The sequence below is a fragment of the Malus domestica genome, chromosome 17, assembly GCF_042453785.1.
Source record: "Malus domestica chromosome 17, GDT2T_hap1".
In the NCBI taxonomy this organism is placed as follows: domain Eukaryota; kingdom Viridiplantae; phylum Streptophyta; class Magnoliopsida; order Rosales; family Rosaceae; genus Malus; species Malus domestica.
Window position 1 is genome coordinate 4233673 of NC_091677.1, and position 69340 is coordinate 4303012.

Consider the following 69340-nt stretch of genomic DNA (forward strand, 5'->3'; position numbering starts at 1 on the left):
AACAATACAGGAGAAGGACCTGGAGAAAACGTAGGAAATAGGACTAGCTCCCAAAACGGGTTCCGGTTCACTTCCGGTCCGGCCCGGTTTTCTTTTTCTTTCCTTTCCTAGCACATTTAGATACCGATTCGGCCTTGATCCAAATCAAAATCCATTTACGGGAAGATCAAGGAATTTGGATTCTCTTCAGATGATTGAATCCAACTTTCCAACTCATATTCGATAAGAATAGAATTGGATTACCAACTACTAATGAAGATTAACAGTAACTAGAATAGTCGTACATACTTTTTTTTTCTTAATTTATTATCAATAATTAAATGAGAGAGTTTCAAATTCGAAACGTATGACTAGAAACCTAATATCATATCCACTAAAATATTTGACCACATGCATAATGGTACATACTATGCCGTGGCAAGAAGGTAAGAGTCTTTCAAAGTGGCTTTCTCCTTGAATGAAAAATCTACTGACATTTAGTGAATGGATTCGTTTTGCAATTACCAAGGGAGTTGAAGTGCTTGATCTTCAATTTATCAAGAACATATGGGCGATATGTTTTCCCAACTAGTTACTTTCAGACTTGAGATCATCAACACTAAAGGTTTTTTTATTCTTTCTCAAAAAAAATGATAACTGGTGGCAAACTACGGTTATCCATCTCTTTCGGGGACCAAGAAAACTCACAGAGGCATTTCGGCCTCCCTAGCCAATGTTCTAAGGCCGCCTCCTGATTTCGACAGATTCAAACTGTTAGATCCCACATTGCCAGGGGTGAGGATCATCTACACCGTATATATACATGCTCACCTCTTCCTAACACGAGATCTTTTGGGAGCTCACTGGCTTCGGGTTCCGTAGGAACTCCGAAGTTAAATGAGAAAGAGGCCAAAACATTCCCATGATGGGTGACCCACTGAGAAGTTATGCTTGCGTAAGTTCTTAGAAACAAAACTGTGAGGGCGTGGTCGGGGCCTAAAATGGACAATGTCGTGCTATGGTGGAGTCGAGTCAGGGATGTGGTGGAGCCCGAGTCGAGATGTGACAATTTGGTATCAGAGTCAATCATTGGCCTGAAGTGTGCCGACGAGAACGTTAGGCCCTTAAGGGGGTGGATTGTTAGATCTCACATCGTACAGGGTGAGGATCATCTATGCCTTATATGTACATGCTCACCTCTTCCAAACACGAGACCTTTTGAGAGCTCACTGGCTTCTTGTTCTGTAGGAACTCCGAAGTTAAGCGAGAAAGGGGCCAAAGCATTCTCATGATGGGTGACCCACTGGGAAGTTCTGCTCGCGTGAGTTCCCAGAAACAAAAATGTGAGGGCATGGTCAAGCGGACTCCGAAGTTAAGCGAGAAAGAGGCCAAAGCATTCTCATGATGGGTGACCCACTGGGAAGTTCTGCTCGCGTGAGTTCCCATAAACAAAAATGTGAGGGCATGGTCAAGCGGACAATATCGTGTTACGGTGGAGTTGAGCTAAGGATGTGGTGGAGCCCGGATCGAGATGTGACAATTTGGAGCCATAGCCAATCTCTGGCCTAAAGTGTGCCGACGAGAACGTCTGGCCCCTAAGGGAGTGGATTGTTAGATCCCACATCGCTCAGGGGTGAAGATCTTATATGCCTTATATGTACATGCTCACCTCTTCCTAACACGAGATCTTTTGGGAGCTCACTGGCTTCGGGTTCCGTAGAAACTCTGAAGTTAAGCAAGAAAATGGCCAAAGCATTCTCATGATGGGTGACCCATTGGGAAGTTTTGCTCGCGTGAGTTCCCAGAAACAAAACTGTGAGTGCGTGGTTAAGCGAACAATATCATGCTATAGTGGAGTCGAGCCCGAGATGTGGAGCCCAGGTTAAGATGTGACACAAACAGCTAAAAATTGTGCTTCTGAAAAATGTTTTCGTCGACAAAACTCGAATGGCACAAGTGTCGTATGTTTTTGTGTTCCTTGAAAGCCTAACCTTAGGTATCGTTTGGTAGGCAAACGGGATGGGACGGGACGGAACGAGACGGGACAGGATGGGATGGAACGGAGAGGGAGCAAAGATGTCATCGGATGGAAACAATGAGGAAGAAGAAGGAGACGGAGATGTTATAATTTTGTGTTCCACGGATGTGGAACGAGTCGTTCCAGAGGGTGAGGCGGAACATAAATTCATCCAAAATTCGTCCCGTGAATCAGCGCGTTCCATCCGTTTTATGCACACCAAACGTGAGACTGAACGTCTCGTCCCATTCCGTTCCGTCCCACGTACCTAACGGTACCTTAGCGATTTGCAGGATGCACTTGGGCTCATATCTGATTGTTGTAGGTCCATTGCTTCGACTAAATGGTTAAGATTCAAGGCTTCCAAGGGAATGCATACGAGATAGAGTTTGCCATTTGCATTATGAAACATTCAAGAATGCTCGAGATGATGGTCATCAACCCCTTTAGTAAAATCTATTGGGGTGGAGGAGATTGGATGGACGACATGGTGGTCGAAGCAGTGCACCACCATAATCGTCGTTTGGATCCATCTTGGGAAGAAAACTGCAGGGCATTCGTCGAGGAAAAGCTGAAGGATGGGAAGACTAATGCTCAAGTTATAATTCTCTAACGGTCGTAATTAGCGAGTGCATTATAGCACCATACTTAAAAGTTTTCATGTCTATGCTGTCCATTTTTTTTTCTTTTCCGGGAGGTGGCTGTGCAGTAAAAAAGAATCGCATTGAATCAACAGAATTTCAAGGTAAATAATACCTCAACATCTGTAAAACGCTCTGGACCGTACCATGATACAAAACTTGTTTTTTTCATAGCCCAACTGCTTTCCGCCAATGAAAAATTAGATGGCAAGAATGCAGGAGGAACGTGATTTTGTATATATATATATACTGTTAAAGTTGCAAAACTGCAGGGTTTATCATGTCGATCAATTTGTGTCGAGAAAATTACGGAGTCGAAGTTCATTCGAAAAGGAGTCATAGACCGCTGGTTTAATCTCCCTAAACAATTCCCGGTAAGACTTTACAGCAATTCACGATGATCAGATGGACTTGTGAATGAGGGTCTTGCATTCGCAGGACCAAATAGTAGCTCTAAGCAGAAGGCAGGGCCGCATACCGATCCTCCTTTTTTCCCAACTTTATCCAAATCCCGTACAGTGAGCTGCAACCATTCAAAACACCAAAAGATTAACATGAATCAGATTTTTAACTGTGCATGCGGGAACTTGTTTGGAAGTGCTTTTAGAATGGCTATAATTATCCTTGACAATGTTTAGCGGAAAAAGTTAAAGTGTTTATGGGTTGTAAAAGCGCTTCGAAGCATTAATGCTCAAAAGCACAAAATTGACCCATAATCACTTTCAGCAAAAATTTAAAAAAATATTCAAATTACTTCCTGAAAATGCATTTGTAAGCACTTTTTCAAGAAGTAGGTGAGCAATGCTTCTCCCAGGAAGTACTACATGTGCTTCCGAAACCCGTGAGCACTCTTAAACTTTGTCTGCCATAAGTCACTAAATGCCCTTCTGGTTGTTTGGAAACGATTTTGACCTCTCTAGAAGTAATCCCAAACAAGGCCTAAATTTTCTCCGGGCTCATAAGTGCTTTGTAAAGAAGCTTTTTCAGTGAACCGTTGATAAAGTGCTGAAAAGAGAAAGTAGGTTAAGACCTGTAGCAAGCTGTTCCTGATGAAAGCTGTGTTGAAGCAAGCATAGAAGAGGCGACTTCCATACATTTTTTGATAGAATATGACTCGCACATCTCCAGTTATCTGCACAGGCATATCGAAGTAATATTCAAGACAGGCCTTCTGGTAAAGTACGGAGCTTTCTGTATCCATTTGGACTACAACATGAGGCTCATCCGATTCTGCTTTCTTGTCTTCCTCTTCGCCTTCAACGAATGAGACATAGTATCGTGGACTACTCGTCCTCTGACATCCTTTCTGGATTTGTTTGCAGGAACTCCTAGAAACTTCTAGTGATGGACGATAAAGCTGGCCGGAAATCTGTTAAGACAAAGTTCAAAAAATTCTCATTAGTTAGCTTAAAAGCATATTGTAATTGATCAATGTTCTAGATTATCAGAATGTACAAAAAGGGCATACCTCTTGCAACTCTGAGACCACAAAAAAGATTTTTTCAATGTTAATCGTGTCATAAAATCGGATTCGTCTCAATTCTCTGCTACATTGCTGAGGCAAGTTCACATCGGGAGGCACATCTTCAACTCCGCGAGGAAAAGAGAGACAGTTCGACCAGTATTCTACATAACGGCGTTGGCTTGGTATTGAGACCTGTTTAGATCAGATACACAACGTTCTTCTTAGTGTAGGCTTTTTTCATGCCCTCCTTAAAAGAGTTTTTAAATGACTTAGAATCGAAATTGAAAGCAATACATAATCTCAAATTTTTGTTCATACAGATTATGTTATATACTAACATTCTACTGGAAATTATTTGTATCATAACTAATGTGACTTACTCCTTCATTATTGACGGTCCGCCTTTGAGCATACAACTGAAGAGCTTCCTCTGCTGGCATCCCACAGTAGACTAGGTAAGCACATAGCATTAAGCCCGTGCGACCTTTGCCTGCCTGCATCAAAATAGCAGCAATCAAAGAACACAAACATTATAATACATCCCCACTGGTGTAAATTTAGCCTAATCAGTGTGTTATAAATATTTGGATTCAGATAATTACGCAAACAACAGTATTTGCTTAAGAAATTATATTTGTAGCAGCTAGCTTGCATTTATGCCTACCATGCAGTGTATAACGGCAATGTTTTCCGGATCCTGTGATAGCCATGAATCCACACTTTCACAGAAGAGCTTGATCATTTCTAGATGTGGAACATGATTGTCATCAAAAGGAAACCTTTCCACACGACCATGAAAATGAGACGGGTCATAATTTTCTTCGATGCAAAGGTTGTAGATCTGAAAAAGTACCACCTTATTAACGAAAATGCATATATAAAAAGAAAACCAAATTAGAGGAAAAAATTGAAAAGGAACTAATTGGATTAAGGAGCTACGGTACCTTGTAATGATCTTGATGTCTCATATCAAGCACAGACTTGACCTGCCAAAGAGGATTACGATACATTGCCCGCATTCGTTCTGCAGGGAATGACATTGCCAAAATGCGATCCGTGATGTAAGTCATGTCGAGATCATAGCCAGCAACAAGCATTCGCCTCCGCTGCTTTGACACCAAGTTACGGATGTAAAAGCTTTTACTCAGACAATTGATCAGTTTGTGTTGTAGGGTTAAGCTTTCAAACTTCCCTGCAGGCACTTGCCTTGAGAACTTCAACCCCATCTTTTGGCTGATCTAATTGTGAATACTATGGTACCTAACCCAAGAAAACACCATTCATCAACAACCACTAAACAAAATTAATGATAAATATATGAAAAGGTATGCTTAAACACAAGTTATTCGTGTCATATTTATTCACCGCCTTTCTGGGGGACGACCTCATTATCTGCGATGTGATAAAAGAATGTCCTACATATATAGCATTTTTGGAGAAAGAAAATGTACCTGCAGAGCTGAACATGAAGTTAATTTGTGATGAATTGGGTGAAAGGAACTTGATGTGTTGAAGCAAATTCTAGGGCAAAAAAGACCCAAATTGAAAAGGTTTGGGGAAGAAACCCTAGAATGAGCTTTGGTAAATGAAAAAACAAATGTGGGCGGTTAGGGTGGCCGGGAGGTCATGACGAGGATGACCTCCATTTTTCGTTGGTTGGGAAAGAGAAGAAAAGAGAAAGCTGATTGGGGTTGGGAAGCTAAGCCAAATTTGGAGGAGGGGACAACAATCTCAGCCCCTAATTTGGACGAAAATTGTTGTGGCAAGAAATTAAAAAATGGGAGCAAAATTGGGCGAGAACTTAGGGTGTTTTTCTGCCTTGGGACAGAAGGAAGCTTTTTTAATTCGGAATGGCTGAGCTGATCAACCCTAATATTATCAACCAAAAAAGCAATGTCCCTTGTACTCTTCATTAAGTCTCATTTTACTCTCTACACTCTAATGTGTCTCACTTTACCCCTCATGCTCTTGTTTCGTGTCCTAGTTTGCCTCATCCCGTTAAAGTTGTTAACAAAACCGTTAAGTAGCTAACGTTACATGGGCATTATTATTGGAAATTTTCCTCTCAAGAAAAATTAAAAAGTAATTAAGCCACACTTCTCTAGCCTCTCCTCCCTCTGATCTCCATCATCATCGTTTCATCTTCCTCTGCTTTTCTTTCCATCTAGTTTTATTGGATCACAATACCCACAATCAAAACAAATACTAGAGGCTAAACCAAATATGAAGATAAAGTATCCCCAAAAACCCTAAATCGACAAGGCTGGCATTTTTGAACTCTTCTCCTTTAGCATTTATTTAGTCTTTTGAACTCCAACTACCCACAGAACCATATCAATTATAAATCAGCTAATGCGAAACACAAAAAGAACTCCATACATGAGTCCCAATGCTTTTTTTTCAAACGCCAATTGGAATATATATACACACACAACGATTTCTATATTTAAAGATAGAGTTTTGGGTGTGAACATGAAATTGATATCCTTTTTCTTTCTTTTTACTTATTGATAAGAAGAACAGAAGACGAAACGATGATGATTATGAAGGAGAAAGAGCAGAAAGAGGAAAGGGATCGGCAGAAGGGAGATGGGAACTTGTGATTTGTTGTTTTCCCCCTTTTTGTGTTAAATCTGAAAAGAAAAATTGTGTGAACACACGTTAATCCTAGCTAGATAACTATATTCGAACAAGTTGTCATATACAGTTCAATAGATCCAGTGCAATCTTGCGTCTCAAGGGAAATAGAGAAATTTTTTAATGTGAAAGAAAATGAAAAGATTTTCAATTAGAAGAATCTAGCAACTATACAACGAAGAATCTTCAAATAAATGTACAAAGTATGATGTTATAGCTATTGTTATAGTTCTGAAATTTGCAAAGTCACAAGCTGCTCGTATATGGGCTTGTGAATCTGTGATTGGTAGCTAGTATGAATGAGGCTAAATTAGGTGGGAAATGCAAGTATATTTATTCATCAATATTTGTCGAAAAAGGCACATTAAGCACGTCATAAACTTTTATATTACTATTGAAACCCTAGCTATTATCGGTCGGTAGCAAAACAAACGGGAAAGAAATATGTATACTTGCAAATGAAACTCTGCAAAGTTGCAAACAAATTCAGAATAACCTCTAAAGAAAGCTGTGGCAATTAATCATCCATCACTCACAAAAAATTAAATAAATAAAAATCATTAGAAATAAGCAATTTCACTATATAATATATATATTTTTTTGTTGGATAATTTCACTATAAATCAAAAAGAAAATTGAGAGTAAAATGTTATATTGACCGAAACAATAAAACTTTGCAGTTGTTTTGTGGAGACGCAAGATGGAAGTTGCATGTACCGTTTTTATTCTCAACCTTCAAAACAGCTAGCTAAACAGCATATGATGTGAAATGTAAGGAGTGCTGTACTCGCCTGACGACATTTGAACGTCGTTCTCGTATAGTAAACGACATGCAAGATGCAATGATTTACGTCGTCGTAGGAATATCAGTGCCACTTATAATGTCTGAACGGAGAAGGAAAAAGACGACGGAAAATTTAATGGCGGTGTCGCTTTAGTTGTAATCCACGGTGTCCTTTAGTTGTAATCCACAGTATCCAGTATTGTATAAATATGGATGGTTCCTTCCTATCTGTGAATTCACAGCTCAATGGTACTGTGCTTCACGTTACTCAGTTAAATTTTCTGTGTTAGGTGAAATTTTTTCCTGTGCCAAACGTAAGAGATGGCGCGTAAGAATGTGAAGAATTAGAGTGGTTTAACACATAGAACATGAGATATATCGTTGGTATTTTTTTATTCATAACTCAACGTACAGATATGATTGTCCACACCAATAACCTTAACGGAGAATTGATACTTAGATGAGATCAATGTATGGTTTAGACAATGCCCTTTTAAGTATAAAGCTAACATTACAATAGATTAGAATATCGTCTTTAATACAGTGGGTTAGGCCAGTTCGCCATAATAATATGTCTACCCACTTGTACTTAAGTTCGAAAATTCTCTTATAAATTAAAATAGTTTGAAATATAGTATTCTCATGAAAATAATAATATTGATAATGATACCATCATAGAACAATATTTCTACATACACTAATGCTACATTGAATTCAGACCTTTATTTTAATTGATGTGTTAATTAGGTAAAATGGATTAGAACATGATCTGAAAATGTGGCCTAAATAGTTTTATTTTCTACATGAAGAAGATTTTATTAAGCACTAATTGAGTGCTATTTATTCAAGGTGATCGTGTGGCCTAAGTGACATGAACATTGCAGCATACTGCAACAGCTTCCGCTCAGAGCCTCCATTTGGAATCACAGGAATCACCGGACCTCGATTAGTCCTCAACCTGTAGCGACGCCAAGTAAATTGTATGTTCACAGCTGCCCATGTTCTCCAATTCGAAGAGTAGTATCTCGCAGTTCGCTTAAGCCTCTCGTTGGCAAATTTGTAACGGAAGTGATCCGTGATGTATCTCAGATCGACTGCATTGAGGCCAAATGCTTCTGTTGATTCAATGCAGGTGAATGTCGCAGATGAGGCTGGAAGGCGGTCTATGAATGGCCGGCGAAGGCACCAGGAGAGCAGCTCATCGCCAAAAAACCCTCCCGGTTCAAGCACATTCGTTCCCACCATGCCTTTGCTTAGGCCTTGGGTACGCTTAATGCGTCCACGCACAATAAATAGCATCCTCGGCACAGGATCTCCTTCTCTGATTATCTGTTTAAATTAATTGGGATGTAAATCACGTGATCATAGAGTAATTAAATCACTTTGCAGATGATCAATTTGTTACCTTTTCATCTTTGGAGAAGACCAGAGGCCTAACCCTATCACAAATGTTGTCAAGAATAAGATCATCCAAGTTGTCGAACAGGGGAACCTTTTTGATGAGTTCTAAGCATAAATGGCGCTTAATCTCCCTCCGGAGCCCTTCCGGCAAGTCTTTGATCAAATCCATCTCATCTTCTCCCCCCATTGTCACCCATCTATGCCTTTCGTAATGGCGTACTCTTCGTCTCAATCCAGAAGGCAACTGCCTCCGCTTCATCCACCATTCCATGTCTCTGCATCTCAGCTGCATCTTCCTTTTCTTTGCCATAACGGCGTGGAGAAATACCTGCATCAAGCATTGTTCAGTACGCATAGTGAGATCAGTTGTTTCTTTTCTTTTTTTTTTATTCGAGCATATATTCTAATCATATTTAAACTACAAGACACACTGCTCTAGCTAATTTAGCTACTGAAGTCTACTCGTAGTCAGCAGGTCACTTGACCAAAAAAAGGTAAAAAATAAGAACCCAAAAGCAAATATACATTATTATGTATGCGAAAAGTCACCTGAATGTTCCCGATCAACAAAGTGAATAGCAGCAAGCCACTAAGCACAATGCATATGCTGAAAATCACTTCTAACCAGTGACTTGTAGGTTCAAGATCATTCCCAAATGTACTGCAATTGATCATATAATTAATCATAAAAATTGTCTAATATTCGCATTATTACTAGTTAATCGTGAAGTTTACTTGTTTAACAAGGTACCTAAGAGTCATTAAACCCCAAAAGATGGGATAAAGGATCTTAATAGCAAGGGAGTTGCTAGAAATGACAGGAAGAGCCAACTGATAGATTCCATAGTTAAATGTGCCATTGACATCCAGGCAGAGTGGCGGCTTTCTCATCACGCTTGCTGTTGTGTTGCCTCCACAAGTGCTTCCACTCGTGGAGGCTGGTAACAAAAACTGGTAGCAAACTTCGTCCGAGCAAGACAAAGAGAGGTTGCAGTTGACATTTTGGTCACAATGTTGCCTTAGGCACGAAGCTACACGCTGAATCGCGAGCACATACCAGCATCCCCCAGCAACCTAAAATCACGGAACAAAAATTAATTAAGCATAAAGAACTACAATTAATAGAGATTTTGAATAGTAATCACGTAATTTGACGATTCTACGTACGTGAGAGGCAATGAAGTAGGCGATGAGGTTGAGGCCAAAGCCCCACCAAATGGTGCCAAAGATGTAGCCTGTGACCTTTTGCATTCTTCTCATCAAGGAGATGCTGTGGTAGACTTTTGGGAGGAATTGGAACAAAAAAATTAAGAGAAGAATGGTCATGATCACCTTAATCTTCTCTTCTTTTATCAATTTTGGAAGAACCAGCCAAAATACTGCCTGCAAAAACAAAGATGCAGAAAGTGTTTATCAGCCAGAAATCTGCAATTTCTCTGCAAATTGGTGACAAAAATGCATTTTCTGACAAACAGAATTTATTGTAGGCTAATTAAATTGGGTAGGCTATCAGCATACCTATTTTTACTTCTCATACATCTTTCTTATTTTTTTGTTGGATCGAATGAATTGAAGACGATCAATGACAAAAAAATTAATAAGAGTATGTGGAAAGTAAAAATAAATGTGTGAGTAATACTTTTTATTAAATCATGTCATCGTAATGTGTACCTTATATCGTATAGTTTATTGTGATCATTACATTAAAAAAAAATTCGAAAGCTAGTGCTACTTTCTAAAAATCTGGATAATTATATTATACGAACGTGAGGCGAGAAAAATTTTAGTTGGACTGACAGCAGCTCTCATATGAGATGACATCACGTGATCGGGTATTCTTACCCAAGTTTTTTCATGTGGAGACCCGTAGAGATACGAACTTATGGGCAGTTTCGTAATTAAACAAAATATATGCTTGAAGAGGATGAAAGGCCAGCCAGTCGACTCACCTGGGGAACGGGGAGGATGACGAAGGCGTCGAACCAGAAACCTTTGAGAGATCGAAGGTAGTGGGAGGAGATCGCACGTGCGTCCCACACGAGCTTCCCGCAGCCGACCACCAGAGACTCCCTCGACACGTACGCCAGCCGGAACTGTAGCCACAGGTGGCACAGGTGCACGGCGTCCACGCATGTGCGGAGCACGGTGACAATTGCTGCTAGCCCGCCGTCCATGTATAGGCAGGGCGTCCCGCTTCTTCCAATGGAGAGGGCGTAGAAGAAGAGCGGGTCGACGGCCAGCGCCATCCCACGCGCGAGGAGGAACGCGCGGTTCCAGCGCTGGACGCGCTTGCTGCGGGGGTCAAGTACGGGGCCGAAGGGGCTGGCTGGGCGGTGGCGGGAGAGACCCTTTTTGAGATCGGAGCGGGATTGGATGGGGATCAGGGAAGAGCCGGCGGAGGCCTCCCATTGGGGCTGGTGGGCGGCGTCGCAGCTAGTGGAGTGAAAGGCTGGGACCCCCACCTGAGTGCAGGCGTAGCATTCGACGGAGTTGGAGATGATTGGGGTGTTGATGATGTCTTCGATGTTGTTGGAGTTGTGGGTGTTGTCGGTGTCGTCGCTCTGGGAGTTCTGGCGCCGGAGAACTCGGGTCCACCTGTTGCATGTCAGCATACCCATGCAAAAGTAAGCAATTATACATAATTTAATTATTTAAAGAAGAAGTACGTAATTAATTAATATTAGGAATTAGTAGTAACCTTGGGAGGAAGAACTGGGAGGAGGACATGGTGAAGATAAGGAGGAGAAGGCAACCATGGGAGAGAGGAAGAGAGAGTGTTTGGGAGAGCTAGTGATATCAGTGAGAGTGACTCAATGATATACACACACATATATATGTAGATGGAATATTCTGTTAAATAATTGAGTATAGAAAGATTGGGTCACCCATAACTAGCTATGGAGGGGAAACATTTTAGCAAGTCTTCTAATTACGTGATATATCTAATCATCTCATATGTTATCAATTATTGAATATGGTTATGTTTGTTAACAAAAATGGTCAGTTGATTATGTAATTGTTGATATATTGTTTTCGATATGCTTGTCAGTGAAAGTTTAAGTAAAAATGACAAACGACATAACAACATTTTATTAGATCATTAGACCAATCATTTTAATCATGTGACGTGTCATCATCTAATATGTTATTGATCATTACCAATAGGTATATAAAGTTGATATTATCAATATTCACAACTCATATTGATATACTTATCGATGAGAATTTACATGAAAAATAATTTGACGATCCGACATAATGTTATTGGGTAATTGGACCACCAGCCCCCTCATCAAGCGGTGTGGCCTTAAGTTTTTGGCCTAGGTAGGACTATATGTATAATATTTTGTCAGGTAGCACATGAAGATGAAGAGGAAGGGCAAGCGAGGGGACGTCCATAGAATTGATGAGCTAAGGCAACGTGGTTAACTGGCTTTTCTCAACGAGTTTGGGGTCCACGACTGACCACCACTCCTTGTCACCGGCGATGTTTACAGGACCACCTGCCCGCAGGCTACCATCTTTCTCCTCTTATCATACGTGCTCACTGTAGTACCGTGTCAATTATAAGTTACTGCCCTTCTACACTTCAAGGGGTTAATGTCGTTTTTCACCAAACTGCATGGGCTCATGACAAACAAGTTCCCGGCTACTTCTTTTAAAATATAATTTTGCATTAAGAATAAAAAACTGCACTTTTATACTTCATATTTTGTAGACTAATATAGCAGTTGATAGTTGAATTCTTGATTTAAATCCTTAAATATTGAATTCAACCATCAATAGTCATCATCACGTGGTTTACAAAATATGGTCTAAAAACATAGTTTTTCTAACATTTTCCATTAATAAAATAGAAAGTATCATTGTTTATTTGTGTGAAATTAATCAATAATTTAGTAGTATTTAATGAGACATGTTATTGACACTTAAAAAAATCATTTTACTCAGCAAACTTTTTATATTTAGAATAAATATACATTTATAAGGAGAGTAAAATGATTTTTTTTAGAGTGAAAAGTTAGAAAAAAAATAGCTAATGTGTATGGTAATGATAGTCGATAGTTTGGCAAACTGAATATCTTTCTTTTGACTTTGAATGCACGGAGCTGATTTGAGCATTCTAATGTGATGTCTACTCTATTTTGTTAGATGATCTTTTGAGGTTTCGAGACAGAGAATCGATTGTACAGACTCTCAAAGCTAAGTTATTTTTGCGGCCTTTTCTTTCTGGTGTTTCACCAAGAAAAAAGAGCTAACGTACCAAGGGGCATATGCTATAACCCAGAAGGATGTTCTGCTCAATCATTGAGTGTTTTGACAGTCGTAATACCCCTATGCATAATTGAATTGAAAGTATTATTCGTGGTCCGCCCAAAAAAATAAATGTATAAACAATAATAATTTATTTTCTAAGGCATCACCACCACACCTTTTCACTGATCTAATTATATCAACCTCATGTTGGATTTCGATCTGATCAACTATGTCCCTTTTGTATGGCTAAGAAATAAAGGATATCTATTTATTCTTATGAGAAGGGAAAAAAATAAAGAATTATAAAGTTTAAGGTGCTAGAAACTTCACGATCAGAATTACGCCCCAAGATCTTCTTTTCTTTTGGACTGTTTCCCAACATGATTTCAACATGATTTGATTGATTTCCGTAAAAAGGTGTCGTGCATTGGCGTCTCGTCGTCTCGAGTGTATGTTGTGGATTAAAGAAATAGCATACGATCGAGTAAAATGGTAGGCGTGCATAGGGCAATCCTTTCTTGACATCATACGCTTTGTGGTAATTAAGTGTCACATTCGCAAGTATGTATATTATGGTTTGATTTGCAAATTAAGAAGTTAATAATTTTCATCATCCCTTCCTAATAATTTTCCAGATTAATAGGTTAAAATTTATATTTACCTTTAATTTCTCTATTTGAATACTAATTAATCACTGAAAATTCTTAGAATAACTCCTCCTTGTTATTTACTTTTAGGCTTCATATATGATCACGTTTAACGATATTGCAAAAATATGTTAACGTTTAACATCTTAATTACAAGCAAGAACAAGTTACATTATGATCATCAAAATTAACAGTACCATATATAAATTCATAATTATATATATATATATATATATATATATATATATATATATATATATTTTAAGCGATATTGTAAACTAAAAAAGGAAGAGAGTTTGAACTCAGGACTTAGTGAGTTAAAGAAAAAAAGTTCTAACCTTTAGCTTGAAGTACATAACATTATTCATATAACATTTTTTTATTCAAATATGCTAACTATATATTTACATAAACAAGGTGACAAGATTTTGGAATATCGTCCCAATCTTTCATTGCTTAAGCTGATTACTATTTTGCATGTGGACATAAGTATTGTCCTTTAATTACATATTCTTACCTGCACGTATGCCAAAAGTTACTTACGTTGTCACCTTTTTGTTTAACTCTTTCCTTTTTCACGTCAAAGCTTACGTACGAATAAGCACTGCATGCTAGCTCGCTTCTAACTTCTCCCAACCTTTTCCTCTGTGTGCATGCATGGATAGCTTGCAAACTCTCTTTCCCGCTGCTTCTGAGTGGAAGGTTCTTGTATGAAGCCAAACGTACGAGATCGTCAAACAGTTTTGCACCACCAAACCAAACGAAATGCAATTATGCAAATGCCCGATTTGTGAACATTAAAAATTGAAAATTTATTTGTGGAGCCAAAAATAATCACAAGGTGACACGTAGATTCTTGAATAAAAGAGAACAAAAATACCCTTGAGGCATACTAAGATTCCTACACGCGAGCAGCGGGCAATCATCCATAAACCAAGTCAAAAGTGCCCAAAATAGGTATCAACTTAAAACCTATTTCATTCCATATATTTCTTACCTATTTTTCCTCTTTTAGCTAATCAATTACCTATTTATTTTATTCTTTCCATAACTTTAAAACCTTCTGATGAGTAGATTTTATATTATATAGTTTACCCTAATCTTAGTATATTTTGGTTAATATATTGGAAGAATTTTGATACTTTGAATTGTATTTTCCATATAGGACTTTCGACTTCCTCTGGAGCAAAACAGGACCAAATGGATGAATTTTGGAGTAATTACAGTTGGAAGACGTTCATGAGTCACTTAGCTTGATCATATCAAAATTTTGGATTTTTCCACCAAGCGGTTATTTTCTGACGATAAAATAAAGAAGCAGTGCGCAGTGCTGAAAAATGATGTTTTTTTGGCTTAAATTGCGTTTTTGGAGCCCAAGATGACTTCGGATGGGTTCATGGCCTTCTGGAGAAGTATTCAGAATATTCCAAACATTAAATCTAGCCATATTGGGCCAGTTTTGGAGCAGTTTATGGGTCCAAACGTGGCTGTTCAGATTTTAGACGAATTTTATCATTTAATTTAGGGTTATGTTTCCTAAGTTTTTGGGGATTTGGAAAATTTTAGTTTCCTAGGGTTTGTGTGGGAGGCTGGGCAAATATATTGTTTGGCCGACTACCATATTTTTTTACGCTTCCTTTTATGCAATTTTGGAGACAGAGAGAATTGTTAGGGTTTTGGAGATTTTCTACTTGAAGGTTCTTTCAATTCTTTTCTTGAATATATTTTCTATGATTTCAATTATGAGTATGCGGAACTAATTTCTTTTGCTATGGCGAAGCCTTGAGCCTTAGCATGAATATGTGATTTTTATTTAATTGCTTATGATTGATTGTATGCATACTTTGAATTGTTAATTACCGGGATAAAAACTATCTAATTGTCTTAATGCCTGATCACCATTAGGATCTTTAGAAAAGTAATTTGATACAATTTTGGTCGGAAGGTTCTCTGAAATTGACGCTGGCTTCTTGTGATTAATAATTGTAATTTCACTTAGAATGAATATCACGTCTTAAGGATTGCATGCATGGTTTTGCAAAGGATTTTCATAAAGCATAATGAGTCTTTTATGTTCAGATTTGATCCGAACGTCCGAACAGGTTGCATGTTAGATATACGTTCTATGTTGGAGGTTCCAAGTAGAATATGAATTAGGAAAATCTAACCTTCAAAGTGGCATGTGTAGATCATAAGTAATTGGTAAAAATTCATAGGATTGCTAGGTGATGGTGGAACCCTAGTGCTTTCTTAATTTTATTCTCCCAAAACTGTTTTCTCTCTAGCTCTAATATTGCTGATTGTTTATTTTAATTCATTAATTTCGTTTTTATTTTAATTAGGTTATAAAACCAATCACCCAAACTTCTACTTAACAATAATTAAATGGAATCTGATTAGTTTAGAATTATTTAATAGTCCATGTGGAGACGACTTTGCGAAATCCGTTTATACTAGAATAACCTTGTGATTCTTGCAAGTAAAATAGGAGATTTAAGCCCGTTCACATGAGTAGTAAAAATCCTATCACCTTCCTTCTAAAAATCATGATAAATGGCCAATTAAGGGGTTAATTGCCTATTTAATCCCTTAAATTGTCAATTAAGTGATCCCTTTAACCCATAAAACACCACATGGCCGGCCATCTTCCATGTTTTCTACATTTTCTACCATATTTTCTCTTTTTAATTACCCTAATTAAACCTAAATTCAACCCAAAAACCCTAGCTAGGCCAGCCACCTCCTATCCCTATATATAGGCTCCCATTTCCACCAAAAAGCAATCCCAACACTTTGGCAAAAATCTCAAAATTCTCTAAACTCTCTTTCTCTCTAAATTCTAACTTTGGCATCGGAGGTTATTCGGCCAAAACCCCTCCTCAATTCATAGTGGGCGCGTGAGGCTCTTGGCTTTAACCTAAGATGTTAATTGTTTTGTATGTGCAAAATTGTTCAAGATCAAGGAGGAAGAAATTTGCATCTACATTATGTAGCTTCTTATGTGCATCCCCTTTTGAGATTCCCATATAGATGAATATTGGATCGATGGATGTATAAAATGGATTAGGATTCTCTCAACTCCTCTTTATATCCACGTCCAGCTCCTCCTCTGACATTCTCTATTTGTCTTTCTCTTTCTATAAAAAAATTAATATAAGATGTTGACGTGGCTTAACAGTGACCATTCAAATAGGAAATGAGGGAAGATGACGAAAAAAAGAGGGGAGAGAATAGTCCACATTTTAGGATCTTACAAAATCACATGCATCTTTTGTCAGTCTGAACTGAAACAAAAAACAACAAATGTATAAAATGGATCGATGTGTATGTTTTAGAAACTGTTTAGCCTTGTCACGTTGTTAAATAAAAACAAAACGTGATGCACGTACGATTGTGGCCTGTAGAAGTAGAAAGTACAATGAAGGCATGGAGAAACGGTAGCAATAATGAGTACCCAACGAAAATTATACAGCACAATGTTAGCAAAGTGGCTTGTCCAAATTGAATCAAATTGTAAATGTTCTTAGGAGTGTCCTTCTCCCGCTTTAGGGATAGCTTTAAACAACTTAACACATCAATGGATTCTCTCTCTTATTTTTGTTCCTAAATCGGTTGTAAGCCGGCAACTTTTTCCTTTGGACTTTGTGCCTAATTTTTTGAAGCACAACTGTTAAAAAATTTCATATTTGTTGTAAATATTTATGTCTATGTAGGTGTCAATATTCGTAACCAATTAATACTTAATCCTTAGTGATCATTAATATAAATCTTACACATTTGGGCTTCTCCTCCGAATTACTCTTACCCTGTACAAAGGGGTCTAAAGATAATGAAATGACACATTTTGATTTCTCCTCCCAATTTCTCTCATTTCTTTCTACATTCTATCCCCAACAATATTTTATTTTGATATTTAAATATTAATTATTGTTTTGAATGGAAGTTAGATTGAGATCCACCGGTTTGGTTTGAAGTGGAAGTGATAAATGGAAATATTAGTTCTAATAATACTTTCTGAGAACTATTGACACACCCCAACCGAGATCGAGGCATGTTGGCCGTTATATGAGGGTGACGTAACCATGTGCATAGTACGGAAGCAATAAGGATAAGAAATATACAAATAAATAAAAACCGAAAGCTACTAATGTGCACTAATAAGTAGGAAGTGCTAGGAGTGAGATACAAGTGTAAATACACCTAATCAGAGCATCGAAAGTCTAGGTGCAATCCAATAGGACAAGTACTAGTTATACAGTACTGGAAAATATCCTACAAATATTATATTCTGTCAGAACAGCCGAAATCCTCAAACGCTACCAACAGCAAGTCTACCTAAAATCTGGAGGGGCATAAAACAGAAAATGTGAATGGACAAAAACAAAGCTTTTCTAAACCATTTCATCATCAAAATGCTCTAACCCCTCACCGTAAAACATGTATAATTTTCCCAAAAATAGAATATAAACATATGTGTGTGTGTGCGCGCGGTCCAATCATGCTTAATATAACCATATTCATAAGTATGCCATGCCAAAATTTAAAGCAGAATAAGTAGCTCTTGTGAAAATAAATTCATGAAAAATAACATATTAGTTGGAACCCCTGTAGAAGTCTATACGGCTGAAGTCATAGCTCATTAATCAATCTAGCCGGAATCACTGCAAGTGACCTATACGGCATTATGATGTACACGAGTCGGAACCATAGTAAATGTCTGTACGACAAGACTGGGTGTAATATAATTATGCTCAATACTACGCTCTCATAATAGCTGTGTGATAAATAGCTAGTCACCTACGAGTCGGAACCACATATAATGGTCTGTACGACAAGACTGTGCACCTAAATTGGATCCAATGTGAGCATATGGTGCGGGAGGTGACATGATAAACAGGTTTGTGCCATATCTCTGGCTAAATCACTAACACCGGGATGCAGGTTTATGAGCTCAAATTTTCTCAATTAATCACAACCATTATTCACATTCACAATTCATAAACTCACATGGGACTTACCTGAGCATCTTCAGCACCACAATTATATATATATATATATATATGCAAACATCATATGCATATTCTAAATATAAAATGTTTGGCATGGCAATTCAAATCATAACTCATTTAAATGCATTTTCTGGGAAAATATCAAGTATATAAGTATATACTGAAAACCAAAAGCTCACTCACTGGTATGTCGAAAGGTCATAGCCCCCGAGTCACCCTTGACTACGTTCGTCCTCTGGATAAGTCTCCCCTATATGCGAAACAACTATAAAAACGTTAAGGCACATAACCGATACTAGCTAATAACTTCTCATACATTGCTCATATGAGGTATATAAATATACCATCGTGATCTACACAACTTCACGAACATCCCCATATTTTTAGAAAAAAATTTGGAGCCCTCACACTTCGTCACGCGCCGGCAAGGGCACGGCCCTACGCGCCCTCATGCGCGGCCAAACCTTAACTGAGGCCTAACGGCCGTTAGGAATATTCCGTTAAATTTAAGGAATATTACGTTACATTTAACTAACACTGTTAGTTGCCGTTAGGAATATTCTATCAAAGTTGACGGAATATTCCATCATCCCCTACCTTCGAACTCCGGCGACCGTCGTCGTCGCCGAAAACTAGAAAAACTTTAAAACCTTGTATCTCAGTCATTACTTAACCAAAACTCATGAAATTGGTCTCAATTTAAAGCTTATAACCAGAAGAACACATCCTTACCAATTTCAAGGCTTGAAATCCACGAAAACTCGTCGGAGAGAGCTTGATAATTCCGGCCAAATTTGAAACTCTCCAAACTCGACTTCCTAACGTCCAATTTGATTGGTTTTTCTTCTCCGAGCTTCGTACGAACGCCCTAAAGCTTCCTATGAGCTTAAAATTCCCTGAAACATCCATAATTACGACCACATGAACAGTACTCAAATCGGGGGTGATGGTTTCTCGGGTTTTTGAGGATTTCACAATTTAAAAATGGCATATATGAACTCAGGGACTTGCAAGGAGTTCGAATCTCACCTTCTTGACATCGATCCGTGCGTGAAATGTGAGTTTGACGTTCGTTCGTACGTTTTGTACGGAAATGGTAGGAAGGCCGAGAGAAGGGGAGAGAGAGAGAGCACGGGGTGCTTTTAGTGTGCGTGTGTCCTCACTTGGTCATCCACCAAAACAACCAAAAGTTTAATTTTTACTTGAGTCCAAAACTTAGGAACTCAACATAATAGTCTACATCCCAAAAGCATGTCACACACATCACAATCTCAACATCCAAAGGTAAAATCGTCATTTCACACCGTCGAAACTAAATATTCCGGGACGGGCTGTGACAACTCTACTGGCCAAATGTTGTATAGAAAACTGTGAATTGCAAGGTTGCATCGGTTCGCATGCAATGATTTTGGCTTCTCATTGAAAAGCTTCAGACTTCTTTTCCTTCATGCATATGGCGTAAAAATTGGGGAAGTTCAATTGACTGGTTTCAGCCAAAAGCTGCGATACTGTTTGTTGGAATTGTTAAACCCAAGGATTTTGTTGCCTGTACGAACAGGCATGCAGATGCCTATAACATACACAGACGGGGCAACCGCTATCTGATGTGGGATATATATATGTTAAGATGTGTTTATATCATATTTAGGACCTTTGTATTTAGACCTCGTATAAATACTCGGATGACTCAAGTATAATTATATAATAAAGGAATGGGCAAATATGGAATAAGTAAGGAGCTCTTATTCTATAAAAGGACTTATCACCCTCACAATTAGAGGAGGCCAATTCGTAGGCCCTCTCACCCCCTCTCAAAGCTCTCACTCTCAGAGCTCTCTCTCCCTCAGAAATACAATATCAGTGTGGATGTAGCCCGAACCTTGGGGTGAACCACGATACACCTTGTGTTATTTACATTTCTTGTAGATTCACGGTCGGATTTATGTTGTTCCAAGACCTCTGGTTTTGTGCATCAACAAGATGAATAAGGAAGATGTATTGAGAGAAAACAGAGAGAACTGCAGTTGTATTTTACTGTTGTATTATTGTTATTATACACGGCTATATTTCCACATTATATCTCCTAACAACATGACATGTACAGAACTGCCATTTTCCAACACATATTGTCCTCACTTTCATTTTCAGAAAAGCTTTTCAAATCAAATTACCATTTCAGAACCCGTATGAAACTAAATCGAGTGGCCTATGAACAAATCCTCGGGCTACATTATCCAAAACTCTTGTATATATATATAAAGAGACTTTGGATGCGGTATTTAACTATGAATATTCTTTAATTGAAATCTTGTTGGTTTTTAATTTTTTATTGAGGTCCATGAAATTAATGCGATAATTTATTTCTATGTATGATACTATATTTTTTTAAATTAAAAATTAGAAATTTTAGTTGTTTATATAAATGAGATTTTAAATAAAAAACCATAATTTGTGGGATTAAAAATATTAAAATATAAATATACTATTGTGTGTGTGTGTAAATATGGGTACATTCATCAAAATTAACCAAAAAAATTATTGTATCAAAACATGGGTACATTCTTCAAAATCACAAAAAAAGAAAGAATATAACATTCGTAAATTTCTACGATTAAACTTGACATGGATACATTTTAAAATCAAAGAATAAAGAATTAATGTACCCATATAAGTTTTAAAATGGATTAGAAAAAAAATTGAATAGATTTTATATAAAAAAGGTATATTTTATATATAACAAATTGGTATATTTAAGAATGAGTACATTTTAAGATTAAAAAGTTTTACATGAATGGGTAAATATAATTAGCATGGGTACATTTAGCAAAATAAAAAGTACAAATAAAAAAAATATGGGTACAAATACAAATAAACTTTAAAAAATATGGGCACAAAAAGAAATTAATACATGGGTACAAATTAAAATTGAAACGAAAATTGGTACAAATTAAAAATGGGTACAAACTAAAACTAAAAATATATGATAAAAAAAATTAGTCATAAATATAAATATACTAATTGTAACATTTTTAACATTAAATGAATATATTTAGAAATAAAAAAATATTTTATTATTGAAATAATTAATGATGTTATTAATACCTAAAGACCTTAATCAAAAATTGAAAATGAATAGGATTTTAATCAATGGAATAGCAAAATGAAGGATGAGAACCTAATTTCTATATATATATATATATATGATTTTCTCTTTTTTTTTTGTCTTTGACACTATATGATGTTTAGAACGCTTTCTAAAATACCTAAAAGCGTTTTTATTAAAAATATTTTTTAAACCAATCCTTTGTAAAAACGCAAGTGAATATTGGAAAAGCACTTGCTGGTTCTTTTTACAGGAAGCACTTCAAGTACTTTTGGAACCCAAAAAAAATTTCTTTAAAAATAATTTCAGTTATTTTATAAACATTTCCAAACGAGTTCATATATTTTTACCCAAAAAAAAAAAAGATGATTTCACTCATCCTTTTACCCTAATTTCGGGACCTACAGAGTTTGGAATTCTACGGGTAAAAGGAAACCACAAAGACCAGAAACGCCCAACATCAATAATGATATGTAATATGATAATATTTGTATTTTTACATCAATAATTGAATAGATCCTAAGCATACATATATCAAGAGACAAATATGTTTACGAACACTTTTACACTTTTACACTTCTATGTAACCTTTAGATTTTATAACATTCAACAGTCTAGATCGATTAAGAGTGATGTGAAGAATTTTAAACATTAAATGATTTGGATGGCAAGTGGTCTTTTACTACAGTGGTAGAAATTGTGTAGTGCCCTTGCATAACAGCGTAAGTTCGAACCCCGTAAATGGTTAATCTAACATCTAACTTACTAATGCTATCGCTCGACTAAAAAAAAAAAAAAACTTGAATGATGATGTAGACTATAATTAATAAAGAAAATACTAACCTAAATTAAAAACAAATATCTAATAGAATAAAATTGAAAAAAAAATAATCATTTGAATCCTAATAACACACAAACATGAAATCTCTCCTTTGCCGATGAGGTCTGTAGTGCCTCTCTTCTTTCATTTTATAAAAACTAACCCTAATAGTAACTGGAAAAAAAACCATGATTTAACATTAAAAAAATCATGAAATACGACCTGACAAAAATAAAAAGATTTTTCAAAACCTAATTTTATCATCCTACGTATATGAACAATAATATAAAATTTAAGGTTTTATTTTGCTTACCTAATGAAGATTCAATGCATGGAAGTTGCAGACGTGGGGATATGGAGGTTGCATACCTCCTTTTTTATTTTCACAATTATAGCTAGGGTTTCTTCTCTTTTTAATTTTAATTTTAATTTTTTTTTCCAAATTAAAGGCTACAAAAAAATGTAAAAATGTTTATAAAAATATTTGTCCTCTCTCTCCCTCCCTCCCTCCCTCCCTCTCCACACACACACACACACATTGCTCTCCCTCTCCCTCTCCACACACACACACTTTGCTCATATGTGGCACAATCTAACTATAATTTTTCGTACTCAATTATATGCCGTATACGCACCTATATATATATATAGACACACTTTGCTCATACGTGGCACAATCTAATTGTAATTTTCCGTACTCAATTATATGCCGTACCTTGGAATCTTCCTAGAAGTTGGAAGAACTTGCCTTCCCTTTTTGTCACCATCGATTACTCTCAGCCTCTCAACTTTGGTTGGCTCCTTCGAGATATTTCATATTTGATCTACCTTAATCCACCAATCAGAAAATTTGGTTTGTTCCTAAACCTAAATGGTGAAAATAATTATAAGAAATTCGATTTAGGTCGATAAATAATTTCATCTTTCGGCATATGCCTATGATCATTTTGTTTTTTAGAATACGTCAATTCGAAAAAATCACCTCTCCAACTAAGGTTAATAAAAGGGATACAATTTTTCTCTTCAACTAATTATAAGGTCAATACCACTTATTGAAATTTCTCTTTATCGGGATCTCCTTAAAAGCATACAATGTTTCTTAATATAAAGAGATTTTTTTTTGTCAAAATATAAAGAGATTATTTACTTTAAAGGGGTTGTTGACTAGGTTAAGTTACACTATGAGTTTGCTATAATAATTTAGTATCGAACGCACCATCCACGAGAGTCAAACCTTAAGATTTTCCACTTAATTACAAGTGGAGAGTAGCATTAGTATTAACATGTGTACGATGGTGATTGGTTATTGGCATAGATTGGTCTAGTTGATGTGAGTTGTTAGAATAGTTTGTTAGAAGGTTAAAGAATTAGTTAATTCGTAAACTTGAGAATTGGGCAACCGGTGTTGTCTCATGTATGAGTATAATTTGTAAGTACTCGCTCATTTTTGTTAGTATAATCAAATCACAAGATATCAATAAAAGCTTTCATTCCTTTTAAACCTTCATCTTCTTCTTTTTGCTCTATAATATGGATATACAGTTTGCATATAGTTAATAATTAAACTGTAATACCAAGTGACAAAATCACTCAATATTAATTAACTCAATATCTTAAGAAAGTCATACTTAAATTAATTTTGATATGTATGGCTTAAGCATCGTTTGAAAATTGTCTCAATACTTTTAGTGTCTTCAAAATCATATATAAAAAAGTGTAAAACCCCAGAAATCCGACTCTTCAGTCCCATCATCTATGTTTATAGGATTCGTTGGAAAACTGAAAGTGGCCGCATTGTTGTCTTTTCTCATTGCCATTTTTGTTTATGTAATTTTACTCTTTTCCTCTGAGGGGAAGGTTCCTTCAAACAAGTGTGTACATAAACCGTATATAACTACAAATGACGGATAAACTACAAATCCAACCCGTATTCTTCACATTAAGAAATGGGGTCATCACTACTTGTCACTTTACCAGTTTACTGTACTTGATGAGATCAACATCTTCTAGTTTCGTCGAATAATTAAGAATAACCTTCCAAACTGATATAATTGTTGATATTGAAATTTCGGTGAAATAAATGTCCACAGCACATTAAAGTTTTGACATGCAAGGGTATATGTGGCATGCGCCATGTGTCTCACAAATCCAACGAGTCATCAAGAATGACACGTGTCAACATTTGCCATAAAAGAATTAATTGATTTATTTGATTTTAATTTAATTAACTCAAATATAAATTGATGGAGTCAAATCACGAACCGGCCCACAAATCAAGTCCTGATTTTTTTCATCAATTAATCAAGCCCACAATTAAGGCCAAATCCATTCGTAGGCAAAACTTGGATAGTCTATAAATATGAGGCTCCAAGACAAAGAAGAGAGGCTAAAAAATCATTCACGCCCAAACGCTGAAGTTTTGAAACTTTGAAGCTCTCAAGCACTCAAACCCCCAAACACTCAAGAAGGCTCGGAAAACTCGCTGCAGCCTTGGTCAAACCCGTGAAGAACCACCAGGCATCCCTACACATACCCATTCTTCCATTGCCAATAGCCAAAACCTTGCAGCATCCGTTCATCCAAGATCAAGTCATTGCGACCCCTAGATCAACAACACTACACACCTTACATTTCAGAGATCGAATCAGATGATCAAGTTGTAAAGAGATTGTAACCCTAAATTTACATTAATACAAATATTTTTTGTACACGTATTATCTTGTCATTTGTCACAGAATTTTCGTGTTTACAATATTATAATTAAGTGACAAACAAGTCTAATAATTTAAACAAATTCAAATATTTTTATTGCTTTTGGGAACTTGAGAAGATTTTATCTGGATCCCTTCTATCCGAATTCTCCAGATCTTTCAATTTTTTACATTCTTCGATGGGTGATGGATCCAATTGCCGACCCACCACGTCCACACCATCATTTTCTTGCCTCCGGTTGCCCAAACCTGGAACCAAGTCCTCTCAAATAGAGAAAGAAAAGGAATAGTAAAAAAAAAAAGTTAATTAGTTCCTGAAAGTCCAATTTTCGGTTGAACGAACAGAATTGAGAAATTCAGAGGATGCGGATGGAGGATCCAAAGGATCCAATTCTCAAATTTTCATCAACGTATCTCATGACCCGTCAACTGTGAAGGGTAGGACCCTTGTTTTTAGATTCCTCATCAATCTTAATTCTGAGAACATTAAATATTCAGCAGTATAAACTTTCGTCCTTTATCATATCGTTCACATTATTCTTTGCAAAACGTGGTGCACGGGGCTAGCTATTACTAATCTATACTATTATTAAGAGAATCTTCCTTTGTCAAAATTTTACCATTTTGTTCTTATTTTGCTCTCATTTTTTATATACAATATTTACATAAGGAGGGTAAAATACTAATTTTGTATCTTTTGCCCCCTTTTTCCTATTTTGCCCTCACTTTTGATACACAATACTTACATAAGGAGAGCAAAATAGTAATTTTGTATCTTTTGAGAAAATGACAATTATATCCCCATTTTTCCTATTTTACCCTCACTTTTGACACACAATATTTACATAACGAGAACAAAATAGTAATTATGTAATATTAAGATAAAATATGCACTTATTAAGAGAAATTGTCTCACCAATTTTTTCATACTCTTTTTAAAATTTTAAAAACTAATCACACTCCTTAATAAAAAAAACAAAATGAAATTGTTCACACACACAAAATGTGTGCTCATCAACTAGTTTAGTATAAAAGAAGTTGAGGTTTTATTTTATTTTATTTTTAATCAAATACAAAGTTGAGACTTAACTGGGATAGAAAATAACAAGTTTTAAAAATGGGAATTCTGAAAAGTAACAAAAATAATTTATGGTTAATGATTCCTTTTCAATTAATTTATTTACGCTTAAATAACATGCAAAATAATTAATAATTTTGAGATTCGGAGAGTTTGAGTAAATATTAGAAAGCCACTGGTTGTGGCCTGGACCATGTACAACCAACGAAGCAATTGATATTCTTCTAAAATTCTGATACTAATCATGTAGAATTAATTAGAATAATCGATCAATATTAATCGAGTGAGAGCTATGTTTATCGGTATATATACATCATACATACATATATATATATATATATATATATTAATTTTGTCTTCTAGAAGTTCTGATATTCTCTTGTGCCACTTGACACATAACCTTTTGTGAATCGTGATCGATCTAATTTTGACGATCATGTGTATGATTCAGACTGATGATTACCCAGCTTGCAGTGAAGCAAGTTGGAACCAAAGCTCGGGACCATCAAGATTCTTAATCTCCATCCATAAGGTCTGCAGTTGTCAAAGAAGTATAAACCCTTAGCATCCATAAGTCCTTAACTTGCAACTCTTTGTTTTTTTTTAAAGGAATCATTGTGATCTAGGTGCAACAAAGTGTATATATGACATTCCCATCATGTAAGAAAAGAGAGATAAGTGCAATAAGGTGTACACTCTGCTGAACCTAGGTGTCAAACTATCATCGGGTATAAAAACATAAAATTGGAAATTAATATATGTTCATTTTGTAAATATTCATTATTCTTAATTACCTAGTAATTCCATTAGTTGCACTTCTTTTTATTTAGGCCCAAAATTTTTCTATTACTCATCTCAAAATTGATGTTTATCATTTTCTTAAGGATAATACTTGGATACTCATTAGTGAGTATCACCTTTTGATTTTGTCCAATGATATTCTAACACTTTTTTATGTTAGACATGTTATTTAATTTTTCTTGGATTTAAAAAACAAGGAACACATGATTTTTTTATTGAGCCAAATCAGAAAGTGAATACATACTTACTAATGAATAATTAAATATTATCCTTCCCTTAAGATGACCTAGCTAGTCTACTTTGTTAATTGGATATTGTTATTCATACACCTATTTTAAGTCATACACACCCTTGTTAATTTTTTGTTGTTGATCTTCTTCAATTCATTGAATTCGACAATCGAAAATTGAGGAATGTGTAAAAAGTAAAAAGTAGATGTATGGATATCACTACCTGTTAAATTAACAAAACAAATTACAGTGCATCTGATGACGTAGCCCTAGGGGAGAAATTTATAGTGCTATCACTTATAAGTTATAGGTAAGTTATTGGTGAAGAAATAAATAAAATAAGGGGGGAAAACTGTTAAATTCACAAGACACAAACACAAATTAAGATATGGTTATGGATGGTCCATGTGGATCCTTGATGACTCACGTATATAACAAAAAAGACATTTATTTATTAGCATCACAACAACATTCTTGGTTCTGGAGTGGTTCTTGGCGTTTTGGTGTTAAAAGCAAAACAATTAGGCATGCATACTCATAACTAATTTGTTTACAAATAATAGAAAAAGACAACAACGTTACTCACGTAGGGCCTGTAAATTACAGGAATAAATCATTTTCCGATTGCTAATTAATCTTCGTTGTCAATACATTCAACAGTCCGTACGTACTACATTTCAAAACTCAAAGACTCAAAAGTCTCCCGGTGTTACTTTCAAACCCTAATCAAACATTAATATATAGATTAGGGACCACAGTACAAAATAATTAGAGTAAACATTAAGCAAGAGATATTTCCGTAATACAATAGTATCTATGGCTCTAGCATTCTAGCTGCTCGTACGCCTATGTGTGATTGTTCTTCGTTGATGGATGTAAGCATGGAGCTTATAGATTTACATTCATCAACGATAATTATTGATCACACACTGGATCATGTTTTAGCTGTTGATGAATGCATGTGAAATTCATGCGACAAGTTTATGTATAGACGCAATGAAATCTCATTCATCAAAGAAGAAAGTGAGAGAGGGAAGGAAAGGGGAGGGGATTTGGAGAGGAACTTGCCAAAGAGGAATTTTTCAGTGTGTCTGGAACACATGGTAGTATACCATATGTAATTATATAACTGAAGGAAAATTTTATTTTTTAAGTGTTCCTCTACTTATGTAATAACATGTGATACCACTCTATATTTCGGACACAATGAAATTTTTATTTTTTTTTCCAAAATGCACAACCTCAAAAGTTGAAGTTGATAATGCATAAACCCCGAGTCACCCGACATAGTAAAGAAGGTTAGACCAATGTATGTGGCTTAATTTTGCTGTAGATCCCAATCATGCATATGTATATCTCCTATAGTTTATCTACTCAGAGATTCTTTCTTTATTTAATAATTATTTTATTAATTTCAAATTACATTAAAATTCAGTCACAGAGAACCAGCACTACATCAACAATACTTTGTACTTAAGGTATTCACCCCGCCACAATAAAAAAGTTTATACTGAAAATAAACTAAAAATGCTAAATGCTCATAACTAGTTCAGTTATAATCCTCTTGCTGCAAATAACCATTAAATTTCTAGAGAGAGTGCATAACATCATAATAGAAAATAAGTTATTCATCCAGTAACAACCACAAAAATAATGCAAATATGCACATAAGTCAACACGCTTAGTTAAATGAACCAACATAAAATAAACTCAAAACTACGAGCTCTCACAGAGTCAGATTGACATCATCTTTGGATCTCAAGATGGACCCATCAATCCTGACCACTCAATTTAAATCATTCGGCCACCATTAGCCCCATCCCACTAGCCCACCTTACACATAAAACCACATCTTATCTCTCTCTTGAATGATCCGAATTGTTGAGCCAATGAGCTCCGGAGTTTAAGATCCAGAGTTTGAGAATCGGACAATCCCACCGAGTCATGTTCATTTTTCATTTGTAAGAACTTAAAAGATTAATTTGATAGGTAGTTGAGGATGAATTCACTTTTCACGTAGGTTGTGCGCATGGCATGAGCTGTTAATATCACCACCATATTGATAATATAATAATGGTACAGTATTTATAGAAAATTATTATTAAAACTTCACAAATTTAACTGTGCATTTCTCATAAGAGTACCAGCACAACTCCATGAGAGGGTACATCAACAATACTTTGTACTTAAGGTATTCACCCCGCCACAATAAAAAAGTGTATACTGAAAATAAACTAAAAATGCAAACACATGCGTAAAAGTAAATGCTCATAACTAGTTTAGTTATAATCCCCTTGCTGCAAATAACCAGTAAATTTTTAGAGAGAGTGCATCAACATCATAATAGAAAATAAGTTATTCATCCAGTAACAACCACAAAAATAATGCAAATATGCACATAAGTCAACACACTTAGTTAAACGAACCAACATAAAATAAACTTAAAACTATAAGCTCTCACAGAGTTAGATTGACATCATCTTTGGATCTCAAGACGGACCCATCAATCCTGACCACTCAATTTAAATCATCTGGCCACCATTAGCCCCATCCCACTAGTCCACCTTACACATAAAACCACGCCTTATCTCTTTCTTGCATGATCCGGATTGCTGAGTTAGTGAGCTCCAGAGTTTAAGATCCAGAATTTGAGAATCAGAGATGATCTCAATCCCACCGAGTCATGTTCATTTTTCATTTATAAGAACTTAAAAGATTAATTTGATAGGTAGCTGAGGATGAATTCACTTTTCAAGTAGGTTGTGCGCATGGTATGAGCAGTTATTGATAGTATAATAATGGTATAGTATATATAGAAAATTATTATTGAAACTCCACAAATTTAACTGTACACTTCTAATAAGAGTAATTTTCTTTCTAAATATAGAAAGTTTGGAGTGCACAATTAAATTTTTGAAGTGTCAATAATAGTTTTATATTTATATACTATCAATATAATAGAAATAAGTTATCAATCCACTATTAATACAGGTCATGCGCAATTCACGTGCATAACCCGCGTGCGCAGGAGAGAATTTCTGGGTAGATGAGTACCTTAACAAAGTTTAGGTTTTTGTTGGGAATGGGATTGGTTTCTAGGCTATTATAAATGGGCCACAAATTGGAAGCCCAATAATATAGTCTCCAACTCTGAATTATGGGATCCACAAAAATTGATAGATTTGGATATGGACCATGCTATCTCAAGCCCAACTGAAGAATAACCAAAACGCAGCGTTTTGCCACTCTGAACCGCCCAGTAGAGCGACTTCGACGTGACGATGTCGGCAGCTCGTTTAACCAATCGCCACTTGGACCGCATTCGGAGCTTCGAGCAGCAGGTGAGGTGACCCACTCCATCGCTCACCGCTCAATTCCAATTTCCAAATACCCGAAAACCCAAAAAAAGAAGAAAAAAAAATCTCGGTTCAGTTCTCTGTCTCTCTCCTCTTCGCAGCTCAGAGAGAGAGGGAGAGGATTGAGGACTCTGCCCATCTCTCACTTGAAAATTTAATTCGAAATCGCCCCCTGCAATCGGTAAGATCGTAACCCGCTTTTGTTTTTTCATGTTTGATTGTTTGACTTTTGATTTGGATCTTGCGGGGTTGATTTTCCGGAACTGGAGCTAAATATTTCAGATGGGGATTCTTTTTAGCTGTTAAAGTTTGGATCTTTTTCGAATTTTATGTAAATTATGGATTGTTTGATTATTTTAATTGGGGTTTTGGGGGTGCAGTAATTTTGTAATGTTTGGCTGATTCTTCTGAATGTTCTGGTTATTTGAACTCATAGATGTAATGGGTAGATGCATCTGTGATTAGTTTAATCCCAAAGTATAAAATGTGATTAGTTTATTGCAAGTGCGGTTTAAAAAAGTCCAGTTTCCTGATAAATTTACTGTGTGTTTTTCTTCAGGTCTGAGTTTTACTAATGCCTCAGTGTATCTTCATCATCTTTGCTTTGAGATACTGCTAAGTAATTTTAGTTAGTGATGATGTGTTAGTGAAACGGTGGTTGTGGTAAAAAAAAATGTGGAATTTTGCATCCAGCTGCATAGCTGGAAGTGTTGGATTGAAAAACGATCCTCTAAAGCCGACGCAAGCAGCTCTCGAATGTTCTGATGACGAGAGTTCTTCGGTTGTTGGCAGAGAGGAAGGACTAGAGTGCCCCATATGCTGGGAATCATTCAACATTGTTGAAAATGTGCCCTACGTTTTATGGTGTGGCCATACCCTCTGTAAGAATTGCATTCTGGGATTGCAATGGGCGGTTGTGAAATTCCCCACTTTACCGGTTCAGCTTCCGCTTTTTATCTCCTGCCCTTGGTGCAATCTATTGTCCTTCCGGCTCGTTTACAGGGGAAATCTCAGATTCCCTCGCAAGAACTACTTTCTTCTCTGGATGGTTGAGAGCATGAATGGTGATAGGGGGCCGAAATCTAGTTCTACCTTCTCTGGTGATAATCAGTCAGTCTGGCCGGCTAATGGAAATGTATCCGTCGGAACTCAAACGAGCCACGGTACCCACAGGAGGGGGCAACATATTCGCCATATTGAACAATCTGGGTCGAATCACAATCGTGGCCCTGTCAATAATTTCCTTAGTGTGGAGCGCTTGCATTCTTCGATTCGGAAGTCACTGTTTTTCTTCGTTCATTTGACAGCAAAGTTCCCACTGGTTGTCATATTTCTCCTGATCATCTTATACGTAATACCTGCCTGTGCAGCCATATTGGCATTGTACATAGTCATCACCGTCGTGTTTGCTCTCCCGTCATTTCTTCTTCTGTACTTTGCATATCCTAGTTTGGATTGGCTTGTCAGGGAAATCCTCACCTGAGGTGCTACCGACTTCTTTGTTCACAAGCACTATGAATACAACTTTGCTCCTACACATCGGTGGCGCCTTCTATCCGTACTTTTAGTATTCAATTTGACGACTTACCAGGTTCCAAGATGCAATGTTATTGCCGGAATCATTTCAGCTCGCATAGATGTTAGCTCGGGCATGTTAGTTTCGGAAATTTTGTTTCACGAAGATAACAGCCTCACGCTTTTTGCAATGCTCTTGCTAGAAATACAGTTTGATTAGGTTTTACAGTGTTTTGTTTGTATGAAGATTTGTGTTGAAATAAATATGTTTTGTAGTTTCTATTGCTTTTGCTGCAACATAGTTGTAGGTGATTAATCTGCGAGTAGTAGGTTTTGAATTTTTGGTTGCACATATTTCGAGACTTGGGAGCAGCCTCTCCATAAATGGGGGTAAGGCTAGTCGACAGTCACCTCTCCCAGACCCTGCGTAAAGCGGGAGCCTTGTGCACTGGGTACGACGACATATTTTTTGTAAGAGAGCTTTCGGGCTCGAGTCATTTGTATATGCTTGGCTTATTTGTTTCAATTCTCGCGATATTATGCTTGTAGTTGTTGAGATTGTAGGATGACGAGTTAGTTTTGATAAAATTTCAACGAAACAAACACGTTAGGGGCAAATGTAGGCGATTTACGGGGGCAAATGTAGGCGATTTACGCCTACATGCTAACGTTGTGTAAAAAGAAATGGACGGAATTACTCATTTTCCTCGAATTGCAACAATCAGTAAACTTTGAAGTTCAAAATCTCAAGCAAATGAAATTCATAATCTTGCTAAAGGTATAATTCCGTCGATGAAATTGATTCGAAACATGTCGATGCTTCCTCCTTTTCTCCTCAAGAAGTTGTTTATCAAGCCTGTCTATCCCTACTATCCACAATAAATCTAAAAATTCTTAGAAAATCCATACCAGACAATTGGACTGGATCCTCCACGTGTCAAAAGCACAACCTGGTATTGCAACCTATGACTCTGCATTATGTTATGTACCACTCCTCTCTTGGTGGTGCTGAAGACAAAGTACTAACAGAAGGTTTCAAAAAAGCAATGGCAGCCGTTGCCGTTTCTTCTCCAAAATCCTCCATTTTTCAGAACCCAATCTCTCGCAGGGAGCCAAGTTCCGGTCTTTTTGGCGGGTCCTTGAAGGGTTTTTGTTTTCAGTTGAGACCCGGAAACAAGAGCAGAGATCGCATCAATTTGGTGGTTGCTGCCACAAACTCCACCACCATCAGTGGCAGCAGAGGCCGCGGCGGCGACCGGTTTTACATCAACTTCACCGGGTTTCCTTTTCCACTGGGTCCTTTTCTCAACAGAAGCACTACTAGGACTGAGGTCAGCTCGTTTTATTCTTTGCTTTTATTCCAATTAATATACTCGTAGTTGTTTTCAGCAGATAATGGCTTAAAATTTGGTGGTTTTGGCTTATGACATGATATGTTTATGCTCGCACTGAAATTCTGATCTTCCAATGTTTTCGGTTTTCATGTCCTTTTTCTCTCTAGTAGAAGCATGTTTATTAGAGCTTTTCAGATAGTAAAAATCAATGAAGAGAGAAGCTTTCACAGTTGAATGTCCAAAACTTCAAAGACGGCCTTGTAGATTTTGAATCTTGGGGTGCTTTATTGGTTGAACAAGTTATGTATCGATCAAGTAATCAGGATACACAAAGCTATGATCTTTGAGTGCACAGCAAGTTTTTACTCTGGATGACCCGAGTGATTGTATGTTCATGTGAATTGTAGCTTTTGCAGTAAGTTTACTCTCTTTTCCGCGTGTTCGTAGGCTGTGAAAGGCTGCATATGGTTATTTGAGCAAGAGCAAGCATTAGGCTTCAGCAGTGTGTCAACCAACATTAGAATGACAGTCATCAAACTAAAATCCGGAGGATTGTGGGTCCATGCGCCCATCGCTCCGACCAAAGAGTGTATTCAGGTTATATTTTGCTTACAATTCTTTCCATTCATACCTTTTTCTTGCTGAATCTTCTCTGAGGATCCGCAAATTTCTGCATATCCGTGCTTTTGTTATCCAACTTTTCTTATATGAGTGATCCTGTCTCTTGCCAGCTTCTGAAAGAGTTAGGGGCTCCCGTAGAATACATAGTTCTGCCTACATTTGCTTATGAGCACAAAATTTTTGTTGGTCCGTTCTCTAGAGAGTTCCCTCGAGCTCAGGTATGGGTGGCACCAAGGCAATGGAGTTGGCCTTTGAATCTCCCGCTGGAGTTTTTTGGGATCTTTCGTGCTAAAACCTTAAAAGACGAGGATTTTTCCACTCCATGGGCTGATGAGATTGAGCAGAAAGTTCTCAGTTCACCAGAAGTTGGTAATGCAAAGTGCAAAAGTTCCATCCGAGACTTCATTTTTATAAAGCAATTGCAAAAACTCATTTTCTTGTGGATATTCAGGTATCGGGCCATATGTGGAGGTAGCTTTCTATCATAAGCGTTCCAGAACTCTACTGGTAACCGATGCTGTAATTTTTGTGCCAAGACAGCCACCTGATTGTATCAGCAAAGAATCCTTGTTGGCATCTGCAAAGAATGGCTTGGCGGTAAAACTTCTTAGTAAAGGAAAAGAAGTATCTCAAGAACCAGTAGTTGACAACAAGATGAACCGTCAAAAAGGTAGAATCTCCATTCCTCCATTCCAATCCGAAATTTCATTATGGCGTCATTTTTGGTAAAATGGTAATCCAATTGGAGAGTTATCATGTATGTTTTGCTGAAAAAAGTTTTGAATAAAACGAACTTTTCGGTGTAGGATGGGAAAGAATGGTTCTTCAAATTTTGTTTCTTGGTCCATCAAATCTGTTGGAGCCGAATGCTAGCTTTGCTCAGATGTCACAGAAGCTGATTGTTTCACCCATTGTAAAGACTCTTGTCTTCAGCAAAGTTCCTGAAAAGGTAGTTGAACCATTCTGATTGTATTCAGTTTAGCTCGTCTTTTGGTATGCAAACTAGTTAGTGAAATCGCCAAATGTTATTCCTAACGAAGGGACATAGGCGTGGTTAAATGATATTTAGACATCCTTTTTCGGTGTGTGTGTGTGTGTGTGTGTGTAATAACCAGATCAATACTCTGCTTGTATGCATTTATCAAACAAAGATGACAAGAAATTGTTGGAACTTATATGCATTTCGGCACTATGACCATTTGTGTCTCAAAGCATTTTTCATACTTCAGGTCAGGGATTGGGTTGATGGAATCGTGCAGGACTGGAGGTTCAAGAGAATAATCCCTGCTCATTTTGCAGCACCAATCAACGCAGGCAGGTCTGATTTGTTAGCTGCATTTGCCTTTCTGGATGACCTTCTGGATGAGCCTTATGTCACTCGCCCATCACTCTCTCTTCTCTTCACATCACTATTGGGAAAGGCCGCGAGCTACTTCCCTCCCGATGACATGAAGACTTTATCATCCCTCGATCAGTTTTTGGTCTCGGTTGGAGCTGTGAAAAAGACCGTCTCAGGGCGCAAACGATGACATTACATGGTATGCAACATGCAAATTTTCCGGCGGAGACTTCACCTGTTGAATTTACTTACTCATGAATGGTTATGAATCATAATGTTTTTGTTATTTAACATCCTAAAGTTGTATTCAATTACTTGTAGTGGAAGATTGCATGATATTATAGTACAGAAGCAACAGGTGCGATACAAAGTTTCTTCTTGTGTTTTACTTCGAATACATCGCATCATAATAGCGTGTTACTAATTTATGTGTTATAATAGGGGTAAGCGACATAGTTGATAGGTCAAAAATTTAAGATATAATGTTAATAAATAGATTCATGCGTTATGACATGAATGAATTAGAAATACTATGTGGCTACGTAACAGTCACACACAAAAATTTCTTGAAATTTAAAAAAAAAGAAAAAAAAAGTTTATTGGTAGTACTTTGTATTAATAGGCATCTATTTTTGTTATTCATTAATAGGATGCTGAAAATGTAAGATCTCACGTCGTCCAGGGGAGTGGATTATGTAAGTCATATATATTTTCATCTCTACCTAGCATGAAATTTTTTGGGAGCTCACTGGCTTCCATCGAAACTCCGAAGTTAAGCGAGAAATGGGCTAGAGCATTCCAAGAATGGGTGACTCACTGGGAAGTTGCTCGTGAGTTCCCGGAAACAAAACCGTGAGGGCGTGGTCGGGACCTAAAGTGGACAATATCATGCTACGGTGGAGTCGAGCTGGGGATTTGGTGGGGGCTTGGGCCGATTAAGCGAGAAATGAACTAAAACATTCCCAGAATGAGTGACTCACTGAAAAGTTGCTCAGCGGGTTACGGGAACAGAAGGACCCACAAGCGTCAAATTCAAGAGCATAAGCTGAAATTTATGAGTACTCCATAGTCTACCATAAAATGGAGAAAACTCTAACGTTTAATCAATAATAATATGAATAATTTGAATTAAAACTCCAATTTAGGCCTTTATATAGACGTTAATTCTAATAGTAATTTACTCAAAACTTAAACATTCCAAAACCTATTCAAACAACCTGAATATTCTAACGATATGCCTTTTTATATTTTATTACAAAATAAAATACTTTATAGTTGAATGCGAATTTTCTTTCTTACGTCATCTCTCGTCAATAATCCACCGTTGTCTTTTCTTTAATTTTAGCCACTTAATCTACATCAAAATCTGAGCCAACTTTAGATATGAACTGTTTTATCTTAATTTTCTCATTGACGACATATTAATTATAAGATAGAAGAATGGTATGCAGGCACATATAACTTGGTAATTTTGTCAATTGTCATGATATTCAATAGGCAAAAGCTTCAAGGAAAGCAGCAATCATGAAGCCAGTTGTTTCAATAGATTATGGGAATATTTCCCTCCAATTGATAACTTAAGGACTAATTAATTATCTGAAAGAGACTAATGAATTATGATTAGGACATTGATACTTGAATATGGAACAAATCTACTTTATCGTTCGAAGGTCAACTCCGCAACCAAATTCTTCTGCCAACTGCATTTAGCTTCTGGAGAATGATTATTAGGTGTTGATTGATGTAGGTGTCACAGAAGGTTTCAACTTTCAACCTTCTTAATAAAAATGCAAGTGAATCATAGAAAAACACTACGTAGTTCATACAAAAAGCACATACTGATACTTCTTACATGATTGCAAGAAGCACTACAAGTTCTTTTTGAACTAAAAACATTTTCTCTAAATGCGTTTTTAAACATTTTAAAAGTGCTTCTAAACGAGTCATAATTGTTATAAGATGAAAAAAAAGTTCGGAAACAAAACACTAATTGAACCAGTTACAAAACTTTGATCAAAAGCAAAACAGGAGAGATGCTAAAACGCCAATAAAGGGGCACTAAATAGTGATTCGTACAATTTATCATTTGTAAATTGTCCCTTCATTTGTTTTCATGATTAAAAATTTGTAACCAGTTCTTTTAGCTTGTAATACATATTTTTTAGTCAAAAGAGTGGGAGAGAAACGAAGGTGACTTTTTCTTAATTACTCTATTGTCTCTTGGCCCTTTTTATGCTTTAACTTTGCTCCAAGTTTGGGTATTGCTTTACATCAAGCTTTAACACACACTTTTCCTCTGTCGTGGGGAACATGGGGACAAAGTCGTAATGCCTCGAGTCCGCAAGATGACTTTGAACCGTCGATGAAGTGAATTTTACTTAAACATGCGTGTGTAAAATGATTGTGAACTCTTAATGAAATAAGAACACTGACCACACTTTGTTTCTGAATTTTGAGAATTAAGAACCGACCTTTTGTTTGTTTAAAAGATAAAATTAATAAAGAAATTATTATATCACTTGCTACACCTTGATATAATATTATTTAGTCAATGTAGATATATTCCATAACTTTTATTTAATCGTACCTAACTTTGATATGATTGAAATATGTAACTCCAATCAATTCAACTGAACAAGGATCCTCTCCAGATCTTTTTTGTGAGAATTTTCTTTGGATTTTCTTTGTGAGAATCCTAGGGATCCTTAAATTGTGTTAGTTCATCGTACATCGTGTAGCCAGTTTTCGTCAGGTACTATTCATATTTAATTTTAAATAAAAGTATTTAAAATAATTTCTGACCACACGATGTATAATGAACGGATACGATTGGAGGATTCTTAGAATTTTCACAAGAGAATTCAAAGAGGATCATCCTCATTCAATTCAACTACCCTAAAAATTATGCTAAATTATTATATTTAGTCCTCTTTTTTTTTTAGTCAAACGATAGATTTTGTTAGATTAGATAATAGATTAGTCACCGACAGGATTCGAACTTACATCGTCATGCAAGTGCACGACTTCTTTCCACCACTGTAGTACATAACCACTTGCATAAAGTTTAATAGTTAGAATCCCCAATTTATAAACATATATAGTTTTTTCAGGGAGACCCCATGATTTTCTTGTAGAAATCTACAAAACTAAGTAGACGTGGTGGCAATGCATGTCGAATTTCTCATTAGAATGTGTATGGTATTTGATTAAGTTTGGTTTTTTTTTCTTTCATATGAGTTTAAATTCTTCGTTTTAAATTAAAATAGTTTAAACTATTGATTGTAAAAAAAAAAATCAACAAACAGGTTAGCGTTTCAATAATAAATTCTATATGTTTATCATGAAAGCAATTTTGATGTGGAAAATAATAATTAATCGACCCTCTCATGATGAGTTGATGTGTATAATCCCACTAAAGGGATGAAATGACAATCATAAATTTCTTAATTGGATTTTAAGCATCATCTTTATTCTCAATCACATTATTAAATTGTTTAATTATATCAATATGATCAACAATGAGGGAAAATTACATTGCTGTGACATTTGCGCACATTTCAAAACTTATCATTTAAAAAATTTTAAATTTAAATTTGATTTTTTATTCAACAACTACCTCTCATGAATTTTGTAAAGTTCAGTTAAATGTTATATGTTACGGTCGATTATTTAAAAGAAAAAAATGGTTACGAGTAATCTTTCATCTCTTTTGGATAAATAGTTACGTTATGTTATCATTTTTTTTTTAGAAAAACTAATGAAAAAGGTTTGAAAACTTTGAGTTTTAATGATAAGGACAAAATAAAGGGTAAAGTGAATAGTACCAGGATTGACTTTTTAGTGTAAAAATGTGGTTTTTCGTTAAAGTGAACAGTAACATGTGCTTTTCGTTAAAGTTCCCTTTTTTTTTGGGCAATTTAGTTAGGTGACCATTTTGTTTCTTCTTTTTGGGGTAAGTAAGTTACCATTCTTATTGGTAAGGTATCTTGATTTGTTAATTATAGAAACCAAAACAAATTTTAATTCAAATAAAATAGAAGCAAAATATGTTAGCTTAGCAACAAAGTAAAGTAAATAGAACCATAATATACATATATGGTAAAGATACCTTCAAAAATTGATTGTGCAAAATCCAATGTTTTTCATACCAAACAAACCCTATTTCTCCCTACTAAGGCAATAAAAATCCAACTTTAATTTTGTTTGGCAAGAAGTCCAAGGACAAAGATCCTCTCTGAATCCTACTATTCAAAGCCTAAGGATTAGGCAATTCGAACCATTCAAATTGAATCTGACGGTTTTCATTGATTCATTCAACTTACTCACAACACAAACTAAAAACTCTGATTTCTCTTTCATATATAAACTAAGGGCTCGAATTTTCTGGTTCTTCGACTCCGAACAGTAAGGTCCGGAGATAATCCAAATTCGAAGTCCAAAGCTTCTACAAGCAATCCATCATACAAAGCAAACAACTTTCACAAAAAAAATCACAAATCAATTTGAGTTAGGATTTAGGATTTTGGAACTTTCCCCCAAAAATATAATCTTTGTTTCAACAAAAAAATTAGAGTGGGACCAAAACCAAATTCCCCCCACTTTTTTTCCCTCTCTTGTATTTCCCTGGATTCTATAACAGACGCGTTAAGCGCCGAGAAAAAAACCCCACCAAACCAAAACCAGAAGAAAACTAGAAACAGTTGCTTGCACGATCTCTGAAGCAAAATCCTTCACACCCAAAAAAGCAAAGAGCAAAAAGGAGTGGCCTTTACTCCCTCTCTCTCTCTCCTCCTTTTGCTTCCTCCACGAGCAGGCCTCGTTCATTCATTCATCCGTAACCTTTTTCTTCGCTTTCTGTTGAGTAGCAGACGATAAAAAGGTATGCTTTCTCTCTCCTCTCTCTCTCTCTCTCTCTCTCTAGTCGTATCTGAATCTATGAGAACCCTATTTCAATCACTTTTTGGCACAAAATGCTAGATGGGTTTTAGTCTTTGACAGAAATCATGAACTGGGTTCTATTAATGATTTTGGTATTGGGTTTTGTGTAATCAAAGCTTCCACTGAGCTCTCATATCTGGGTGCGTCTTTGTTTTCTTAATCCTTAGAGGTTTGGGGATTGTTTCTGGGTTTTGTCCATTGCCTTGCTTGGTTATGAAGTCCGTGTTTTTTTAATCGACTTATAAATTCAATTTCTGGCGATCGGTTTGGAATTGCATAATGTTATGATCATGGGTAATTTATTATTGGTCGTAAAGTTGGGAGGTTCAAGCTAATTTTCTGCTACTTCAATTAGTTTTTCCCTTTGAATGTAACGCAAAAGTTGCTGCTTTTTAGTTTGTCTTCTCCTCATCTAAAAAATTAATTGAATGACAGCCTTTTCTGGGATTTCTTCTTCAGCCGAATCGTCGTTTTTGGCATTGGAATTGGTTGTTAGTGGATTGTTTGATAATTAGGATGCTAGTTCAGATGCCAGTTGATTTTTGTTACCGATTTCTTCTGTTAATGTTTCTTTTTTGGTTTCCTCTCCCATTAATATCTTGCCAATTCTTTCAAATGTACTTTTTTATAATGAAAGGGTGACAATGGAGTATGCGAATTAAACTACACATAAGTCTACTACAATAGTAGCCTTACTCTTTAAACCCGCACGAAGCTGTTAAAAAGAACCAAAACCCTGAGATTAGCCATCAACTACAAAGTAGGCTACTTACTTCCCGCTCAGTGCGATTAGAATTGGCTAACTCTCCAATAACACAGTGCCACTTCATTATGCGATAACAAAGTGATTATATTACTGCCTTTTGTGTTTAAGTGGATTAAGATGGCATAGTAGGTTTTAAATTAAAAAAAATGTCTGATGCTCTGGTCTTAAACCTTCAAAAATGTTAAAATCAACTTGAATATCTAATTTTATATATACTGTTGGGCAGGGCAGATTACTGTTTATTTCACTGCAGAACTTGGTACTACAGATGTTTGTAATTTGATCTCGATGTTTAATAAATCATACCAAACTGAGTTTATGTATACGTATTATTGATCTCACTTAGCGGCCTTGTAAATGCGTAACCTTTTATACCTTTCACCAGGTTTACACATTGTTAAAATTTCTTCCTTCTTGAAGCTATCTGTAATTGCTAATTGCAATAAAAAGTTGTAATCTACACCATTTTAATTTTGTTTTTTTGCAGGTTTTCAGGATTATCTGTTCTGAGATTCGTCTGAAATATCTCACTCCTTCCAATGGATGATTTGAGTATCAACTTACCAGTGACCCGTGAAATAACAAAACCAGAGGAGCGTAATCCAAGAAGAAATTCTACAGGGAAAATATTCTCGTTAAACACTGGAGAAAAAATTCCTCGTTATCTCAGAGCTTCTACTGGTTCCTGTCATGACTATTGTAAATATGGGAGGAAACATGAAGAGGAAGTGAAGGTAAGATGTCCTATAAAGTCCGTACCAAGAAGGCTTCCAACAAAATCACCTAGTACCCAAAATTCAGAAGAGAGTATGGTTATTCCAGAGAGGAAGAATGTCTCAGTGGTGAAGATTAAACCCTCGCCGGATTTGAAGACTCTTTTGCCTGATTTGAAAACCCTTTTACCTGATACCTGTAACGTTACCAAGCAGCAAGTGTCAAAAAAATTGACTGACAGCCAAAGTTCTGTTGGGAGTGTGCCTCTGGCCGAGAGTAAGAAGACATCATCAGCCAAGCCGAAATTGTCATCCTGTTTGAAACCCCATGTCAACGCTGCGCCTAAAACCATGAAGCAGGAAGTTTCATCCTCTTCTGACTCATGTTCCAAACCCCATATCTCTGTTGCGCCTAAAATCATGAAGCAGGAAGGTTCATCCTCTTCTGATTCATGTTCCAAAACCCATGTCCCTGCTGCACCTAAAATCATGAAGCACGAAGCTTCATCCTCTTCTGATTCATGTTCCAAACCCCATGTCTCTGCTGCGCCTAAAATCATGAAGCAGGAAGTTTCGCCATCTCCTGATAAGCTGGAAGTGTCTTCAAAGAACGGTTCGATAGGACCTAAGGAAAAGAACTTGTCTGCGAAGCATGTCACTTGTTCGAAGCCCAAATCTTTGGCAGTGAAAGAGGTACCCTCTCCTGATACCTCAAGAGGTTTAACTGCTCCAAGAAACCGTAATTCAATGATAGGCCAAAGGACAGGGACCTCTTTCAAGATAAAATCTTCAGCTTTGAAGCAAGTGTCTTCTCCTGAATCTGCAGGGGGTTTAAAAGGCAAATCAAACAGTGATGGCAAGATAGGCAAAAGGACCGGAGCATCCTTAGTGACCTTGAAAAGAGTATTGTCGTCCCCAAGAGCATCATTGTCCCCCAAACCTTCTCTCAGGAGAGTTGCAAGCTTAAAAGCACGGCAGAACAGGCCCGTGAACGTTGTGTCTCCTCTTAAGAACCAGAACAAGACCAGAAAAGCTCAACCTAAGCAAGTCAACAGTGATGAGGTACAAGAGAAGACCTTGTATGTCATTAAGGTTGAAACTGAGAATAGCAAACCTCCGGAATCTGATCAAAACAGAAATTGTGAAGTTGAACCATCACCGCATTCAGCGTCGTCAACACCCAAGTCTGTATCTGTCCAAAACTCTCTGTTCTTTTCATCCCATGAAGGAGAAGATCAAGGGTCTGGTTATACAATGAGCGAAACAGAAGTTAGCTCTTTTTCAGAAGACAATGAAGTTGACCATATTGACAACGCAGAGATCCTAGGCGAGGATGGCAAAGGGAAACCCAGAAAGTCTGGGATGGTTTGTTCTGAAGACAAGGATGGCGAAACTTTAAAACTCAGGAGGGGAAAGGTTGTCGACATACAATCTGAGAATTCTAATCCAAGGAGGCTCAAATTCAGGCGAGGAATAGTGTTGGGAGATAACCAAAATGTCAAAGCTGTTTCCCTAAGGCGAAGCTTTAAGAAGAGAGGTGTCGGTGCTGATACAGTTGGTACCGAACCTGGTGCAGAAAAGGTGGTTTTGAGACATCAAGATGTTCATGGAAAGAAAGATGAAAAAGGTTTGTTCAACAACGTGATCGAAGAGACAGCAAGTAAACTTGCTGAAACCAGGAAGAGTAAGGTCAAGGCATTGGTTGGTGCTTTCGAAACAGTGATCTCACTCCAAGAGCACAAGCCTTCTGCAAACGCAGTCGCTTGAGCTGGGAAAAGAACAATGGAGTGCGAGAATCTGAGTTAAACAGGCTTATGGATCTGCAAAACCGTAAAGGTAGCTTGCTCCCATTAGCGTTGGATGGCCTCGACGCAGATTTGAATGCGAGTCTAGCATGCTTAGAACTTAAGACACCTCCATTGTTTTTTTGTGGAGAGTATGCATTTTCTTCCTTTTTCTCGAGTTTCATACCAGATACATGTTTGACTGTGAATAAAACAACTATATATAATCTATGACCATCATATATTGAAGGACAAGAAAAATTGCAGAGCTGCTTGCTGATTAGTTGTAATATCCTTTAGCTTTGTTCTTAAAGTTACTATTAACTGTAATTGTGGTTGTTGGGTTTGACAGACTGGTTTGCTGGATTTAGATTTTCACTTCTCATCAACGATCACCACTCACACACGCATGGGCGGCTAACTTTAGTATTCGAGAAGATCAAGCTAATAGTGTGCCAATGTCCATGGAATCATATCACTCTTCCGATTTTCCCCCTCAACTTTGAGTTGATTTTAACCCGCATAATCTTTCAAGATGTGTCAATTTGTCCCCCAAGTGCCAATTTATCACATCTTCATTTAGTTTTTCCTACTTAAATGAAAGAATATAACCTACAATTGGACGGGATCAGAATATGCACTCAACCAAATTGAAAGTCTAATAAGATAATTAAAAAAATGAAATAATTTATTTATGCACACTAATTTTCTCTTTCTGCACACCTTGGTTATTTTTAGTGTCAACTAATTTATTTAATCAAATTACCTTAATTAGTAATTGTAGATTGTGATGATTACTAGCCAATTAGTCGGTGGTATTGTCACGTAGTTAGTGTAGTGACGTGTTAAGTTATACTAATTGAACAACGTATAATAACTCGTTAAGTTACTTTGGGCTATGTTTGGGAAAAAAAAGTGATGTTCCAAAGAGAAAAATAGCATGAGGAAACTTTTTTCTTTTCAATTTCAAAATTCGTGTGCTGTTTAACTACAGAACACTTTAAAATAGATGAGCAAATTTGCACTCTTAAAATGAAGCTAAAGCAAAAGAGAAATGCTTAGAGGACTTTCTCAAAATTCAAAAACGAGATTTTCTAAGTAATGTTAGTTCGAGAATTAATATCAAAATATAAAATAACAAAAAATTCACGAAAAGTCGACTTCCAGTAGCCGCTTGACATTGTTCAAAGCAAAAAGCTTTCTTGCCAGAGGAAATTTGTGCGGGAAGAATATTTTTTTGGCGCTTTTTGCGGGGAAATTTTAAACTTTCCACCGGCAGTAAGACTGTAAAACAATGGGCGTCGCTTGTCTTTTCACGGCTGAATGACAAGTAAGACACTGCGGCCCCCACTGCACAATCCGCAAAGCCGCCACCTCCGTCTGCAGTACGTGGCGCGAAGTTGTTCGTTGTCGTCGCCCATAAAGCAACGGCTGGTCGATGTAACAATTTCCCCACAGCAAATCAAATTCTTTATCTTTCGATTCTCTCTCTACCAGATACCATTTTGGGCTTGCCATGCCATCAGTGCCTCCGTCACTGTATTTTTTCTCTGGACGATTTTGCCCCTGAAGCAGACCCAAATTTCCCGCTGCTTCCTTGGTTGCGAAATGTAAATTTCTTCAATCTCCTTTTATCTTTCTTCTGTTACTTGTGAAAACCCCGATTTCTTTTCGATTCTGCAGAGATGGGATTTCTAGGGTTTTGGAGCCATGGTTGAAGGGGGGGTTTTTGATCTGCGGATGTCTGCTGTACGGCGACTGATGAAGCTTTCTGCATCCAATTCATTTATGAGGTGACGGCTGAGGTGAGAAATTGGGTCCTCATTTCATGTTAATTACGATCTAGTCCACTCTGAGCTGCTTTCCCTCCGTTGCAGTGGGATTTTGATATGATCTAGGATTTTGCAGGTTCTTAGTTTTCCCTTAATTTTGCTTTTTTTTGCGCCAAAGTTGTAAACTTCGTACAAGATTAATGTGGTTTTTGTTTGGATTAAGTAGTTGCTTAAATTTGTGGTAGATTTTATTTAAAAGCTTTGATATTTTATATGGTGGCTTGCGGATTTAATGATTTGGAAATGAGTGACATGCATTCAGAATTCTTGTTGCTAAGATTTCTAGTTAGACTATAAACTGGGTAATTATCGTTGATCCGAAAAGCATGTAAATCTTTGAGATTCTAATGTTAAAATTGAACATGTATTCTGCTATTTGGCTGAAATCGATAGTTTGTGCGTGCTTATGTTATTTTTATAGCTTAGTGAAACACAGGGATTTGAGTTTTTAATCTCACTAGGTGGATGAAATGATTCTGTAGAGAAGTTAGACCTTAAATTGGTGGTGTTTGCTGCTGCGAAATACCTCAAGGTTCTCAGATACTGTAGTTTGGATGCGTGCGTATTGTATTTACAGGCTCATGAATCTCAGGGTTTGAGATTGTTGTGTTTTTCAATCGTTATAGGTGGATGAAATGATTCTTACAAAGCAGTATCGTTGCATCCACTCAGCAAGCTGTCGTTGCACAAAAGGTCATCTAAGTGAAGATGTGTTATTCCTTGTATTCCGACAGTTGAATTGGAATCCCAAGTTGATTGCTACATTTTCCCTCGTTTGCAAATGGTTTGATGATCTTGCCAAGCGTGTGCTGTGGAAGGAATTTTGCCGAACAAGAGCACCGAAGATGATGCTTGATCTTCAGTCTGGTGGGAGTCACAGTGTAGATGGGAACTGGAGGGCACTCGGGAAGCTTCTTATTTACTGTACAGGATCTAAGAAAGGTGGCCTCTTTAACAGTATTCAAATCCCTGGTCACTCTGTTTACAGGACCAGGTTCTCTAGGACGTCAGGGAAGAGCTTTCTTTTACCACAATGCAGAACAGATGTTTTGTATGTGTCTGACCCCTGTGAACATCTTGACCAAGGTGAAGAGGGAGATGTGGGTTTTTTCCGCGGAGTTTTCAAGTCCTTCTCGATGTCCAAGGTTCGGAAGATGTTGATTAAGAAGGCGGCCCAACTTCATCCGACAGAGGTGTGCCCTTACTGTAAGGCTAAGTTATGGAGCATGTTGCAAGCCAAAATGATACCGCAGAGTGCCAGCTGCAGATTGGGAGCCTATGAGGATTGCATTGAGTATTTTGTTTGCCTCAACGGACATATGCTCGGGATCTGTACACTGCTACCTATATCTGATTCAGAAGAGGCATCAGAGTTGGAGTAATAGTCAAAATAAAAAAGAGGTACTCCTTTCCACCTAGAACTTCTACATTTTCGTTCTTGGAAATCAAGTTATATGTATGCTCCCATATGTGAAATTTATGTACCCATGTACCCTGTTCATTAAGAAAGAAAACCATGAGATTATGTTTTAGTACTTGCTTCGAACAATCTTTCCACTCCAAGACCCCAGTGATTATTTGTCCTTTCTTTTTGCTGGACTCGTGATTATATCTTTTCCTTTCCCTTGTGTTTTGGGCAGGCAGGTTCCGTGTAGCGTAGGTTGGAAAGGTCGGACGTATGATGAGTTCTTATTGGCTTGTGTATGTGGAAGTGGAAAGCAACCATTCAATCCCATTGAGGCATTGAAGATACTGTGTAAGTGGGTTAGCCATTTCTTTTTCCGTTGTACTTCAAATCAAATGTAGTCGCTGAACTATGTAATTGGATATGTACATTTATGTATGCTCCATTTGTGTAATGTGAGTCGCTTATTGGTTTGGTTTGTGCAACAATTTACATATTCGTTCATGGTTTTCGTATAATTCACGAAAGTTGACTGTCGCGTAACTTGCGATAGTTAGCTGACTCCTTCGTATAATTTACAGACATCACAGCTTCATTTACGAACTTGGAACACCTTTGCATAGTTTACGAATGTGGACTATCTTCGCATGACTTACGAAAGTGGATTGACTCTTTTCGTAACTTTACGAATGTGGACTATCTTCCCATGACTTATGAAAGTGGATTGACTCTTTCCGTAACTTTACGAATGTGGACTATCTTCGCATGACTTACGAAAGTGGACTGACTCTTTTTGTAACTTGCGAATGTTAGTTAGACTCCTTCGCATAATTTACAAACGTCACAAAATAATTTATGAACTTGGAGCACTTTCGCATAGTTTACGAATGTGGAACTTACGAACGTGAAACACTTTCACACAGTTTACGAACGTGGTGGACTGACGCATAATTTACGAAAGTGGGCTGACACATTCACATGGTTTACAAAAGTTGACTGACACATTTGTATAACTTACGAAAGTGGACTAACAAAGTTATCTCTGCTTATGTCTAGACTGCATGTCTATAGGCTGCATACTTGCACCTATGTTAGTTTAGGTTTATATATATAAACCAACATTGACAATTGTGCACCTGCATCTATACATACATACATATATATATATATATATATATATATATATATATATATATATATATATATATATATATATATATGCACATTTTTACCAACACTAACACTTGCACACCTGCCCCTCTCTCTCTCTCTCTCTCTCTCTCTCTCTCTCTCTCTCTCTCTCTCTCTCTCTCTCTCTATATATATATATGTGTGTGCGCGCGCGCATATGTATGTGTGTGTGGATATATAGGTATATATAGGCACACGACATACTTACACGCAACATATATGTGCATATCTCTGCGTACCGACATGCGAATCTCTACACGCACTTTTCGTATATTTATATATACATATTTATGTGTCATTACCTTGGGTTCAACGTGTTTCATAATTTCATACCCTATTAAATTATGTCGTCACGTACGCTTTTCCACCTTTGAACATGTGCTCCGGAACAATCTTTCTTCTTTCACTATTCTTGTCAAATCGTCGCCTTTCGTCACCTAGATTGTGACTACACACTGAAATACACATGAGAAAAGAATACTTTCCTTACATGTCTTGTCCTATCCACCGGGTTGTCTATAGCCCCCGTCCCTTCAATTAGAGTTTCATCCATCCTTCATAGGGATAAGATTCACGTCTAAACTCATCATGCACTCATTTCTCTTCTTATAAATTAAGTTTCTCATTTCCCCGTTTTTCTTCACTTCCTCCGCTCGGTTCTCCACCAAGCCTGTGATTTCTAGTTTCAGAGTGGCCTCTTGGCTTATTTCCATTTCGAACTCCTCATGTGGGAATATTTCAAACATTCCACTTACGTTTACGAGTCCAAATTCCTCTTCTTATCTTCTCAAATCAATTTCGGCCAGCAACTCTCTCATCCATTCCTTATGTCAAGACGTACACATTGGTCTAAATATGCTGGTACTCCACCACACTTTGAAATCGTCACGGCTCGTGACCAATGTCACGTTCTAGATGACGTGCACCTCAGCCCACCATGCCGGAGCTGACATGTATTCGGGTTCCGAAATCCCAGCCGGGTCTACCATTTTGTCTCCAGACCACTTAGGGGCCATTAGTTTCGTGCTTCACCCCATGATTCAGCTCATCTTATTCTTCACAAATACTCACCCTATGCAACTGATTCTAAACTCTTACTTGGTTATGTCGACCTTCCTGACATTGGGTATGAAGACATGCGTATCCTTAGGTTTTAGAGATTTCCTCTATCTCTTCGACTTGATTACCATTAAGGGTAAAACTAGTTTATTTAATTTTAAACCTAGATATCGCAAGAAATTCTTGTCACTGGATCATTCGAGAGCTAGAGATTGGAAGAACCGCCATCTTCTGATTTCAGGGAATTGGAAGGCTCCCGAGCTGTCTCAACTATCTATCCCTTCTACTTTTGGTCCTAAACATGATATATAAATTTATTTTTGTTATCAACTTTTCCATAAATATATAACATAACTTACCATGACCTTCTTTCGCAGTTTTATCGGATGGTCCAGAACATATAATCTTCAAAGGCCGAAAGTGTTGGCTAAAGATGTTTGTGACAAGGAAGATCTGGAGCTCTAGAGAACTTGCTAACACTCTTACCCAAATGACCTATTTCCGTAATTCTATTATTTACTTCCCGTATTGTTTAGTCGACCATTCGTTGCCCCCAGACCCCCTGCTTAGATCTATCTTCGCTCTTGATATTGAGCTTCAGTTCAACGTACACTCTCCTGTACTTGTGACTGACTCTCGAACGAAGGGCTCAGAAGAATGAGACGACAGAGAATAAGACGATGAGACAGGGCAAACGGACAAGGACTCTGACTCGAATTATTCTCCTACTATAGCTTCACCACCTTCTAACCTTCCTCCGCCCCACTGTGTTGCATCGCCTTCTCGTGATCTTCCAGTGCTCAGAATTGCAGGCAGGTCGGATAAACGTCATTTGGCAGATAGGCCCAAAAATTCTAGGTGTGGTTCGCCGACTATCTTTGGCACAACCCCAAGACCCATGCAATGACAGTCGGCTCATCCTAATGACGCTAGTTGCTTTGAGGCAATGCTCGATAACAATCTCGATCTATGAATCTCATTATCTTATGAAGGTATTCTCTCATTCTCTGCATATGTCATCATTTATGTAAGGTTTCACCCTACCATTGTTTTCAGATGGCTCTACTCCAAAAGTAAAAATCAGATAGACTAGTTGCCAGGTTGGAATCCCTCAGCCTTAATTAGCAGCAGGTCAAAGAGTGTCAAGCTAGACTTCACGAATATGAGGAAGAGATCACAGATTTGAAGGGAGCTCACGATGTTGCGACGTCTGAAGTACGCCGCACGAAAGAAGAGTTGGCCGAGGTCAAGCAAGCGAGGACCACCGAGTGCGAGATGAACATGCAACAGATACGCAAAGAGATGGCCTCTAACTTCATATTTGGTTAGGTGCAAAGCCAGCAATATCCGGAACATCAATTTGTAGTTGATCTTGACGTGTATGATCATCATATGAGGATTGAGCCTGGTGGATATAAGCGGGATGAAGGGATGGATCCTAAGGATCGGAAACCTTCAGACGAACCTGTTTTTTCTGATCATATCCCAAGCAGCTGGTTTGTTACTAATTCTAGACCCATTTCAGGTTTAGGCTTTGAAGGCTTTCAGTTCGGCCCTCGTTTTGGTGCTTAGTAGCTTATGCAATCGCGTGATCTGTTCTTATGGGCTAAAACCCCATTTATGTTTATATTTATGTCATCGCACTTTTACTTATTATATTTTCTTGTATCTTAGCGTAATTTTTGTTCGTAAGTTGGGTCTTCGCCCTTCTATTGCCCAACACTTCCTAGCCGTTCCTTTTGATTTTCAGTTTTAATTAAATGAGAGTAATATCCTTTATCCTTAAATTTGAGTTTTCGAACGAGAGATTAACTTATCCTAATAAGATACGATCATCTTAGATTTTGAATTATTGTTTCTAGCAACCTCGAAATGTCTCTATATAAAGAGGTGTTTGAGAGCAAATAGGTAATACCTAGGTCTTATGGCTAACAATCGAAGAGTGAAACTTAACTTCTAACTTTGTGCTGATGTCTCCAAAAAGGGAAGCTCTCTGATGGGTTCCAAAGGCTCTAGGAATGTTATCGAGTTATGTTCTAGTTCATCTTCTCGTTCGCTAAGGAGGGCTTCTCACTTTTCTGAAGTTCCTAACACTTTTCGTGAATCCATGTACCAATCTCAAACACGGTCGGGTGGAAAACGGGCTCTAGATTTTGCCCCCAATGCTTTGACTAGTCCATGTTATTGGACGAGTGTGACACTCTGAATGGATACCTGCAGCACGCTGAACACCAGGTGGATCATCTCATAGGGGAATTGATGGTTACTGATCGTGCTGTGTCCGCTGCTCACTCAGATGTCATACATTATGGTTTTAAACAAGGCATTCACTATTACCGCTCCAAGGCTAAGGCGACATTTTCTTCCATAAACTGGGATAGTCTCCTCATCCCGTTAAACTAGATGTCATTTAGACTAGATGTCATCTTGTTTGTAATAAGTTGGGCCCTCAGGTCTAACCACTCCGAATGAAAGCAGTAAGATATGCAATCTACAACATCACTACTAAATATCCTAATAGTAGTTGGACCTGAGGACCCAACTTATTACAAACAAGATGACATCTAGTCTAACGGTATGGGGAGACTATCCCAGTTTATGGAAGGAAATGTCGCCTTAGCCTTGGAGCGGAAATAATGAATGCCTTTTTTAAAACCATCATGAATGCCATCTGAGTGAGCAGTAGACACGACACAATCAGCAGCCATCAATTCCCCTCTTAGATGATCCACATGGTGTTCAGGGCATTGCAAGTATCCCTTCAGAGTTTCACACTCATCCAATAACAAGGAGTAGTCAAAGCACTATGGGCAACGTGGGTGGCGAAGGGAATGTGCGCAAGAAAGACCCGCTTCATCTCTTGCATAAAGGTCGAGAGAATGAGCAACATAATTAGGAGCCCGAGTTGCATAATTCATGCTTGGAGAGATCTTTCCACCGACAACGGAATCTAGAGCCTGTTTTCCACCCGACCTTATTCGAGACCGGTATGTGGATTCACGAAAAGTGTTAGGAACTTCAGAATAGTGAAAAACCTTTATTGGCGAATGAGAATAAACACTAGAACATAGCTCAATAACATTCCTAGAGCCCCTGGAACCCTTTCGAGAACTTCCCTTTTTTGGGACATTAGCACAGAGTTGGAAGTTGAGTTTCACTCTTCGATTGTTAACCTTAAGACCCAGGTACTACTTACTTACTCTCAAACAACTCCTTATATTGAGACATTTCGAGGTTGCTAGAAATAATAATTCAAAATCTAAGATGATCGTATCTTGTTGGGATAAGTTAATCTTTCGTTCGAAAATTCAAATTTAAGGATAAATGATATTGCTCTCATTTAATTAAAACTGAAAATCAAAAGGAACGGTTGGGAAGGGTTAGGCAATGAAATGGCGAAGGCCCAACTTATGAACGAAAATTACGCTAAGATACAAGCAGATATAATAAGTAAAAGTGCGATGACGTAAATACAAACACAAATGAGGTTTTAGCCCATGAGAACAGATCACGAGATTGCATGAGCTACTGAGCACCAAAACGAGGGCCGAACTGAAAGCCTCTAAAACCTAAACTTGAAATAGGTTTAGAATTAGTAACAAACCTGCTGCTTAGGATATGATCAGAAGAAGCAGGTTCACCTGAGGGTTTCCGATCCTTAGGATCCATCCCTTTGTACCGTTTATATCCATCAGGCTCAATCCCCATATGATGATCGTACACGTCAAGATTAGCTACAAATCGATGTTCCGGACATTGTTGGCTTTGCATCCAACCAAATCTGAAGCTGGAGGCCATCTCTTTGCGTAACTATTACATGTTCATCTCACGCTAAGTGGTCCTTGCTTGCTTGACATCGGCCAACTCTTCCTTTGTGAGGCGTACTTTAGACGTCACAGCATCGCGAGCTCCCTTTAAATTTGTGATCTCTTCCTCATATCCGTGAAGTCTAGCTTAGCACTCTCTAACCTGCTGCTGATTAAGGCTAAGGGATTCCAACCTGGTAGTTAGTCTATCTGATTTTTCCTTTTGGAGTAGAGCCATTTAAAAAGAACGGTAGGATGAAAGCTTACATAAATGATGAGATATGCAGAGAATGTGAGAATACCTTTATAAGACAATGAGATTCATATGAGTCGAGATCGTCATCGAGCATAACCTCAAAGCTACCGATGTCATTAGGATGAGTCAAGCATCTCGCCACAACAGTAGCAACACTAGCATTACCTCATAAATTTATCGCCAATGGTGATGAAACTCCGATATCTTTTTGTGAATTCAGGTCTCCAAGCTTGAGATGAATTATTGGAACTATCGCCACTAACCGAACCGAAGGTGGGAGGTGCTGACTGCCATTGCATGGGTATAAGGGTTGTGGCAAAGATAGTCGGCAAACCACACGTAGACTTTTGGGCCTATCTGCCAGAGGACGTTTATCCAACTTGTTTGCAATTCTGGGCACCGGAATATCACAAGGAGTTGATGCAACATAGCGAGGTGAGCGAATGTCAAAAGGTGGTGAAGCAATAGTAGGAGAATAATTCTAGTCGGAGTTCGTGTTCGTTTGCCTTGTCTCATTGTCTTCTTCTCTTTCGTCTCCTTCTTCTTAGCCCTCCGTTCGGGAGTCGGTCACAAGTATGGGAGAGTCGACGTTGAACTGAAGCTCAATAAAAAGAGCGAAGATAGATCTAAGCAGAGGGTTTGGGGGCAACAACCAGTCGACCAAACAATACGGGAAGTAAATGATAGAGTTGCGGAAATAGGTAATTTGGGTAAGAATGTTAGCAACTTCTCTAGAGCTCCATATCTTCCTCGTCACAAACCTATTTAGCCAACATTTTCGACGTTTGGAGATTATCTGTTCTGGACCATCCGATAAAGCTGCGAAAGAAGCTCATGGTAAGTTATGTTTACATATTTATGGAAATGCTGATAGCAAAAATAAATTTATATACTAGGTTTAGGACCAAAAGTAGAAGGGATAGATAGTTGAAACAACTCGGGAGCCTTCCAATTCCTTGAAATCAGAAGATGGTGGTTCTTCCAATCTCTGGCTCTCGAATAATCCAGTGACAAGAATTTTTTGCGATATCTAGGTTTAAAATTAAAGAAACTAGTTTCACCCTTAATGGTAATCAAGTCAAAAAGATAGAGAAAATCTTTAAAACCTAAGGATACGCCTAACTTCAAACCTAATGCCAGCAAGGTCGACATAACCAAGTAAGAGTTCGGGTTCAGTTGCATAGGGTGAGTATTTGTGAAGAATAAGATGAGCTGAATCATGGGGTGGAGCGGGAAACTAATGGCCCCTAGGTGGTTTGAAGACAAAACGGTATACCCGACTGGGATACCAAAACCCCAATACATGTCGGCTCCGGCAGGAAATGGGCTGAGGTGCATGTCATCTGGAACGTGACATTGGTCACAAGCCTTGACGATTTCAAAGTGTGGTGGAGTACCACCATATTTAGACCAATGTGTACGTCTCGACATGAGGAACGAGATGGGAAACTTGTCAGCCGAAATTGATTCGAGAAGATAAAATGAGGAATTTGAACCCGTAAATAAATGGAATGTTTGAAATATTCCCGTAGAAAGAGTTCAAAATGGAAAAATTACTTATAAGCAAGAGGCCACTCTAAAATGAGAAATCACAGGCTTGGTGGAGAACTGAGCAGAGGAAGTGAAGAAAAGCGGGGAAATGAGAAACTTAATTATATAAAGAGAAGTGAGTGCTTGAGGAGTTTAGACGTAAATCTTTATCCCTATGGAGGATGAATGACACTCCAATTGAGAGGATGATGGATATAGACAGCCCAGTGGATAGGACAAGAAATGTAAGGAAAGTATTCTTTTCCCATGTGTATTTTAGTGTGTAGTCACAATCTAGGTGACGAGAGACGACGATTTGACAAGAATAGTGAAAGAAGAGAGCTTGTTCCGGAGCACATGTTCAAAGATGGAAAAGCGTACGTGACGACAAAATTTAACTGGGCATGAAATTTTAAAACACGTTGAACCCAAGGTAATGACACATAAATATGTATCTATGTGTGTGCATAGAGATATATATAAATATACGAAAAGTGCGTGTAGATATTTGCATGTCGGTACGCAAAGATATGCACATATATGTTGCATGTAAGTATGTCGGTGTGCCAATATATACCTATATATCCACACACACACACACACACACACACACATACAAACCTAAACCGACATTGACGCACCTGCTTCTATATATATATATATATATATATATATATATATATATATATATATATAAAAACCTAAACCAACATAGGTGCAAGTATGCAACCTATAGACATGCAATCTAGACGTACATAATAAGAACTAGGTGTGCAGAGATAATTTTGTCAATCCACCTTCCTAAGCTTCAGTCCACTTTCGTAAGTTATGCGAAGGTGTCAGCCCACAAGAAATATACAGACGTATGAGAAGGGAAACGTGTCTAGATAACTACCTCCACTACGGAAGACCACTAAGGAAGAAGGAGAGGAAGACAAGTCGTGGTACTTGTTTCCCAAGCATGTAGTCTGTGTCTAGATAACTACCTCCACTACGGAGGACCACTAAGGAAGAGGGAGAGGAAGACAGGTCGTGGTACTGGTTCCCCTAACATGTAGTCCTATAAATATGGAGAGGAGCCAATGAGCAAGGTACGCAACCAGAGCTCGAGAGAAACCAGAGAATAGAAAATCAATCTATTGACTTGAGCATTGGAGTATCTCTTGTAGGTACTCCGCCTAGACAAGCTACAGAAAAAGACTCTTCGGAGACGCCTCTTACGATGGATTCGGCGAACGTGAGGATTGCGGTCAACAAATCTATGGAGGTATTTCTTCCCGTAGGAAATTTCGCTCCAATAGTCTCACAGTTAAAGGAAACCAAAACCTTGTTCTTCCCATGCTGTTCTTCAACCAGATCCACAACATCCTCCTCCCATCTGCCTACCAATGAACGCAAACAAAACACAAAACACGTCATCTACAAGCAATGGTCAATCACGAAAGGAGCAGTTATACACGAAAGCAGAAATCACAATATGAAACTACACGAAATTGTAGCGAGGCAGTAAGAAGAGGTTATTCTTCGTAAAAGAAACAACGACTCAGTTGTATCAAACTCTCGAGCGCACAAGAACATAAAAACTAAAAACTAAATAGTTATTAATCGGGCTTGTTCAACCAAAGCTTGTATGCAACTTTTAACAAAAATTGGGTCAAAATATCTGTAATTAAAGAAAAATCAGCAAGAAAATATAAAAAGGATTTACCCATGAGCATGATCAATGCTCTGCAACCGGGCAGCATCATGGCCTCTGCACTCCACAACTACAACCCTTTCTTTCTTCCTCTGTAAATATATAAAAAAAATCCCCATAAGATTAGAAAAATATGAAAAGGGTAAATTTTACAGAGTAAAAGAACAATGTAAAATCCATCATACATTGTAATCTATGATTGCAAGCTTGATCAGACGGTAATCCTTGCCCCTGCTGCACTCCTTTTCACATGCCAACTCTGACCACCGCGGTAAATAAAACTTCATCAGCAGCAAGCAAGCATCGAAATTTACCGTGGCAAGAGGGTAAATCGACAGATAAAGGAGTTACCGGTTCCCGGAAGGCCGAAGCAGACGTTACTGGCGTCCTGGCGGTGGATGAAGTGGCCGGAGAGAGACCCACATGGTAAAAGTGCTATTGAGGCCCCACTCCTTCCATCGCCTCCCCAAAGTTCCCTCCTTTTGATTGCTCCACCACTTCCTCATCCCTTTCATCTGCCACCAAGAAAGAAAAAAAATTAACAAAAATTAACAACAAATAAATTAAAAAAATCGGAATTTACCCATTTGTTCTTGGAGCTCGGTGGACGGAGTACCCATTTCAATTTGGCTCCTTCACGTCAATTTTCTGCACTTTCTCAAGAGTGTTAAGTGTTGAAGCGGTACTTCTGACTACCCGTCTGCAAATTTGCACTCAAAATATCCAACCACCGTCCGACTGTTGTTTAATCCAACGGTACAGACACTATTGAATCTGTCGAACGGCTCTCGCAGAAGGGTCTTTTACTATTACGCTTGGCAGAAGGTCACGTGATTAACCAAGGAAGGTCACGTGTGTATTTATTAATCAAACGGTGTCCGTCGCCCGACAAAGACCCGATCCCGATGTCCAGTGAGCACGGAAACCGAGACATGCCGGTCATCATTCGGATAATAACGAAGCCACGATGTGCATGAAAACAAAACAATCAATAAAATCTACTGAAAATTCGGTAAAACTTCTCTTGGAATAAAGATAAACCCAAATTAAAACACATATAAAACCACATTTATTTCAAGAAAGGCTCGCACCTAAGATCTGGTTTGATATTGATGTGCTTTGAAAAAAAATTACTTCTAAAAACAGCTGTGAAATAAAGCAGCATAGTGTTTGATAAACTTTTTTGTAAAAGTGTTTTTGAAAAGAAAAAAAAACAGTATTATAGTGTTTGATAAACTTTTATATAAAACAGATGTAAAAAAAAAAGATGGTTGTTCAAAGCTGGGTTTTGCAGCTTTGTGTTTTGGCTTTTTTTCATCCAAAACTGTGGAAAAAAAACTAAAACTGAATGTTTACCAAACATAAAAAAGCTTTCATAACCACTTTTTTCAAAATCAATACCATATCAGGTTTAATGAGTCTCCGGCCTTCTATTGCATGCAATGATAGTTGTCTAATACCAGTTCAATTGATAAAGCTGAGTAAATACGTCAGAGCCCATGAAGATTCCTCAACTTCGGATATTATTTAATGTTGTTTTATGTTACTTAATTTAATTTAATGTTGTATAAATGGCCTAGGAAAAAAATAGAATTGAAAAAAATTATAAAACAAATTTTGTGAAATAGAAGTTATAGGAAAAAAAATATGAATCAAATTTTGTAAAATAGAAGTTATAAGAAAAAAATAGAATTTAAAAAAAAATTGAAACAAATTTTGTAAAATAGAATTGACAAAAAATATGAAACAAAATTTGATTAATATGAAAAGGAAAAAAAAAGGGAAAAAAAAAAGTTTAAATTCATTAAAAAAAAAAAGCCTAATAATACAACGGCTACTAGCCGTTATATTAAAAAACATTCAAACTATTAGTGTCGGTTATAACCGACATTAATAGTAGAACTATTAAAAAAAAATAAAACATCTTTAATGCTGTCGGTTTTAACCGACAGCAATAGAAAACATTAAAAAAAAAATAAGCCAGCCCGGGGCTGGCTGGCCGAAAGCAGCCAGCCCTCCAGCCCTCCAGCCCTCTCCGATCCCGTGGGGCCCTCCCAGATTCCAGAACCCTCTGGCCTAGCCCTCGGTTGGAGACGATTTTAGGGCTATTTTCGGCCCTCTGAACCCTTCGGTTGGAGATGGCCTTACATGTTGCTCAAGTGAATCCGGATTTTATATTAACATACAAAGATATTTACATCATTATATCAATGTTCACGTCAAATAACGCAGCGTCAGAAAGTCAAAAACGAAAAATCTTCAACCTTGATAAAGGGTAGGCAACAAAATCCGTGAAAAATAAGATGTCGGGAATATGAAATATTTATTGGGAACCAAAAGATTCAAGCGTATTTTAAAGCTTATAATTTTCTTTAAAAAAAAGGTTCATATACAAGAGAAAACTTCCGACTATATTTTCTGCCAAACTTTGTCATCGTCTACCGAGCCTCCGAGAAAGCCTCTTGGTTCTCTGTAGCCGGAGATTCTGAGTCGGTGGTTTCCAACCTCCTGAACACAAGCTTTTGCTGGGGGAGCTGGCCACTGGAAAATGTCGTCACCTCTGTGTCTATGGCCACTGTGTCTTCTTCCCTAAACTCTCCTCTCAATATGCACTTGGCAAGCTCGTTTTCGACGTACTGCTGTATCACCCGCTTCACTGGCCTGGCGCCGTAGTTTGGATCATACCCAAGACTTCCGAGAAGCTCGATAGCTGCATCGCTCACCTTGATCTTCATCTTGCGGTCTGCAATTCTCTTTCGCACTCGGTCCAACTGCGATAAAAACGTAAAAGATGTGAGCAAGAATGATGATTATATATGTCAACAACGAGAGTTTGGTCAGCCAAAAGCACTTTCGAAATTACCTGTAGCTTGACAATACGGCTTATCTGTTCACGGTCCAGGGGCTGGAAAACTATGTACTCATCAACACGGTTCATGAACTCAGGGCGAAATATGGATCTTGCAGCCTCCAGTACCCGGTGCTTTATGGTGTCGTAAGCCAACTCTTTAGGACTGTCGTCATCGTCAGCATTTAGTATATACTGTGAACCCACATTTGAGGTCATAATGATGACAGTGTTGGTGAAGCTCACAGTACGACCCTGCGAGTCAGTTATTCTCCCATCGTCTAAAATTTGAAGGAACACATTGAACACATCAGAATGTGCCTTCTCTATCTCATCGAACAAAATAACCGAATATGGTCTCCGGCGAACCACCTCTGTCAGCTGTCCTCCCTCCTCATACCCCACATAACCAGGTGGAGCTCCTATCAATCTTGAAACAGCATGCTTTTCCATGTACTCACTCATATCGATTCTTACAAGTGTTTCTTCCGTGTTGAACAAGTAGGAGGCGAGGGCCTTAGCTAGTTCTGTCTTCCCAACACCAGTGGGACCCATAAACATGAAACTAGCAATGGGGCGATGAGGATCTGAGAGACCTGCCCGAGACCGCTGAATAGCTTCAGCCACTGATCTCACTGCAGGCTCCTGACCTACAACACGTTTATGCAGCTCATCCTCCAAATGTAAGAGCTTCTCCATCTCCGATTGTTGAAGCTTGGAAACAGGAATACCAGTCCACTTACTTACTATTTCAGCAATATCACTTCCAGTAACTTCCTCTCTCAACATGGACTTCCCAGACCTCATATACTCATCGAGCTCTTTTTCTGCATCAACGAGTTGACGCTGCAAAGAATTCAGACTCCCGTACTTCAACTCAGCCGCACGGTTGAGATCATACTCTCGTTCGGCTTGCTGGATCTCAAGATTTAGTCTGTCAATCTGTACATTACACAGACTTGTCAGTTATTACTTAATAGCCAAATTCTTTCAAATTATCTTCCCATTTTTCACTTATTAACCCAGTTAATTAATAATTAGTCGTTCTCTTTCAGAATTATATATCTTTATACATTTTGGAAAAAATATAAATAATTGCAATGATAACTGGTCTAAGAGAACAGAATTATAAAGAGAAACAGGACTCAACCAATTTCAAAAATACAAAACCTACGACGAAAACATGTGAAAAGTACGTACCTCTTCCTTGATTGACTGAATGCGAGTCATGACAGATTTTTCATGCTCCCACTGCTCAGACAACTCGGATTGTTTTTCTTTTAAGAGAGCTAACTCAGCTTCAAGGCGGTTCAATCTCTCTTTTGAAGATTTGTCCGTATCATTTGTAAGAGATAATCTCTCCATTTCAAGTTTCAACACCGAACGATTGATCTCATCTAGGGCTGTGGGCTTTGACGTAATCTCCATTTTCAATTTAGCAGCAGCTTCATCAACTAAGTCAATAGCTGCAATCAAAGGGAATATTAGGATCCATGTAACACTGACATCTCACACAAGTGCATGGATAAATTTCTAGTTCAAGCAGAGATGGTTCAATATGTTTATTGTATCTGTTGTGATAGTATTACCTTTGTCAGGTAAAAATCGCCCACTGATGTAACGGTCTGAGAGAATTGCAGCTTCCACCAGTGCACCATCAGAAATGCGGACTCCATGATGCAACTCATATCTCTCACGCAGTCCCCGGAGTATTGAAACGGTATCTTCCACTGTAGGTTGATCAACATAAACTTGCTGGAACCGACGCTCCAATGCCGGATCTTTCTCAATATATTTACGATACTCATCCAGTGTTGTTGCACCTATACACCGCAACTCTCCTCGACCAAGCATGGGTTTTAAGAGATTACCAGCATCCATTGCACCATTTGTAGCACCTGATCATAACAATACATCATCATCTCCCTAAAGCCAATATCATTATTTTTCAACGAACCAAACCCCCTTAATGGAACTATTACTAGATTTCGAAAACGTTAATGGATTAAATTCAATGGACCAAACAAACTCAATAACAAAGGACAACAGGAACATAAGAAAAAAGGTATTAAAAGATTGATCATCAAATGCTTATACCACCAAAATATATGAAAATAACTTTAGATTAGAAAGCTTAATACCTGCACCAACAACTGTGTGGATCTCATCGATAAAAAGGATTATCTGGCCCTCTGATTCTGTTACTTCCCTGAGTACTGCCTTCAGCCTGTCCTCAAATTCTCCCCGATATTTTGCCCCAGCAATTAGTGCGCCCATGTCAAGGGATATTAACTGTAAAGGAATTGGTCATGCAAATATCCGGATTTTGCAACCAATTTATCAGAACTGTGCTACTACTTTCCCCATAACTAATTTATCAATAGCAGAGCATATGCACAAGGCAGTGAGGGGAAAGCACATATTACTGGTAGGACGAATCAATCTCAATATAGAGCACACACCTTACGATTCATCAGAGCTTGTGGGACATCCCCTTGCACGATTCTTTGAGCAAGCCTGTTGAAGAGCTAGAGTTAGATTGATGTACACAAAAGAGACTAAGTCGCTAAAAGGCCTCCAAACAAGGTCAACACAGATTAAGGTTTGAGCAAGCTGTTGAATAACTAAGATTACAGATAACGTAAGACATGCCAGAACTGGATAGCTTTTTATGCGGGAAGCCAATAATGCTTTCATATATCTGTATGCACATATACACAGGCAAACAACTAGGTACTCACCCTTCAGAAATTGCAGTTTTTCCGACACCTGGTTCACCAATCAGCACCGGGTTGTTCTTTGTTCTTCTGGAGAGAATCTGGATGCACCTGCGAATTTCATCATCTCTTCCTATTACTGGGTCAAGCTTTCCTACTTTTGCCATAGCTGTTAAATCTTTTCCGTACTTTTCAAGTGCTTCATATTTCCCTTCAGGATCTGCAACACAAATGGAGAGTCACAATCCCGTACAACAAGATATTAAAGGATAGCATAACAAACAGAACGCAGAAGTGGCTATCAAGCACCATGAGAAGACTGCAACAAAAAAGTAATGAAATACAGTACAACCTTGGTCAATAACTGATTGGCGCCCCCTTATGGATTCTATAGCAGATTTCAAAGCTTCCTTGGATATTTGAAAATCCCGAAATAATTGCTTCCCAAAGCGTTGATCTTGAGAAAAACCAAGTACCAAATGCTCGACAGACACAAATGAGTCCCCATACTCTTTCTTGTAATCCCTGGCTCGCTGAATCAAGGCTTCCAAATCACGTCCCAACATTGAGCCCGCAGATTCACCAAAAACCTATTGTAATTAGACAGAAACGGAGATAAGTCAATCACAGGTTCAGCATAAAAACACCAAAGTAGCAAATGTATGTACTATGTCATCCTATCAGTCAATTGAATACGTGTTTCTAGTATCCCATACACCGTCTGAAAACTACGATGGAAACCTCTTTCCAACACCATCTTACGCTTTAATGGCCTCCCAAAGCCGTAATTTTTAATCAAAACAATCTAGAAACAGCATACTCAGACAGATCATAATCTAAGTTTGCAGGGCTCACAGCTATCCTCGGTCATTAATCTACTCCAGTTAATTTGCTCTCTTAAAATCCCAAAGCAACGCCAAAGTTCATAAACAAAACCAAATTCGTGTGCTGAATCATTACAGCGAAATCCGAAAAATACCTTTGGTTGGCGCTGAATATACTTATCAGTGGCCTCGAGAAGCCGGGCATTGTCCACCCCAACCTTGGAAAAAATCCGACGAGCAAGACCATTCTTCTGCTCCAAGAGTGCCTTCAACAGATGTTCAGTCTCCACTATCTGATGCTTGTTCTCTTTCGCCACTTCCGGCGACGAAACAATTGCTTGCCACGCCATTTCTGTAAAATCCTGCTGTGTAATCTGCCACTCCATAAATACCAAAACCCCGTGACGTCCACACTTTCTACACAAAAATAAGAAAACCCAACACGTCGTTTAAGCCAAAACAACATAAATAATAAACCATACCCTTCCCCTTCCAGTTGAAGCTTCACAGCGCACGACGAAAGGCCTCGAATTCCGATTAGTTCTCCACAACCCGGTTCGGAACGAACCGTTCGGAGTCAACTGCCGTGAAATGAACGCCTGAAAGGAGTCGGCACGGGAATTGAAGCTGAGGGAGTGGTGGGGGCGGGCAAAGACGGAAGCTTTATCGCAGCATTTGGGAAAACCCGATTGGGGAAGATGAACAAGAGCGACCCCAGAAGAGAGCGAGGTCGCCGACGCCATTGAAGGAGCTGGAAGAAAAGGTTGCGATTGCTGTGGGAGCGTTGTGGGAAGTGGGATCCGGGTTTGCAGAGGAGGAGGAAAAGGAGGTTGCTTTGAAATGGTGGGAGGAGGAAGGAGGAAGGAGATTTGGCTTTGCGTGGGAATTGAGAAAAGACGCGGACTCTGTGGAGAGCTTTCTCGCAGCTTCCCGTGAAGCGAGTCTCAGCGAGAGTGAAGCCAACGAACGAAGCGCAAATTTCGAATTTAATTTATATTATTATTATTATTATTTCGTCACCGAAAAGAAAGAGAGGGGACGTCTGGAATCGTCGAGAATTATTTGGTACGACCGTACACGTGGCGTTGTTTAATTAACCATTGGATTTGATGAATATGGGGATTTGTTATATAATATGTGAATGGCCTACATCAATAGTTTATTATTATTCATCTAAAAAAAATCAAAAGGATTATTATTTATATGAAGAAAAACGGATGTGTTACTATTCATACACAGTATTTCACTATTCATTTGAAAAGCTTGTAAAGTGAATGGTGTTGCTATGGTAATATTTTGCCTATAAGATGAGAGTATCCAGAGGAAGGAAGAAGTGAAAAGAAGAAAAAAGAGATGAGAGAAAAACATACAGATGAAAGAAAAAGGAAGAAAGAGGAGTTATGAAGGAAAGAAAGAGAAGAGGAAAGAAGAGAAATGCAGAATAAATTACCAATGAACTAGGCTGAAAAGAAAAGAGAAAATAGTGAGAATTATTTTGTACTCTTATTATTTCAGATAATGAAAGAAAGTACTACTACTGCCCCGAGAACGTAGGCACATTTGCCGAATCTTGTAAATATTGTGTCTTATTTATTTTATTCTACTGCACACATATCGTCGACCTTACAACAAATGAGAAGATCTTCGGTACGATAATAACTTTTGTGGCACTGGTGCAGGAGATATTTTCAAACCGAACACACGGCATTACACTACATATCATTATACAATTAGAAAGATACATGAAAAAAAATTCCACCAGTTATATAAATACCATGTGGCTTATGACCTTGTTTTCCGATCACACTAAACAATCTTTCATAATGTAGCACCTCAATGTCGTTCAATGTCAACTAGTTAATGTCAGCATTATGTAACTAGTGCTGGATGAGGCCGTTCTAGCATCCTATGTATAACATCTGATCGGCCTCAACCAGCACAAGGTACGTTATGGTAGTGATGTCATTGTCCGTCTCCTCCAGTAAGAGCACCATTGGTTTGGACTTGTTAAAATTTGCCACGTTTGTCACAGGTGGGGCCGGATTAACCAAAATGCAAGGATGTGTATGTTTTTCTAGAGTAGGTTATATATGCTTGTGAAACACAATTTATTTTATTAGGAGTGAAATTTTGTAAATTTTAATAAATTATTGTTCTATAATATCTTTTAGAAGATCTTTCTTTGTACAACTTTTATTACTTGAAAAACAAGTTTATTTCTCTTCTTATTAATATAATCTCTTCTTATTAATATAAATAAAAGTACAAGCCATAAAAAAAATAACACTCATAATTTCTTCCGATCTTCTCTTTCTCTCTCTCTACCACCGGCCTCTCCCTCTCGTTTCCCCTAGTAAAATAGGCCTACAATAGAAATTACAGTGTCATATGATATTATGTGTTGTTTAAAGTGTAACTGTCTCAATCCAAACCCACAAGAAGGAACATGATCCAATCCCAACATTTCCTACACGATAACTTCTTTTCTTTTTTTTTTTTTACAGAAGATACCAAGGAAAAGAGTTATCAAGCATAATAATAGATAAATACTCTTAATCACTTGAAATTAACTATAAAATGTCCAAGAAAGTAAGAGGCAACTCCCGAAGAGCATGCCTACGAGAAACTTTTCAAATTTTTCGGTATTCAAGCAGTATGACATGTGAAGTACCGCTCGGTAGCTGGAAAAATCATTTCTTGGTAATTAAGCCCAATGAATGACTGCCTAGACCATGTCAAAATTTTAAGCTAGGCAAGTTGCTTTGCTTCATAATCTTGAATACAAACGGGGATAGGATAAATACCAACGGATAGTGTTTTCCACAAGCCCTTTCTCACTTTATACACACCTTCTGGTTATGTAGCCGTTAGATTACAATCAAAGTAAAATCAACGGTCATGATTAACAGAGGTTGTGCACAGGGTAAAACAGAGTGTGCTGAAATCACTGCCCAATACCAAAACCTCCATTGTGAATCGATCGATAAATTTTCAGATAAAATCCAACCTAAATGAACACAGATTTTTTAACTTGACCCTCCATGGGTGGTTTGATTACAAGGCAAAAGTTCTGTAGTTCTCAACCTCTATACCTAAACTAAAACCCTTGTTTATGGCCCAAGCTGTGGAGGCATAGCATTTTGTTGCACCACACAACGGAGTGCATAACGCAACACTGCGGCAACCCCATCAAGAGCTTTGCCAATTCCTTGACATAATATGATTTCCAAGATGGTACGGTTGAAAATTATACACGGTGAATGAAACAAATTCGATTGTAAAACGTGAATACAAATGCAGCACAAGAACTCTTTACATAGAAATCTTAGATATGAATGTGTGATGTAGCATAGTCCGATGGACTTAACAGCAAATAAAGTACGACGGACCTGCACCAACGCATGACATATGACAAGAAGCCTGCATAATTCCAATGGAGCTGAATCTATCAGCAAGTTGATCCATTTCATTTTCTTTTATTAGCTCCAACTCTCCTTCACCTACAGTAAAAGGCGAAGAGGGAGACAATGTAAAGGCGGATTCGATAAGATTTAGAGGAGGCACGAAAGAGAAGCAATGAACACTCACCTAAGAATGATGTTATCCCCACAATCTGAGCTGCAAAAGTTATAATATAACACAAACGCATTTGTTCTGCTTTGGCTCGCTCATCAGTTTCTTTTCTGTTAAAGGTAAGCATTAAATTTTAGATCATGTGGAAGCATATAAGCAAAACAATCTCTTCTAGTCATGACAGGTGATTAAGATGATGCAGCACTTTTTCGGTGTTTTTCCTACTCAAAAGGTGGCTAATAACAAAAGTGCAGGCTTGACAAACTTTAGTGAGAATGACATATACTTGCAAACATCGAAATAATCTATCAAATCTTGTCTTTTCCATTTCCGCCACATACATTTTCTTAATCAAATATGGGTAGGAGAAAAATTGGGCACAATTGAAAAGTGATAATCGCGTACAAAACAGAAAATAAACAGAATATTAATAGACAAAATGGCATCTTCTTTATGTTATGAACATGAATTCCATTATATGGTAAGTGCAAAATTTAAAGGGAAAATAAACAGAATATTACTAGACAAAATGGCATCTTCTTTATGTTATGAACATGAATTCCATTAAATAGCAAGTGCAAAATTTAAAGAAACTGCTTAGTTTGGAAAACAGATGTCCCCCACCCCACTTCCGGAAAGAAGAAGCATGTGCTGTTCAAAACAGAAGAAGCATGTGCTGTTCAAAACAGAAGAACCATGTTTATTTTTTCACTTCTAAGTTGTTGCCAAAAGAAAAAAAGTGATCGAGATTATCTTCTTTGAGATGTTGGCTACAAACAAAACAAAAAAGTCTTTATACAGAAAGCCTTGGTTATAGTTTTGTGAATCTCATAAATATAGTGTACCTTTCTCCTGTGAAGGTGGTTGAACAACGACATGCATAGTTGTAACTCCACCAGGGACGTCACATAATGGACTCCGGCACTCTGCAACTGTTCTGTTGTTCTCCAGTATTCGTCCCGCACTTATTAGCTTGACATCTTTGACAGTCCTCGGTCCATTATCCTTCTCTGGTAACAACAATCGTATTGTGGTTAAACAGGTCAAACACACTAATCAAGCGACCGAAGTTCATCATGCATGGAAAAAAATTAACAAAATAGAGTGATCTTATGATGGTAAATGAGAACGGTTAAAGAGCATGAAAAAAATGTGAGATTCAAAGATTTCATAGTGCCATTGCTTCATCTTCTAAAGCTCCTAGGTCATGCCCCTTGTTACAGCTAGCTTGTCTGTAATAAAACTCATCAGGTTAATCACATTAAGCACCTTCAAAAAGGCTGCCTATAAAAGGAATGGGACGTGCCATCAATCGCTCGCCCATGTAACATAAGCAGCCCTAGGGTGCTTTTAATCATGTTCATACGAACCAAAAATGCAATCGAAATTTAAAACAACCATGATTTCCCAACAATTAACTTGTCACCCTCGAATTCCCCAAAGAGAGCATGATAATATTTGGTTACGCAATTCAGGAAAAAAGTTTAAGACCAAAAGAGGGGAAGAGAAGCAAGAAAGAACAAAGATATTACCAATTAAACCATGCCATTAAAAATTTGACTGAAATAACAAAAAAGCACGCTGATCGCCAATTATTTTCTTCAAATGAAATAACAAGTTCACAGTATGTTCCTAAGACTCTAGTCAATTGTAAATCAGATGATGGTCCGGTTAAGGTATCACTTCACAGAAAATTCAAAGACAGATTAGAGTTATGAACTATGATCCGATATCAACCAATTCGAATTCCCTCCCGCAACTTTTCCATACAATCTTTCTGACTGCTGAGACTGATTGTTTTGCAATCAAACACCAAAACAGCAAAGGACTTAATTCTTCTTTTGATCTTAACGAAAAAGAAGAACAAACCTTTAGGCCATTGAGCAAGAATGCTTTCCTTCAAGTTTACAACACTGGTAGCAGCAGGAAAGCTTTTGGGGCCGATATCTGATCCATCAGTCAACCGAAACTTGATCTCCAATTGATCTTGCACCCCTGCCATCTCCAACAATCTCACACCTTCAAGGGCTTTTTTTCTTCTACTTGTTCAAATGAATTGAAAATCCCAGAAGTATCTTGGTTTTCTTCTACAAGCAAGCAATCAATACACCAGATTCTTAAATTGGTCAGCAAGAAAATATACAAGGAAACTAAACAAGTTACAGCAATCTTCAAATGGAAAGTAAGTAAAAAAGCTTGCTATTTTACAGCATGGAAATCACTAACAGCTGTGGTTTAGCTGTCAGCATCCACGAATCCAGCTAAAAGCTTCATATGGGTGCCGATTAAATCCAAATAACTTTAAAAATACTCATAAGTCCAAAAAAAAATCACAAAACAGAGCAAAAAAGTAAAGAAAATGGATGAACTTTGATGGGTTTTTGCTCACTTGGCTCAAAAACTGATCAAATGGGTGCTGATTAAATCCAAAAAAAAAAATCCCAACTGGGTCGTCTCCAAAGTCTAAAAAAATCACAAAACAAAGCAAAACAGTAGAAAAAATGGAATAACTTTGATGGGTTTTTTCTTACTTGGCTGCAAAACTGATCTGGGTTCTTCTCTTTCTGCAGAGTCTGATGAGAGTTGGTTCAGAAATCCGGTAGAAGAAGTGGAATGGGAGTTTATTGGATTTAATTAAAAGAGAGGGAAGTCAGAGA

General features: G+C 37.7%; 10 protein-coding genes across 20 annotated transcripts in view; 4 read left to right on the top strand and 6 right to left on the bottom strand.

The window, feature by feature from the left end:
- Positions 1–224, bottom strand: part of LOC103404484 (probable ubiquitin conjugation factor E4) — a 6120-nt gene extending 5896 nt beyond the window's left edge. Inside the window, exon 1 of the mRNA XM_008343402.3 lies at positions 1–224. This exon is cut by the window's left edge and continues 926 nt beyond it. The gene's annotated coding sequence lies outside the window, so the exon portion shown is untranslated.
- A 2476-nt stretch (positions 225–2700) lies between these two features.
- On the bottom strand, positions 2701–5899 carry LOC103404485 (phosphatidylinositol 3,4,5-trisphosphate 3-phosphatase and protein-tyrosine-phosphatase PTEN1). 2 transcript variants are annotated; one of them, XR_003770988.2, is made up of 8 exons: positions 5554–5690; positions 5047–5362; positions 4767–4943; positions 4483–4596; positions 4106–4294; positions 3732–4006; positions 3550–3642; positions 2962–3160 (listed from the first exon to the last, which is right to left on the bottom strand). XR_003770988.2 is itself a non-coding variant. In XM_008343403.4 (7 exons), the coding sequence occupies exons 2-7, from the start codon at positions 5326–5328 to the stop codon at positions 3020–3022; spliced, it is 1242 nt and encodes a 413-aa protein (XP_008341625.1). In that variant the 5' UTR covers positions 5329–5362; positions 5554–5899; the 3' UTR covers positions 2701–3019. The 2 variants fall into 2 exon arrangements, 1 of the variants encoding a protein (XP_008341625.1); XM_008343403.4 differs by lacking the exon at positions 3550–3642 and having other exon boundaries at positions 2701–3160; positions 3668–4006; positions 5554–5899.
- A 2261-nt stretch (positions 5900–8160) lies between these two features.
- LOC103404487 (cyclic nucleotide-gated ion channel 2) lies at positions 8161–12572 on the bottom strand. Its single transcript, XM_008343404.4, has 7 exons — positions 11623–12572; positions 10874–11519; positions 10092–10307; positions 9676–9998; positions 9474–9585; positions 8929–9252; positions 8161–8852 (listed from the first exon to the last, which is right to left on the bottom strand). Exons 1-7 carry the CDS (start codon positions 11649–11651, stop codon positions 8364–8366), a joined length of 2139 nt encoding a protein of 712 aa, XP_008341626.2. The 5' UTR covers positions 11652–12572; the 3' UTR covers positions 8161–8363.
- Positions 12573–30981: 18409 nt separating this feature from the next.
- On the top strand, positions 30982–36115 carry LOC103404489 (uncharacterized). 2 transcript variants are annotated; one of them, XM_008343406.4, is made up of 7 exons: positions 30982–31117; positions 33364–33782; positions 34233–34382; positions 34517–34775; positions 34858–35076; positions 35213–35355; positions 35636–36115. In XM_008343406.4, the coding sequence occupies exons 2-7, from the start codon at positions 33417–33419 to the stop codon at positions 35933–35935; spliced, it is 1437 nt and encodes a 478-aa protein (XP_008341628.1). In that variant the 5' UTR covers positions 30982–31117; positions 33364–33416; the 3' UTR covers positions 35936–36115. The 2 variants fall into 2 exon arrangements, with proteins under 2 accessions (XP_008341628.1, XP_070673696.1); XM_070817595.1 differs by lacking the exon at positions 30982–31117 and having other exon boundaries at positions 32992–33782.
- On the top strand, positions 31610–32733 carry LOC103404488 (uncharacterized). Its single transcript, XM_070817596.1, has one exon. The coding sequence runs from the start codon at positions 31610–31612 to the stop codon at positions 32417–32419; it is 810 nt and encodes a 269-aa protein (XP_070673697.1). The 3' UTR covers positions 32420–32733.
- A 4264-nt stretch (positions 36116–40379) lies between the features above and the next one.
- LOC139193851 (uncharacterized) lies at positions 40380–44238 on the top strand. 3 transcript variants are annotated; one of them, XM_070817599.1, is made up of 2 exons: positions 40380–40624; positions 41945–44238. In XM_070817599.1, the coding sequence occupies exon 2, from the start codon at positions 41989–41991 to the stop codon at positions 43927–43929; it is 1941 nt and encodes a 646-aa protein (XP_070673700.1). In that variant the 5' UTR covers positions 40380–40624; positions 41945–41988; the 3' UTR covers positions 43930–44238. The 3 variants fall into 3 exon arrangements, with proteins under 3 accessions (XP_070673700.1, XP_070673698.1, XP_070673699.1); XM_070817597.1 differs by having other exon boundaries at positions 40389–40624; positions 41937–44238; XM_070817598.1 differs by lacking the exon at positions 40380–40624 and adding an exon at positions 40681–40823 and having other exon boundaries at positions 41937–44238.
- Positions 44239–45396: 1158 nt separating this feature from the next.
- Positions 45397–47656, top strand: LOC139193852 (EID1-like F-box protein 2). Of its 6 annotated transcripts, XM_070817603.1 has the most exons (5): positions 45397–45556; positions 45630–45751; positions 46240–46310; positions 46405–47179; positions 47419–47656. In XM_070817603.1, the coding sequence occupies exon 4, from the start codon at positions 46414–46416 to the stop codon at positions 47158–47160; it is 747 nt and encodes a 248-aa protein (XP_070673704.1). In that variant the 5' UTR covers positions 45397–45556; positions 45630–45751; positions 46240–46310; positions 46405–46413; the 3' UTR covers positions 47161–47179; positions 47419–47656. The 6 variants fall into 6 exon arrangements, 5 of the variants coding, with proteins under 5 accessions (XP_070673704.1, XP_070673702.1, XP_070673703.1 ...); XR_011578365.1 differs by lacking the exon at positions 46240–46310 and having other exon boundaries at positions 45630–45854; XM_070817601.1 differs by lacking the exon at positions 46240–46310.
- An 8359-nt stretch (positions 47657–56015) lies between these two features.
- LOC139193853 (uncharacterized) lies at positions 56016–57223 on the bottom strand (the record flags this gene model as incomplete). The annotated part of the gene is made up of 4 exons (XM_070817606.1): positions 56016–56403; positions 56734–56813; positions 56907–56980; positions 57073–57223. Coding segments are annotated over 4 exons (552 nt in total), but the record flags the coding sequence as incomplete, so codon positions are not given.
- A 1804-nt stretch (positions 57224–59027) lies between these two features.
- LOC103404495 (chaperone protein ClpB3, chloroplastic) lies at positions 59028–64131 on the bottom strand. Its single transcript, XM_070817607.1, has 10 exons — positions 63593–64131; positions 63266–63484; positions 62639–62876; positions 62311–62506; positions 62032–62086; positions 61711–61861; positions 61159–61467; positions 60770–61035; positions 59585–60511; positions 59028–59492 (listed from the first exon to the last, which is right to left on the bottom strand). Exons 1-10 carry the CDS (start codon positions 63851–63853, stop codon positions 59160–59162), a joined length of 2955 nt encoding a protein of 984 aa, XP_070673708.1. The 5' UTR covers positions 63854–64131; the 3' UTR covers positions 59028–59159.
- Positions 64132–66333: 2202 nt separating this feature from the next.
- Positions 66334–69340, bottom strand: part of LOC103404494 (membrane-anchored ubiquitin-fold protein 1) — a 3208-nt gene continuing 201 nt past the window's right edge. Inside the window, exons 1-5 of one of the 2 annotated variants that reach the window (XM_008343418.4) lie at positions 69215–69340; positions 68553–68767; positions 67529–67693; positions 66699–66793; positions 66334–66610 (exon numbers count right to left, since the gene is read on the bottom strand). The exon at positions 69215–69340 is cut by the window's right edge and continues 201 nt beyond it. In XM_008343418.4, the coding sequence (XP_008341640.1) occupies positions 66738–66793; positions 67529–67693; positions 68553–68685 (354 nt within the window). In that variant the 5' untranslated portion in view covers positions 68686–68767; positions 69215–69340 and the 3' untranslated portion in view covers positions 66334–66610; positions 66699–66737. Of the gene's footprint in view, positions 66611–66698; positions 66794–67528; positions 67694–68552; positions 68771–69214 lie in introns of both variants that reach the window. The other variant, XM_008343417.4, reaches the window with a different exon arrangement.

Coding starts and splice junctions, on each gene's coding strand:
- LOC103404489 (XM_008343406.4), top strand. CDS start 33,417: ATGACTCTGCATTATGTTATGTACCACTCCTCTCTTGGTGGTGCTGAA. Junction 33,783..34,232: donor GAAGCACTACTAGGACTGAG/GTCAGCTCGTTT, acceptor GCGTGTTCGTAG/GCTGTGAAAGGCTGCATATG. Junction 35,077..35,212: donor CAAGATGAACCGTCAAAAAG/GTAGAATCTCCA, acceptor TTTTCGGTGTAG/GATGGGAAAGAATGGTTCTT.
- LOC103404487 (XM_008343404.4), bottom strand. CDS start 11,651: ATGTCCTCCTCCCAGTTCTTCCTCCCAAG. Junction 11,520..11,622: donor TCCCAGTTCTTCCTCCCAAG/GTTACTACTAAT, acceptor GACATGCAACAG/GTGGACCCGAGTTCTCCGGC. Junction 9,586..9,675: donor TGGGGTTTAATGACTCTTAG/GTACCTTGTTAA, acceptor GATCAATTGCAG/TACATTTGGGAATGATCTTG.
- LOC103404485 (XM_008343403.4), bottom strand. CDS start 5,328: ATGGGGTTGAAGTTCTCAAGGCAAGTGCCTGCAGGGAAGTTTGAAAGC. Junction 4,597..4,766: donor TTGCCGTTATACACTGCATG/GTAGGCATAAAT, acceptor ATTTTGATGCAG/GCAGGCAAAGGTCGCACGGG. Junction 4,295..4,482: donor GGACCGTCAATAATGAAGGA/GTAAGTCACATT, acceptor TGATCTAAACAG/GTCTCAATACCAAGCCAACG.
- LOC103404488 (XM_070817596.1), top strand. CDS start 31,610: ATGTGGAATTTTGCATCCAGCTGCATAGCTGGAAGTGTTGGATTGAAA.
- LOC139193851 (XM_070817599.1), top strand. CDS start 41,989: ATGGATGATTTGAGTATCAACTTACCAGTGACCCGTGAAATAACAAAA.
- LOC139193852 (XM_070817603.1), top strand. CDS start 46,414: ATGATTCTTACAAAGCAGTATCGTTGCATCCACTCAGCAAGCTGTCGT.
- LOC103404495 (XM_070817607.1), bottom strand. CDS start 63,853: ATGGCGTCGGCGACCTCGCTCTCTTCTGGGGTCGCTCTTGTTCATCTT. Junction 63,485..63,592: donor CTTCAACTGGAAGGGGAAGG/GTATGGTTTATT, acceptor ATGGAGTGGCAG/ATTACACAGCAGGATTTTAC. Junction 61,036..61,158: donor GCGATTTTTACCTGACAAAG/GTAATACTATCA, acceptor CTTTGATTGCAG/CTATTGACTTAGTTGATGAA.